This window comes from Podarcis gaigeae (genome assembly GCF_964106915.1).
Source record: "Podarcis gaigeae genome assembly, chromosome: 2".
Taxonomy (NCBI): domain Eukaryota; kingdom Metazoa; phylum Chordata; class Lepidosauria; order Squamata; family Lacertidae; genus Podarcis; species Podarcis gaigeae.
Window position 1 is genome coordinate 38,141,175 of NC_139679.1, and position 60,948 is coordinate 38,202,122.

The 60,948-nt window shown below is 42.3% G+C and overlaps 1 protein-coding gene and 1 long non-coding RNA gene across 2 annotated transcripts; one reads left to right on the plus strand and one right to left on the minus strand.

The window, feature by feature from the left end:
• Window positions 1–21,519: 21,519 nt before the first annotated feature.
• Window positions 21,520–56,218, plus strand: SEC14L1 (SEC14 like lipid binding 1). The gene is made up of 17 exons (XM_083725828.1): window positions 21,520–21,748; window positions 25,178–25,268; window positions 37,284–37,433; window positions 37,520–37,651; window positions 39,133–39,261; window positions 40,077–40,308; window positions 40,778–40,887; window positions 43,790–43,979; window positions 45,050–45,138; window positions 46,394–46,464; window positions 47,241–47,412; window positions 47,903–48,037; window positions 49,426–49,560; window positions 51,112–51,363; window positions 52,291–52,469; window positions 53,832–53,933; window positions 55,698–56,218. Exons 2-17 carry the CDS (start codon window positions 25,206–25,208, stop codon window positions 55,711–55,713), a joined length of 2,157 nt encoding a protein of 718 aa, XP_083581954.1. The 5' UTR covers window positions 21,520–21,748; window positions 25,178–25,205; the 3' UTR covers window positions 55,714–56,218.
• On the minus strand, window positions 46,153–53,943 carry LOC310838509. The gene is made up of 3 exons (XR_014560999.1): window positions 53,809–53,943; window positions 49,316–49,482; window positions 46,153–46,457 (listed from the first exon to the last, which is right to left on the minus strand). It is a non-coding gene; the product is annotated as an uncharacterized lncRNA (long non-coding RNA).
• Window positions 56,219–60,948: the final 4,730 nt, after the last annotated feature.

Genomic DNA, 60,948 nt, shown 5'->3' on the forward strand with positions numbered 1-60,948 from the left:
CTCTTGCTTTGAAGCCTAGCAGGAACTCCGACAGACTTGTTGTAGGAGGCACAGCAAGCCTGAAGGTGTTGGCAGTGGCCTTTTAAGCAGATCACCAGGACATGCTGTGCAAAACAACTTCTTTTGACTATAGGGCCAAGATATATTTGAAACACTGGTAAAGAGGATCAGTTCAAGTTGGCACTGTTTATACCTATGACTCGGAGAGACGTCAGCACAAGTATAGGAGCAGGAAGAAGAACGCCTACATTAAGACAGTATTAAGTGATGATATTAATGCATGTATTTAATCTGATTTTCCTCCTTAAAGTCTCTTCAGCTGTAAGGGCATTCCTGTGACTTGTCTATGCACACCTTGTCTGAAGCAATGTTGAGATCTGGGGGGGGGGGGGGAATCTTACCACCATTATATTTTATTTTCTAAACATCCTAACGGAGCATAGCATGATAACTCATGGGAATATGGGTGAAAAAGAAGTTAGGTTTTGGTTAAGTGAGAAAGAGAGCTGAAGCCATCATTTTTTGTGTTCGTAGGAAGTTGCTTGCATAGGAGAAGCCAGCAAGATTTATAAAAGCAGAACAAAACCCAACCATGCTAATAGAACTTCAGTTTTGTTGGCAATATGTCTCAACCCTGAGCATGCATCTTAAGGTCAGAAATTGTGCTGATGACCACATGAGAGAGATGTGTTCAGTCAAGTTCTGCTGATGCTTTTAGCAAGTTTGCAGATAAAAGTACATGGTTGTGGACATGCTGAAGGAGCTATTATTTCTCATTTTATACAAGGGCTTAAACAAGGTTCGGTTCAGGAAACCGTATCCTAGATCTAGGAAATTCTACTAAGTATCCTCTCCCTTGTTCAGAAGTCCTTGAGAAATCTTAGCTGGTAATGGTATCTCCTTAACACAATGGCCAACCTTCCTTCTTCCGCCTCCCAGATTCCTCATGGGAATGGACTGGCAGCAAACAATGTGAACCCTTCTAGGGTGAGACTTGTTATTGGTGAGTAAAGACGTCTTTACTCACCACCTTCAAAAAAATAAAGTGATGTTAGAAATCACTAGGCACCAAAGCAAAATAATGTGTATTTTTGGTACTTCTGCTTCCTGTTTTAAGGCAGAGGTTTGTCTATGAAGGATGGAGACATGAGAGTTCTCAGCAGTTTCAAATATAAGCTTTGGGCTTCACTTTGAAGCCTTTGTTTGTTCATGGCCCACTAGCCATATATTGCAAACATCTTTGCAATAAGTATGCAATAATAAGTATGTAGAGTTCTGCTCTAGCTGTGTAAAACATAATTTGTGCATCATACCTAGAAGCCCCCATATTTGCAGTGAAAATGTTCAGCCTGTTGAAAAGGAAGACGAAACCAAGTTTACAAATATCTTCAAAACCTAGCAAGAACAAGCTTTTTAATGCTGGCTTAAATGGGTTTTATGCATGAGCAGTGCAAACAGTTTAATGGATTTGTTCAAGCTTGGAATATATAACCTACTGAGCTCTGAACAGCAGATACATTTCAAAAAGATACACTTAAAACGAGAATTTGGCTGAAGGGGTGCTTTATAAAATGCCCCTGTAATGCAACTAAGTGATTTACTTTAAAAACTAGACCCCCTGAGCTCAGTCCTGCAAATATGTGTATAGCAACACAGTTCTAGATTAAGTGAACACACTAAACAACGTCATCTTTGTCCTGATGAGTTGCAGCCAAAGTTGGTCAGGGCTTGATAACAATGAGGGTGGAGTAGGAATGTTTTTTGAGAAGGAAACTGAAAGAGAAGGTGGTGTAATTCCTTTGCGCTGTTCTCTTCCTTCAAGCAAAAGCCTTTTCAGTGGAATTAGATTTCAGAAAGGGAAATTGTTGCATGTAATTAGGAAACCTTTAAAAAGTTTCTTTACTTCATGGTTCACAATGCTAACTATATTGATTCTTATCTCTGGTAGGGGAGAAGTGTGGCCTAGCCAGAAACCAGTAGAGCAGGATTGGCCTACATAGATTTTAATCAGTTTTATTGATGCTGAAGATGGATGCAAGCTTTTATTGTCAAGAGTTGCTAAAAAATCAGCAAATGTCTTTGACTGGCAGACACCATAAATATTGGCTTGGAGTTCAGTTCTGTTGGTCTGTTGCCTCTGTAATGCTGGTAATAGTAGTTTTGGCTTTTATAAGATTGTCATAATGAAAAATAATGAGACATTTATTGAGTTTAGTATGCTTAGGCTTGTGGCTGCACTTGATCTTGGCAGGATTGTTGAGGGTTTGGAGAAGAGGAGACTAGCTGTGAGACAGAAGTTCTTTGCAAAGCGGAGACCTTATTTACATCTCTTTTAAAGCTGCATATGTGCTTTCCTGAGTGCAGCCTTTATTTGCAGCAGAATCCTATACAGGCTGCTCAGAAGTAAGTCCCACTGAGTTCATTGTGGCTTACTCCTATGTAAGTGGGTGTGGAATTGCAGCTTTAGTGTAATGTTAGGCTGACATGCAGAGAACCACATTGCTAGTTACCTGAAGATTACAGTTGGCTGTTAAAATGAGAAAAGTGACTTCTCAAATTACAAATATTGTGTGTAGTTTTGTTTTTAAGACTATTAAGCATGCTAAGTTTTATGCACGTATGGCTCCAGGCACAGCAAAGTAAAATGGAAGCAGTATAGAAATCAGACAACTTTTTAAAAGCCTTGTCTCTAGAATTTAGCCTTGGAATCCTGTGACTTGAAGAATTAGAGTGTGTTTGGATTTTGTATCTGTTACACTCCTCCTTATTCTTATTTCAGGGCATTCTTCCTATTTGACTTATTTAAATGGCAGATTTAAAGCATTATTTTACAGTAAGTGATTACATAAAAAGAACTCTTAAGAAAGCTTAAGTAAAATGCAGGAGTTTCTGTTCCTCTATTAACAGCCAAAGAAATTGTGGGGAACTTAACTCTGTTTTTGTACTATACTCCTATGAATTAAGGGAGAGGCTGGTTATTGCATTGTGGATTGGGTTTTAGTGGCTTGTAGCCTTTTTGCCGATGTCTGTCCCTCTGGAAAGTATTTGCTGAAAAGTATGGTTGGGGGTTAGCATCAACCTGTCTTGTAAATGCCATGTTGTGTCAGCAGGAGAAAATATCTGGCGTCTCTATTGGCTAATGGTAAGCGAGTCCTTAAGCTTTCTTAATTAAGCTAAACAGCTGGAATTGGGAAGGGCTCCTGTTACATAATCTCTCCATATATTGTAATGGTCATTCTGGCATAAACTGCTGGGAGTGGGTGTTACTCGCCTGAGCTAATCACATTTTTTTTCCTGTTGATAAAACAAATGTTGGGTGTGTTGAACACATTTGCGCCAAGGATCCTGTTCCTTAGGGCCATGCACAAACTTTGTTTTGAGGTCTTAAGTGAGCCATGTCTGCCTGCATTAACTTCTAATCCAGCCAGGAAGTAGGAATTCTTATAACTTAAAAGGTGGTTCACATTTGAAGTTGGGAGTATAACTGGAGCAGCTATATGGCTTCTGCCTAACCAAAGACTACGTGGACGTGGGGAAGAACCTTATTAGCCTTGCCTAAGTGATTCCTGTGTGCACATCTAACTGAGTAGTGAGGAGAAGCAGCAGTTGCCATACAAAGGAACGGTGGCTCCCAGAACACTGCAAGAAAGGATCTTTGGTCGGAAAAAGGCCGGTCCCATTATCCCAGACTATTGGTCATGCTAGCAGGAGCTGATAGGAGCTTCCATCCAACAGTGTCTAGAGGGCACCTTTTTAGCTGCAGTTGACCTACTTACAGTGTTCTCACTAGGTTTTTGTAGCTGTGCTATGTTAGTAAGCCAAGTGGTGACTGCTGAGTAAGAGAAGGGAAATTAGGGTCTTTTCACTCATTCGGAGAAGGGGAAACAAGACAATGGACTTTATATTTATTTTGACACCCCCCCCCCCCCCGGTCTGCCTTTCCAGGGCAGAAAAGCCTTCTCAAGGTGGTTTGCGGAAATAGGACAAAACAACTTTTAAATGTGTGGTTTTAAAAACTAAAATGGCAGCATGAAATGTTTCAAAGCCAAACCAGCCAACCACAAGAAAGAAAGATGAAATACAGTGGTACCTCGGGTTACATACGCTTCAGGTTACAGACTCTGCTAACTCAGAAATAGTACCTCGGGTTAAGAACTTTGCTTCAGGATGAGAACAGAAATCGTGCTCCGGCGATGCAGCGGCAGCAGGAGGCCCCATTAGCTAAAGTGGTGCTTCAGGTTAAGAACAGTTTCAGGTTAAGAACGGACCTCTGGAACGAATTAAGTACATAACCAGAGGTACCAGTGTAGTATCAGCAGCAGCTGAAAAATCCAAGCTGATGTCAATTCATTAAAAGCACATTGGAAGGTCCTGGTTTAAAATGGCTAAATAGGCGGAAAAAACAGATGCCCTGTGTGAGTGAGTTCAACAACAGGGCCACCACTGAACCAGCCTTGCAATCTGATTGACCTTATCAATGGATCTGTGAGCAGGGCCCCGGTAGCTGCTCTTGGGACCCAGCCAGGCTCATCTGAGTACATGCAGTGTCAAAGGATGGTTGTTGATCTGCTTTAAGAAAAGCAAGCTGTCTTTGTTGTGTAAGATTTTGTTCCAATGCAACAGACTGCCGGGGGGGCACATCTGACAATACCTGTTATTTAACTGTTTTTATGACCTCTTGCTGTAAAGTTAAATAGCAGCTTTAAGCAAAGAATGCATCCCTTATATAGCCTCTAGCTGAAAACGTCTGGGCTCAGTTCATGTGAACAGGTAATTTCAATGCTCAACCTTCTTGTTTTTTAAAAGTAGATTGACTGCATCACTCTGCCAAAATGTGTTGGAAAAGGAAAGGGTGAGGTGAGCTAAAGGTTATATGTGGCTTGGAGAGCTGTAACTTTCCTTTTTGATGGAACAACAATGCTTAAAGGTCAGCCATTTTGCTTTACAAGTGTAAGAGAAACCTGACTGTTGGGCTCCTTTTACTTTAGCCTTCTTTCTCTCTGAAAATGGCTAGTTTGTCATACGTAGACATTACTACCAAGAACACTAAGAGGGCTCAGTTTCTCATCTAGCCTTCCCCAAACTGCTATCCTTCAGATGTTGCTAGACTACAACTCCCATCATTGCCGACCATTGGCCATGCGGGCTCAGACTGATGGGAGCTGGAGACCAACAACATCAGGATGGTGCCATGTTGAAAAAGATTAGTTCACTTGATTCATTCTGCACCTCTAGTGCTCAACCTTGTAATTCATAAGACCAATCTGGTCTGTGACAATGTTGCGGAAAATGTCTCTCCGAGCCCCATCTCCTTCTTTGGTCTGGTAAGGATGTGAGGCGAAGCAGGGGAATGCAATATGTGCAGGTGATAATGTCATCTACCTATGCAGAGGTATTAATCTGAATAGGGACACAGTGGTATTCATAGGAAAATCTGGGCTTCTATTGCAGCCACAACATAGCAGCAGCCTGTTTCTTCTGCTTCCCTGCCCCAAACATGTGCATCAATGGGTAGGGAGCCTTTTTCGGACATCAAGGTCACCTTTTAGAGAACCTCAGGTCATTGACATGGGGAGCAACAGGTTACACAGTACAACAATCTTCCCTGTTATCTCGTAGGTGTTCTATAGCAGGTTACATTCCATCTGTGGAAAAGCCAAAGGTTTCTATTTGCAGGTGCAAATCCCCATTTCTCCAGACATGCAGGAGGCATTATCACCCTTCAGTGACACACTCCAGGCTGCCACAAAACAGGGTTGGCAAGGTCAAAGCCTAGGGAGAGTCTCAAGGGCCGGACAGAAGCCTAGAGGGACACATTTGGTTCCCAGGACTGAGTGAACCCCCAATGTACAATGCTCATGCTCTTTTGCACATAGGTTTTTGTGTGGATGAAGGGTAGGGGTGGGCTTACAAACAACTTAAAATTTCCATTGTCCGTGTAGTACAGAATTATTCCCATATAGTGGCTGAGCCTGAGTAACTTGACAAACCTGTAATCCATTGAACCAAGTCCACTGTTTACGTGTCCATACTGCAGGTTGGTTTGGGCACTACAACAGTCCTGTGTTTACATTTGGAATGGAAGCTGGTTTGCAGGAAAAGCATCAAATGAGTTTCAAGAAATTACAGGATAGACTCTGGCAAACATGATGTGCACTCAGCATCAAACACCAGTAGCATGGTAATGTGTAGGTACAAGAAATAGTGTGTTAAATTGTTTTTCTGTAATTTTATTATTGTGAGTCCCCCTAAGCTCACTGTGGGGAGGAAATTTGAAATGATCATTTAGCATATATTCTGGAAAGCTAGGTGGAAGGCGTTTGGACACTTCATAAGGTATTGTTAACAATTTTTGCATGATAGTCCCAGGTTTTCATCTATGCTTGGATACAATTTGATGCGGTTTTGAAACTAGATGGTGGGCTCAAGCTTTCAAAACAGCACTGATTTTAACCACTGATTTCAAAAGTGTACTGATTTTTCATTGTTTGTTTGCTTCTTAGAATTCCTGAGGTGTGAGGCTGCTGGCAATAAACAAAATAACAAGGGAGCATGCCCCACCAAGCAAAATTTTGAGATAAAAACAATTACATAGGATAGACAACAGGAAACTTAAAAGGCTAACAAATTTATTTTTGCATAAGCTTCTGTGAGCTACATACTGTGTGTGTTCTCTCAGCTGCATTCTGTATTCAGAAAGCAGAGCTTTTAGAAATGCTCCAAAACAGACGCTGTAGACCAGCACAAATTGGCTATGTAAAGTAACTACTAAATCGTGACTACAACCTGTGTTTTATTTTATTTTCCTTTCTCTTGGTAAAATTATTATTATAAATTGCAAAACAGCTGTCAAAACTTGAGACCACCATATGAAATTAATACATATAAATGTTACTTTAAAAAAACCCCACACCTTTTAAAACCTCTTGTAAAAACAGCCAGGAATCATAGTGTATACATTATACACAGACAATCCAATATCTTCCTTATTAAACAAGAGGAATCTCTTGTACAAAGGTTCATTCTTTACCGGATGAAATTCTGTGGAAACTGTGTGCAAACAATTCTGTGGAGCATGTGATGTGACTTCTGATTAGACTGTTTCTGGCGTTACTAATGTAGTTTGGAGAACTGGGCACAGCTTCACTGTGGTAGTTACTGCCACCATAATATTTACCCAAAGTGCTGTGGATACATATATCTTGATTGTCTCCTTTTTTCCCCATCTCAGCCAATCAGTGGTGCTCAGTAAACTTGCCACCCCCTTTAAGAGTAAACAGCCCCACTCTTAGTGATGTCTTTAAAAATAATAATAATACAGCTCTGAACAGTGTTGATACATTGCTAAGGCAAAGCACATTTGTTCAAGTTTCCAGTGTAAAGGTGGCTTGTTGTTTTTCCTGAATGGGTAAGAGTGTTTTTTAATGGTCACTTACTCTACATGGGCCTCTAGAGGAATGATCTTATCTGCTTGGAGTAATGCCATGTGTCGACTGAACGTCAAAGAGGAAATGTCCATTCTGTTTGAGGAACACACTAATTATTTTCCGTTTTTAAAAGCACAACAACAACCTCTCGTTAGCGGTTCCTGCTTCTACTTGCACTTTGGTTCTAGCATTTTGGGCTGTAACCATGCTTACCTGAAATAAGTTAACTTAAAATTAAGTAGACCAAACAAACATATCTAGGACTGGGTTATAAGAGCCATTGCACTTCAGTAACCATGTTGGAATGTAGTGTGAGGGCAGAGCTGAAATTTGGTTTAATGCATCTCTCTTTCCTAAGCCCTTATCTCATCTCACAACATGGAATGGGGATGGGAAGCCACAGGCCTGGGGGCCAAATGTGACCTCCAGTCCTCTCAGTGCGGCCCTCAGGACTTTCCCCACATGACACTTTCCCTCACTTTGCACTGTTGTGGAATCACTTGGAGATGATTGTATTTCAGCTGTATATTAACATGGTTGGCAGAAATAAATCTGTTGCCATGCCTGAATTTTACAGCTCACCCTGCCCGTCACTAGCATACAGCCACTAAGAGGTTGCCCCCGGCTAGAAAAAGTTGTCCATCCCTAAAGTGTGCAGTCTGGCACATAAGGGCTGCGCTTAACCCTTCCCCCCTCATGTTGTTTCAGCTGAAAATTCTCCTCTTGCTCCCAGTTCTGTTACCTGATCACGATAAAGCGTGCCTTTTCCTTTTGAGTCCCAATCCATGTAGCCACCCAGAGGAAGAGCACAAGGGGAGCAAAGGCTGATGCTGCTGTCACAGTTCACTTGTTTAGCAGGGGCGACCTAAACCACTGAGTGACATTCTGCACCAGCCTGAAAACTCCTCTCTTCCTCCAGCATGTATGAAGAAGCCTGCTGGGTCAGGGCAGTAGCCCATTTAGTCCAGCATCCATTTCTCACAACTGGATGCCCATGGGAAACCCTCAAGAGAGCACAAGAGCTCTTGTGAGTCCCAGTCACTGTTATTCAGAGGCCTACTGCCTCCAGCATTGAAGGAGCAACACGGCCAGGAGCAACTGGTAGCCTTTGATAGCCTTATCCTCCAGGAATTTGCCAAAAACTCTTTTTAAAGCCATCCAGGTTGGTGGCCATCACTACAACTTGTGGAAATGAATCCCACAGTTTTAAGTGTGTGCTGTGCTCAGAAGTACTTTCCCCCACCCTGAACCTTCCAGCATTCAGCTTCACTGAACGTCCATGTGTTCTAGTGCTGCTGTATCCACGTTCTCCACACCATGCCTACTTTTATTTACCTCTATTTATACACCTTCCAAATCATTCCCTAGTGAGCAACAACAGCAAAACACCAAAAAACAAAAACAGAAACCCAACAACCCTGCAGCTTGCAGTCGGGGAAACTGCAGGAACACTTAAGAATTTCCTCTGAGATCAATTCTTGGTCCTTTTCCACTTGGTAAACACACAAGGCTTTTAATTCCAGGGTTTGCTGACTGTTTTGGATTTAGTGGTCCCCCAGGAGACTTCTCATCCATAAACCATCTTGTAGTTAATTGCCTGACGTCAGGTGCTTCAGTGCACTCTATGTTTAGCAGGAGCAGCGGTTTGTCCTTTCTACAAACTGCCAAGAAGGTCAGCATATTGTTTTGGGAATGTTCAGGAATGATCCCAAGTCTCACAGTCAGGTACGCTTTATAGATATTAAGAGAGAGAGAATTTTTCTTGAGTGCAGGAGCATCATGGCACTTAGGTTCCCATATAGTTATCGTCAGGGCTTTTGTTTGTTTTTAGCAGGAACTCAGTTCCAGCACCACTCAAGTGGTGCCATTACTGTTATAACAGAACAATAGAGGCGTTCATGGTGAGGGCACCTCTTTTTCTAGAAAAATAGCACTGGTTATCATCTAGGTTACTTGTGCAAACTCGCATAGGAGGGAGCTAAAAAAAAAAGGTAAAGGTAAAGGACTCCTGACGGTTAAGTCCAGCTGCAGATGACTCTGGGGTTGTACCGCTCATCTCGCTTTACAGGCCAAGGGAGCCGCAGACAGTTTTTCTAAAGTGTTGGTGGATTTTCATGGGGACTTTATTTCCTAAAAATTGCAAACTGATCTGGAAATGTGAAGAACTGGATTTAAGAGTGGAAAAACAATAAATGGGGTGGGGCGAGAAACCCTCAAATTTGCTCATCCCTCCTGCAGCTCAGTGGTGGTATGGCATCTGCTCTGCATGCAGAAGGTCCCAGGTTCATTCCCATCTCCACTAGGACTGACAATGCCTGAAACCCTGGTCATTGTAAACCAGGGGTGGGAAACCTTCTTCAGCTTGAAGACCACATTGCCGTGTAGACAACCTTCTGGGGATGCATGCCATGCACCTCTAAATATAGGCAAGCAATGGGCACTATCATACTTCAGTGGCATCTTCCAGCCAAGCAGAAGCAGTTAAAGGAAGGCATAGCACTACTAGGTGGTCAGCAATATTGCATGGGGAGGAGAAAGATAGGATTTCTGCCCCAGGACTTGAAGTTCTGCGTCCCTGTCATAGACCATACTATTTAGGTGGACTGATAGCGTGACTTAGTAAGGCAGCTTTCTGCTCTCCTGATGTTCCAAACTGCAGTGGTAACAATGCACCAATCACCTTAACACTGAAGAATATGTCTAAACATGCAATCTTGCCTTCCTCTGTTCTTTAAAAACAGAGCAATGCTCTGTTTTGTATGTGCTCAAATAAATTAGCCCATTGTGATGCATGGGATAGAGTCCCACCCTGGCTCCAGGCTCCTGCAAGTAGTGTGTGAAGCACAAAAACAGCACAAACAAAAGTCTTAAGTCAAGAAGTGATAAAGGAAAAACTTCGCCTCTCCTTACCCTGGAAATAGATCAGCTGGTCTAAATACATCTTTAGCATGTTAATATAGTTCCTCCATGAAGTTTCTGATCATGGATGTAGCCAAGGGGGGGGGGGGAGGACAGCTGCCCCCCTAAATCAATAAAAATCAATAAAAGTTCTTAACTGACTGAGGTTCTGCCCCTCTTAATATAAAGCCTTAACATAAATCCTGGCTCTGCCCCTGTTTCTGATCTGTTGTGGGTACCACAGCCTTGCCTAAGAAATATGGAAACTACTTCTATTGCTTTTATTATTTTACTCTTAATGTTGTAAACTCATCTGAATAACTTGGCAAAGCAGTAGAGCAACTTTGTTTAAAACAGACAACACAAGAAGTGGTGGTGGAATCCTTTGTATATGACATCTCTCGTTTACTGTCACAGCCTGGTTGACATAACAAGGTACTATGATGAAAAACCAGGAATTCTTTTTTGTATCCCAACATTAGAAAACATAGAACCATAGAATTGTAGACGAAAGGGGAAACGCTAGTCCTGGAAATATTTGAATGAGCGCACTGTTTTTAAAAAAATGTTTTTGTTTTATCAGTGACATAATTGGACGGCCATTTCTTAAATATTTAAAGAGCTGCTGGGAATAAACTGAACACAGCTGTGCAGTGACCTAAATTCCACTTGCTGTAGATTTCGTTAGAAAGTGGATTTGTTTGCTTGCCAAAAATCTGACCAAGGCCATTTGCTGCTTCAAAGAGTGCCGGTGTCAGCAGAATTTAAAAAGTGTGAAGTTAGCAAAGCTTCTTCCAGCGTCATTCCTCTCCTCCTCCCTGCACCCCAATGCATTTTGTAAAATGAGCAAATGTTGCTAACCAATTCAAAATAAAGACTAAATGCAGAAGCACCATACAGGCACCTTACCCTGAGTACTGTACATGGGGGTGAAGCTGCTTTGCTTCGTATAATAAGCACTGGCCCTAGTCATTGCCATCTATGGCAAACACTATCCACTTCTTACTCAGCTAGGCTCTGCAATAGGAACATGTGGCATAACTGGAATGTACCCCTGGAGATAAAACAGCAACAGGCGAGACCTGATTCAAGGGCACTGGCTACTTCCCAATAATTCCTAACATTTCCTTTTGCCTTCTGATTGTCGGAGTCGTCCTCATACACAGTTTCTCAACTACAAGATTTAACACAGAGAATCAATGCACTGCATTGAACCCTTGAACCTGGTGACATTGAATAGTGATGTGTAAAATTGTTTATACCTCTTCAAGATTTATCTGAGACTGCATATATATGTATATTCTTTAAGCTCGCATTATTCTGAGTTCTAGTACATGTTGCATTGAGATATTTAGTGTACAATGTTCTCTTATTTTGTATTCAGGGTTGTGCTTGATGAGGTTCTACTCTCTGTATCCTTCGTTGTTTGATATTGCTCTCCAGTTGCAGCATCCTGAGTTAATATTTGTGCTAAGATCACCTTCAGTGATTCTAGGATCTCTTTATGAATTGTTGTTGTTGTTGTTTAGTCGTTTAGTCGTGTCCGACTCTTTGGACCAGAGCACGCCAAGCACTCCTGTCCTCTACTGCCTCCCACAGTTTGGTCAAACTCATGCTGGTAGCTTCGAGAACACTATCCAACCATCTCATCCTCTGTCGTCCCCTTCTCCTTGTGCCATCCATCTTTCCCAACATCAGGGTCTTTTCCAGGGAGTCTTCTCTTCTCATGAGGTGGCCAGAGTATTGGAGCCTCAGCTTCACGATCTGTCCTTCCAGTGAGTACTCAGGGCTGATTTCCTTAAGACTGGATAGGTTTGATCTTCTCCATGGGACTCTCAAGAGTCTCCTCCAGCACCATAATTCAAAAGCATCAATTGTTCGGCGATCAGCCTTCTTTATGGTCCAGCTCTCACTTCCATACATCACTACTGGGAAAACCATAGCTTTTACTATATGGACCTCATCTTCCAGTGTCATAACTTTTATATGCCTGTTGTCTTTGTCCATGGAGTTTTCTTGGCAGGGATACTGGAGTGGCTTGCCGGTTCCTGCTCCAGGTGGATCACGTTTGGTCAAAACTCTCCACTATGACCTGTCCATCTTGGGTGGCTCTGCATGGCATAGCTCATAGCTTCTCTGAGTTATTCAAGCCCCTTCGCCACGGCAAGGCAGTGATCCATGAAGGGGCTTTCATGAATTGGAAATTCAGGCTTGTAGGTGCAATTATCTACCATATTTCTCCAGCATACATCCTTTCCAGGAAACAATCATTCTTAATTTTCTTTTTTCTTACCAAGCATCTCTGAACTTCCAACAACTGCACTTTTGACACCAGTGATGTTTTTGCATCTATGGCTGCATCCACATTGCCTTCTCGCCACTTGTGTTTGAAGCTGAGTATACATGACATTAGCCGCAATCCATTTGTAGCCTATAGTTTCTTGAGAATTACCCATTTGATGCGTTTCCTCTTAAAGCAGTCTCCATCTGATTTGAAAAAGTCAGCTGCAGTTGAGCTGAGGTGTGTACATTTCACATATCCTTTGCTGTGTGCGCAGATGATAGCTTTGTTGGAGTTTGGGTGTCTGAGTGTGCAGAGAAACAAATTAGGTAACGTGCATCGGGTAAAGACATCCCCACCCCCTCTCCGGCCTGGACAGCAAGGTAAAAATATCCCTTGAAATGCAACAGAGGGGAAATTACCTCATGGTGCTTTAAGCCACTAATGTGTATGTTGCTTTCAGCTGGTAACTTTCCATCTGGGCTTGTAAACCAGAGAAATTTTCAGGACTGAGGTAAGGAGCAAAATATACAGCAGCCACCTTTCCATTAACTGCCTGCCAATTGTTGGCTTCTTTTTTTGAGCAGTTTCTGAAAGGGAATGTGATTATTTTGCTCCCTGGCACAAAAGAAGTCTCAGGAGCAGCAAATTATAATGGTGAACATGCTTCTTGTAAGCCACCTTGAATTTGCCTGCCCTCGGAAAGCGGGATACAAAGATAATGAACATATTGGAAGGCAAAGATTTAGTTTAAAAAGAAACATAAAAACTTTTAATATCCTTCCGCCCACCCGGATGGCTGCTTTTGTTTTGAGCCTGCTAGAAATGTACAGTAATAGATATGTATTCCACAGAAGCACAGACAACCTATAGATTGTGGTATTGGATGGGATATCATTAGTTTCTTGACCATCTCAGCTGTCTTTTTCTCAGTCATCACAGTCTGAGAAGTGTGAGGCATTCCTGAGGAGCCCTTAAAAGTCAATATGTGGTCTGTGGTGCTTGGGGAAGTATGCTTTCCAGCGCTCAGGTGAAGTGCCTTTGTTCTCCCCACAATTAAAAGACGCAAACTAAACAATGCAAAAATGAGCATAACATGCACATTTGTTTCATGTACATAATTTATAAATGTTATATCCTTCAGCTTTTCTCTGTGTGACTCTTTCCTCTTTTTATGGCTGAGCTGCTAATGGTTTATTAGAAGGAGTTGGGCAGGAAGGTTTTAAGTGGAAATTTTACGGCTCCCCCCGGATTTAGTTCAGGTGGTTCTTTCTCTCTTTTGGTCACACATGAGGTAGAGGGGCTTCCCACCCCCGACTTCCTCTCCCAGTTTCTGAGAAGCCTGAGGCTAGGAAAACCTTGCGTGAGTTGCTCACAAGATCAGATTTGTATTCCACTGGAACAACCACAAAAGGTGACTCACAAAAAAGTCAGGTATTTTCCTACAGCCTCTGATGATTTACTTTAAGCTAAGTGATGTTGATGTACCTTCTGGGGGCAACACACACTACTGGGCCTCATCCACAGTTGCAAGCATTCAGTCAAACTTTTGTTAGGGCGTGGCACAGGGTCTCACATCCTTCCGATAATTCACTCAGCCTCTGTCTCTTCTCAGAAGGCCCCTCCAATTGCAGTTTGCAGAACACATTTTTTAATATCCCATAAGTTTTCATTATCAACTAGTAAAAGGTGTGTGTGTGTGAGAGAGAGCGCTCTATTGTGCATTTCATAGAAAATTACTGAACCCAGACCACTGAACTGAGTAAAGAAACGTGGAATGTTTGTATTGTTAATCCCTGAAAGAATTCAAGACAGGAAAGTATTTCCCCCCTCCTGTATATAACTTCAGAGAAATCTTGAAATCTTGATCTTATTCTGTGTCCCCCACCTTTGTTCTCCTAGCTCTTGTCATCTGCCAACATATGACAATTAGAGAGATGTTTGCTGTTGGTGATGAAAGAACCAAATGGTGGATGCTTCCATGCAAGCTGTTTTGTCTGGAGCTGTCATTCTAAATTCATTCATTTTTATGCAGCAATGTTACTTCAAACCGTTCATTCTGCTATGCACCACAGTCCTCCCATTCCACCCAGGTGATTTTTTGGGGGTGGGGTGGTAAAGCTTCTGCAGCTTGAGATATAACACTTAAAATTAGTAATACTTAATATCTCTCAAACTTTGATTCCAAAAGTTCTATTGTAAAAAAACAACAACACTGAATGTAACATTGAGGGGTGTGTTTTTTATAGTTTTGATTTTTTAATAATATTTTTGTTAGTTTTCAATTACAGTCCAATAATAGCCTCATTATAACAATACCAATTTATAATACAGTTATTAATGCCAATTGTTCAAATACCGAATTATATAATTTAGATAAAGTGGGCCCCTGTGTGCTAGATTTGATGATTTTCTTTATTTCTATGTTGCAAAAACTTACTAAATTCAATTACATTCTGGTCATAATAATAATCACTTATACAACAACTGCAATATTAATAACTTCTATTCGTGTTGACACATTAAATGATTTATAAAATTACAAGTGAGGAAATCAGACTATATCCTTGTTCTTCTTGGGTGTGGCAATTATTCTGTCTGTGGTGTTTATTCCTGGCCTTGTAAGATGTTATGTCTTTCTTTCCCCTGGTTGTTGCTGTTATTCATCATGTATAGTTGTTATTCTGACCAAATTTCAAATTTGGGCAAAATTCCAATTTGGCTTACATTTATAGAACTGACATTTCATTTAAATTATATCCAAACTTCCTCCATTTGTGCTGATGTGCCATTTCCTTTGATGTCAGCAAGATGCTTTGCGGCTTCATTAATCCTGGTGAATGATGGCACTTAATTCTGTATCTGTTTGGAAACCGTGGCATGAATTGCTTGTTAGCTTTGCAGGATGGAAATAGGGGTTTGGCTTGCCAAGGTTGTTGTGGCCACATGCTCACCCTGTTTCATAATCTCCATGAGTCAGGCTTAGGGCTTAGATGCATGCCACTTCTGGTTTTGCATAAACTTTGGGCAATAGTACACTGACTTTGGAAGATGGGAAGGCAGAATGCTGGCACTTGAAATTATTTGATCTGTCCATGATAATTTTAATGGGAACAGATGAATGAAGACCAGGCAGAAATAGTACAAGAAGCTGAGGGAAAAGAAAAAGCAAATTTAGTGTTATAAACAGACTGAAAATATAAACGGGGGATATCGTAGCGCCATTTTATCCATAGCATAACCACATATGGAATCCTGTGCACAGTTCTGGTTGCCACATGTAAAAGAAAGAAAGATATAACAGCATTGAATGAATAGAAAAAGAGAATTTCAAAGATTAGAGCACCTTTCCTACTGAAACGTCTAAAGAGGATGTAAGGGGAGGGAGACAATGTTTGGTCAAACTCATGCTGGTAGTTTCAAAAACACTGTCCAACCATCTCGTCCTCTGGCATCCCCTTCTCCTTGTACCCTCAATCTTTCCCAACATCAGGGTCTTTTCCAGGGAGTCTTCTCTTCTTGTGAGGTGGCCAAAGTATTGGAGCCTCAGCTTCATGATCTGTCCTTCCAGTGAGCACTCAGGGCTGATTTCCTTAAGAATGGATAGGTTTGATCTTCTTGCAGTCCATGGGACTCTCAAGAGTCTCCTCCAGCACCATACTTCAAAAGCATAAATTCTTCAGCGATCAGCCTTATAGTCCAGCTCTCACTTCCATACATCACTACTGGGAAAACCATAGCTTTAACTATACGGACCTTTGTTGGCAGAGGGAGACAATAAGTGAATCAAATCTGGCACAGATTAAGCCCCTACCTGCCCCAGAACTGTTTTTAGCCTGAGAAGTCCATATTGCTTTCTGGGCCACCATCTGAGGGTGATATGTCAGTGGACTTTTTCCCAAGAGACAAGTGTGAGGAGCAACAAATTTCATTTTTACTTTTGAGCAGTAGGCTAGCTTCTAAACACACACACACACATACTTCCATCTGTGCAGGAAATAATCTTTATCAGAGTACAGGGACATATCTAGCCAAGCAAAAACACATGAGGATTTGAGCAGTGGCAGTGGGGTAACTGGTGAAAGTTCCAACCAAAACTTGACCAGCCTAAAGGGATGCATTTGGCCCCTCAGACTGACATTTCCCATCCCTACCCTAAGGCAAACTGTTTCTCCTCTAACTTCCAGGTATTTGCAGCAAAGAGGAAGCTAAAGCCAGTTTTTAACTGGAAGGAGGGAGGGAGGGAATCTGTCCAAGCAACCATCCAATGAGAAGCCACAGGTACCTTATGTTGGCCGGATAGGTTTATACGCAACAGCAAGATGATGTAATGTGCTGAGGTTATCTGATGCCAATCCAGAAATTGCTGATTTGGAAAAGTGCCCATTTTCAGAAGCTTGTGTCCTACTTTCAGGAAATGACTACATAATGAGAATCTGTGTTGCTAATTCTGTGTTGCAAGCAAAGAAGAGTTGCTTAATATGGGTTTATTTTCACAAAACGCTCTGCACTCTTGAGGGAGCCGGGAAAGGTTTTATTGCAACATATTAAATTTAAATCAAAATGTTTTTCTTTAGAATCAGGGGAGGGATATTTACGATAGTGATGAATGGTAAACTACTTTCCGTATACTTCACACACACACAAATGTTAACGCTTTGTTAAAATGCTATCTATAGAGCTGTCTTTTAAAATCTCTCTCTCCATTCACAAGCTGATCTTTTAAATCTGCCACATATGACCCAGGAATAATTTAATCAGGGCAGACAAAGAACTATAAACCCCTGACCTGAATAAAGAAAACCCAAATGCCATGTATTTTTATGCCAAAAAAATCATTTTTGTATCATCCTTCATATAGAAATTAGTTCATTTCATTACAACATCTTAGATAAGGGAAGATAAAGTAATTTGAGAAACTAGTTAAAGGATACAATCAGTAGGGGAGTTTGGGACTGCATATATATACTGTGGCTTATTAAACATCAGTTCTAGATTAAAGTATTTATTGAACAATGAGAGACAGAGTAACTCACTCTTGGAAAATTTCCACCATTCCACATTGCTCTCTGATAATGTTGCCAACAGGCCCCTGCTCATTTGCCTTCAACAGCTTAATCTGCAGATGTTAGCAGATGATGATTCTTATGCCAGTATCATAGAATCATAGAGTTGGAAGAGACCACAAGGGCCATCGTGTCCAACCCCCTGCCAAGCAGGAAGGTTTCACCTGCTGATTTTTGCAGGTGACCTGGCTGGCTTTAAAAGGAGCTCGGATAAATTCAGAGGGCAAGGCCACTGTTGCACGCCACCCCAGTCTCCGAGCGGTGCGAGGTTCCAGGTGGTCACCCAGGCTATTTCCTTTTGGAATGAGGCACAGCAGAGACTGTGCTGTCTTTATGATATATGGTTTATTTACACATATATATAGCCTGAACCTACAATGGAGGGGTTCACAGCATTTACACCCCAAAATGGGATTGTTTTCCCACAGGAAGCCTTGGATTCAAACAGAAATAAAACATTACTCTCACAGCTTCTGGTTTGCATCACACACTTTCTACTTTGGTCTTTTGTATTTCACATCATGCGCTGGGGGAAGGGGCCCCATCCATTTGCCATCTCTCACAGAGCCCCTTTCCTTTGTTTCCCTTAATGGCCAATCTCCTAGGCTGTCTCTTCAACACAAGAAGGTAGCCTGGCTTCTAATCCAGGGGTTAGAAGGATCTTGCCTATAGCCTGCTCTTCCACCCCAAACTCATAACAGCCACTATGAAGAATGTACCTTACCTCCAATAGCAGTGGCTGTGTGCTGGGGAGCACAAGTAGACTGTTGTGCTCATGCCCTCCTTGTGGGCATCCCATAGGCTGGCCACTGTGGGAAGAGACTGCTGGACTGGTCTGATCCAGCTGGGTGGTTCTTATGGTTTTAAGATGCTATTAAAGGCACATGAATTGGGTTTTTGTTTTTGTTTTGCTTTTTGGTAAATTAAGAGACTTGTTGTTGTTGTTTAGTCGTTTAGTCGTGTCCGACTCTTTGTGACCCCATGGACCAGAGCACGCCAGGCACTCCTGTCTTCCACTGCCTCCCGCAGTTTGGTCAGACTCATGTTTGTAGCTTCGAAGACACTATCCAACCATCTCATCCTCTGTCGTCCCCTTCTCCTTGTGCCCTCCATCTTTCCCAACATCAGGGTCTTTTCCAGGGAGTCTTCTCTTCTCATGAGGTGGCCAAAGTATTGGAGCCTCAGCTTCACGATCTGTCCTTCCAGTGAGCACTCAGGGCTGATTTCCTTCAGAATGGATAGGTTTGATCTTCTTGCAGTCCATGGGACTCTCAAGAGTCTCCTCCAGCACCATAATTCAAAAGCATCAATTCTTTGGCGATCAGCCTTCTTTATGGTCCAGCTCTCACTTCCATACATCACTAAATTAAGAGACTACAATATAGTAAATCACTTTTCTTAAGAGTAATCCTGGAGCATACACACACACACACACACGTCAAATATTCATTACTCTGGAGGAAGAATTTGTTAACAGTAGCTTGAGAACCTCTGATGGGGAAAAGGAAAAATAAATAAGGAAATTCCTGCACAGAACAACAAACCAAATCCCCAATTCTGGCAGTGTGAGAAGGAACCATGTGAGAGTCACAACCTAAATAACTCATGCCAGATTCTGTCTCAACGGCCATTAATAAACAGTAAAAGTTTGTGTCTGGAAAAAATATTATTATGGCTTGATTTCAAAGTCTGCACTGTTTACACTCACCCTTTTCTGGTTACAGACAAACACATTGGCTAATATTTAATTAAAACAAAACTCACTTCTTCTTTGAGGCTAACAAAAAATGACCCAACAATAATATAAATACTGATTTCCCCTCTCCACCCATAAAAGCATGAGAACTGTTTACAGTTGTTTTCTTGAGTAACCGCACAGAGGCCGATTCTTAAAATACGGCATTGGGCTTTCAAGCTGCATTCCTAGGAACTCTGGACTTGAGCAGAAGCTTAACAGAAGTTGCTTAATTAGAAGCTCAGTAGCACGGTGGGCAACTTGAAAGAGAGCTTGGTCACCAGGTTCAAGCTTCTCTTCCAAAACGCAGAACCAGTTGGTGCATTGGGAGTGTTCTAGGGTTCACTCTCATGAGTTGACAGCTAAGTTCACCAGGCTTAGACTGCAAACACCAGAACATGTCCCAGAATCCCCAGTCAAGTGCACAGAAGTAAAATATCCAAATATAAGAACGCTTCCTGCAGAACGTGCCTCTGAAACATTCCTTCCCACGTATCTGACCCAGTGAATAGTTGGGTAGCATTACATTGACATGCCTATGCAAATTGGCTTGCTATAGTGTGTTAAGACAAGCAAAACTCTTCCTGCCCTGTGACACTAGAAAGAAACCAGCCTCCTGAAGAGCTGTGTTTTGGGCATGATTAACTCCCACAAGTCTTTCTCAAAACAGCAGACTCTCGTCTGTTTCAAGGATGATGCAATGAGATTCTGAAACTTGCAGTTTTATAAGACTAGTGTTTGCTTGCACTAGACTGGCAGGCTCAGATGTTTTGGCTTTGGGATGAAGAGCACTAGACTGGAGCAGACTGAAGCAAAAACACTGCAGGTACAGTTGCTGAAGTTTACATGGAAGTCCACTTCCACCAGCTCAGATTTTCAATGGTGAGGCAAAGATGATCTGTTCTCAGAGGCACTTTTAATTTTTTTAAAAAACTGACGTGCTCTAGGGCTGAATCCTGGCATTAAAAACAAACAAAATCCAGCTTGTGCTAATTTATTATGGAATTATAATATTGTTTACCACAATTCCTCAAGTGGCGAGGAGTTTCATGGGTGTAGCGCCTACCTAGATTTTATTTCCTTTGGAATAAGGTCAAAGGAGGCTTACTGGTCTTTTGTCATATTGGTGTTTATTTGAAAATATGCAGGTCGAGCGTAGGCACCCAAAATTCACTGCAGCCACTCAGTTTTCCAGGTCTATTACTTACACACACATGTGCGGCAGGGGTGAGGCAGATCATTGAAATCTTTGCTGGGCATTGATACGGAGAGTAAGAGCAACCCGTCTTCAGTTTCTGTAATAAATAACACCTGCCAAGAGAAACTTGTCCAACCCGTTTAATGCTAACAGAACCCCCAAACTGAAAGGGACCCAAAGAGATCATCCAGCTCAGTCCCCCACCCATAACACTATGCACGGCATATTATTGTACAGTACTGTGTGTCACATTAAAATGAATTAAAAGTAACACATTGGTATGTTGTATATGCAGTACAAATGAACACAAGAGTTTTTTTGTGTGTGATGTTGTGGCACATACAATTACGATGTTTTATGTTCTTTATGTGTTGCCCCTTGCCCCCACCAGTTGGCGGCAGCTACTTCAGCCTGCCTTATGAGTGAGCCAGCTCCAGAAAGTGTAGTGGCGTTCTCTCTGGACCTAATGGTCAGGGGTACCTTTACCTGTACCTATGCTTTGAGTTTTACTGATTTTCAGTTATGAAAGAATCGTATATACAGAAGGAGCGGAGAAAAAAATAACAATACCAACAGATCGGAGTACAGAGACAGCACAAAAAGGGGGGGGGGGATATTATAACCGAAACAATCCCAGTTGTGGTTCGGAGGATGCACGGTATTCAGATAAAAGTGCGATTTTTGCACCATGTTCCGTGTGTTCTGCTGGTGGACGAAAGCCATGCTCGATCGACTGCGCCCATTCAGCGGCGTTCTCTATAGCAATCAGCTGCCACAGCAACACGGTAGAAACGACCCCACTTGCTGCGAAAAACAGCTGCGCGCCTTCGCTCTGAGCGTTCCACACACCCTGCGCGAGCCTCTTGGGAGCATGCGCAGACGGAGGTGCAGGGGCGGGGTGGAGCGTCCCCTCGTCTCCTCACAGTGCGCAGGCGCACGGGTTGGAAGGCAGCCGGGCCCCTCCTCTGCTCCGTCACTGGCTAACAACGAGCCGGGCCGTCTCCGCTCTCTGTTCCCCCCTCCCTCCTCCTCCTCTTCCCCCTCCGGAACCGGCGGGGGCAGCAACACCCGAAGGAGGGAGCCGAGCAGGGAGCCGACATGAGACAAGAGACCAGCCGGCCTTGGCGATAGAAGAAGAAGAAGGTGGGTCCCTGGCCGCTCGGCTTCTCCCTCCCTCCGGTCCCCTTCATCCGCTCGGCTGCTACCCTCGCCGCTGCCGCACACAGCGGCGCCTTCCTCGGGCTGCTCCCCCCACGCCGCCCCCTCCCTGAGGAGGCCACCTTCACCCCCACTAGCCGACCCCGGTTCCCGTTTTAAGCACCTTCTCTCCCCCCCCGCCAGTTCCCTTTGACTCCCACCCTCAGTGCTCCTCTCCCCCGCCTGCCCCCCCCCGTCCACGAATATGCTCTCTCCCCCTGCGCCTCCTTTTCTCTCTTCTTCACCTCTGGCCATGTCCCATCCTCTCTCCCCCCCCCCCCCCCGACTTCCCTCTCTTCCTCTGGTTTATGCCTCTTTTGAGGATTATCTCACCCCCCCCATCTCTCTGCCCCAAAGTGGCTGGTGCAACCCAGCCAGATGGGCGGGATATTATTATTATTATTATTATTATTATTATTATTATTATTATTATTTTTATTTATTTATTTATTTATTTATTTATTTATTTATTTCCCTCCCTGTTCCTGGCTTCCCACTTCTACCTGACTTTCAGCATTCTCAGTGCATCATACCTCTTACCTCCGCAATCCTTTCCTCTATTTGCCTGCCTCTTCCTTTCCACCCACCACTTTCTGGTACCCAGATTCTACCTCTTCCCCGTATTCTCATTCACATTCTCTCCTCCAGCTTTCCCGCATATGCCATTGCTGTCTTTCTCTGGCTTCTTTCCCATTGATCTCTCCCCATGCTTGTCCTTAAAAGCCTTGGCTCTCCCCTTTGTCCCTTGGCAGCTCTCAGCTGTTCCCTCCTCTCTTTTAATTTTCTTCTCAGTTTATTAACCCCAGACTCAGGCTTTGTTTACTTGAGTGCCCTTTGCTTTGCCCCAGAATACTTCTTTCTTTCTCTTCCAGCCTCCACCATACTCCCCCACTGTGGCTTTCTGTTCCCTATGCTATTCTTCTACTTGCCTATTCTGAAGTTAGGCAGTTGTTCCCTAGCTGGCTCCTAAAATTCCCTACCTCCAAATAGTTCAGATGGATAGTGGCCAAATGTTTGGAAAGTTTCCTCCCTCCTCACCGATTCTCTTCTGTGGTTCTTAAGCCCTTTCCCCTCTTTTTTAAGTTTAGGGAAAGTTGTTTGTCTCATTAAAACTTGCCTTTTCAACTTCAGTTCTGGAAAGGGGCTACAGTGCACAGGAGATTATTAAATTTACTAAAGTCACTTAATTCTATGAGTCTGTGGTAGATGAATTGAGAATAAATAGATCCTAAACTTAGTCACACTTGGTGACTTTTTCTGTTTCTGCTTTCGACTGCTTTGCAGACTGCAAGTGTGGTGAGAAAGAGGAAAGAAAACTGTTTCAAGCCTGTACTTCATCATTATTTGGATTGGGTTTTTCTGCTTAGATGTGTCAAAATTCCTGTGACCAAACTTTTCTTTTCATGTAGTTCTTGTCTTTCTAGCTTCCTAAGAATAATGGTTTGGTGGCTTGCTGACAAGCCGATCACTGTGTTGCAGAAAGTTGATCTTCCTCCAACATTCTTCCCTTTAGCTGCTTACAGAATTATTGTTGGAATCTTGGAAGAGACTATTAACTTCCATTGGCATTCTGAAGCTAATTTGGAGAAGCAGCCATTTGTAGACTTTTTTCTGTAGCTGTAGAAACTGGTCCTAGCCACCCAGACTGGCTGGAACAACCCAGTCAGATGGGTGCAGGACAAATAATAAATGATAAATAGAATGGCCTCCTAACACCCATTTATGTTGGCTGTGTACACAATATTTGTGTACATTCTTGTGTGTGTGTGCATAAGAAGTCTTGATTGTTAAGCAATACACACCAGCCTGTAGTATTCAGTCCCATTAATTCCTTAAGGGTGTTCCTACTAAGTGCCCTAGTGGCAATTAATTATAGTATCTGTAGAGCATTGCATTTTTCATCAGCTTCTGTGTGCTTGTGCAGAAGTAAATTAACTAAAGATATACAAAATGTATGCTTGGAAGGTATTTATTTTACTACTTACAATCTTTATTGTGTTTATAAGAATGAAATATTCATTATTTGTTCTTTTTGTTACTTTAAAATATTTCCTGTGTATTAAAATGATTGGGACCAGCCCTGAGTCTTGGGGAAAGACTGAGCTAAATTTTAATAATTAGCCCATGTTGCATTCAGATTTCAAAATAGTCAGTTTTTTATTTACAGTTTGGCAACGTGTCACTCTTAGATATTAATTCAAAAATCTTATTCTAGGTATACTGAATAATTTCCATACTTTCTATGATCTCTTTTTGCTAAAAACAGATGTTGTTCAGAGCCACTTTAATGGGAAAAATCAATAGAGAAAGTAAGGATAAAATCTTATACCTAGTTTTTCCCATTATATTCAATGTACCTTGTCCCATTTTTAAAAAGAAGTTGCCTGCTACATTTTCCAGTTAAAGTAGTTGAGTCTGAGGATATATTGTTCACATTATAGAGATCTGCTAGTTTTAGTATGAGAACATACTGGATTTTTGGAAGGTACCCCCCCCCCCCAATTTCCTTTTCAGAGAAACTTACTTGAATATATGCTTAAGTAGCACATAGCATAGAAACTTGTTATAAGGTTTTATTTGCCACTTGTCAAGTAACATAACCTACACCATTGAGATGAGATGAACAAATCCTTTTCTGACTTTCAGCTTCTTGGAGTTAAGATACATAATTGGTACCTCCCAAGGTCCAGGTGCCATTATGTGAAGGAACTGGCACGTGCAAGTATAATACAGGGAGTCTTGCAGACGTGACTGGAAATATGTGGGTGTAGGATTGCATTCCTAGTTGCCTTTTGGCTACTGATTATTTCAAATGCATTTATTAGTGTATTCAAGCTTATGTAAAACCGTGAGGACCACAACCTTGAAATGCCATGGCTGAAGTGAAAACACATATGTAGTACAAATATTGCTTTGTACTTCCTGTGGTTGCTGATGTAATGCCTTTTCCTGGTCTGTATCAGTAACTGTGCAGGGTGTTCTGCTGATGTTCTGCCATCCTCTGAATGTGAAATTATTAATTGAGCCTGAAATGTGTTTCTTAAAATAGTAGATTAAGCACCCCAAAAACACATATTTTAGCCCATGTAAATGATACTGATTTATGACTTAGTATAGTTATTCAGATTCCATGATGGTAATGACCTTGGCTATTGCCTTTTTAAACACGTGGTCAACTGTGAACGTATTCTGATAGTAGCACCACCAGTAGAAATTATTGACCTTGAGTCCTCAGTCCTCAAAATCTTCTTGCATATGTCATCAGGATGTGGAATTTTGGTGATGAAAAGGAACATGCAAAAAGTCTCCATGGTTACTGTTTAAATTAGTGTCAATAAATGCATTTATTTCCTACTATTTTTGTTCTCTTCCCAGATCTGTATAGTACTAACTCTGTGCAACCATGGTGCAGAAATACCAATCTCCCGTGAGGGTGTATAAGAAGCCATTTGAGTTAATTATGGCTGTAAGTATCAGTTTATAATATGTTAATAAATTACTTAACTGCTTGGGTGGGTAACATTGGTTAATAAAAACTGAGTGCCATGGGGTATCTTTGCTCTGAAGTGGGTGCTATGTAAGGCAATTTCCAGTTACAAATAATTTATGCAGGCCTTTCACATTTGCTCCAGGATATGATGGTTGAAAAGTTTCAGCGGGTGATCTGGAACAAATACCTGAGGGAAATTAGAACAGTATGTTCTGTGTTTCTTGCTGTCTGTTCATCTAGATTAGGCAGTTCATGGGATTATTTCCATCACCACACCAAACCATGATTAATGAAACTTAGCTATAGTTTTAGCATGATATGTGAGTTGATAAACAACAGTTATGGTTGTTGCTCTGTCTCCAGAGCCTGTTGCATCTAGAGATTAGATTAGATGAAAAACAAAAGCAGTCAGGCAGCTCTAAAGCCATGGTATTTTAAATATATATCAGACTATGGTTTGCTCTCAGACTTTGCTTAGGTATACAATGGTTTGATGTGATGTCTGAATTGAAGCCACTGAAGCATATGGTTTAGGGATTGCAATGTTGCACATATCTTTTCTTAGTGTAGTCTTGAGATAAGCAATGTCTTTAGGGAGGAGTGAAATACGTATTTGTAACTTTTAAAAAACCTCTTGCTTTGAAGCCTAGCAGGAACTCCGACAGACTTGTTGTAGGAGGCACAGCAAGCCTGAAGGTGTTGGCAGTGGCCTTTTAAGCAGATCACCAGGACATGCTGTGCAAAACAACTTCTTTTGACTATAGGGCCAAGATATATTTGAAACACTGGTAAAGAGGATCAGTTCAAGTTGGCACTGTTTATACCTATGACTCGGAGAGACGTCAGCACAAGTATAGGAGCAGGAAGAAGAACGCCTACATTAAGACAGTATTAAGTGATGATATTAATGCATGTATTTAATCTGATTTTCCTCCTTAAAGTCTCTTCAGCTGTAAGGGCATTCCTGTGACTTGTCTATGCACACCTTGTCTGAAGCAATGTTGAGATCTGGGGGGGGGGGGGGAATCTTACCACCATTATATTTTATTTTCTAAACATCCTAACGGAGCATAGCATGATAACTCATGGGAATATGGGTGAAAAAGAAGTTAGGTTTTGGTTAAGTGAGAAAGAGAGCTGAAGCCATCATTTTTTGTGTTCGTAGGAAGTTGCTTGCATAGGAGAAGCCAGCAAGATTTATAAAAGCAGAACAAAACCCAACCATGCTAATAGAACTTCAGTTTTGTTGGCAATATGTCTCAACCCTGAGCATGCATCTTAAGGTCAGAAATTGTGCTGATGACCACATGAGAGAGATGTGTTCAGTCAAGTTCTGCTGATGCTTTTAGCAAGTTTGCAGATAAAAGTACATGGTTGTGGACATGCTGAAGGAGCTATTATTTCTCATTTTATACAAGGGCTTAAACAAGGTTCGGTTCAGGAAACCGTATCCTAGATCTAGGAAATTCTACTAAGTATCCTCTCCCTTGTTCAGAAGTCCTTGAGAAATCTTAGCTGGTAATGGTATCTCCTTAACACAATGGCCAACCTTCCTTCTTCCGCCTCCCAGATTCCTCATGGGAATGGACTGGCAGCAAACAATGTGAACCCTTCTAGGGTGAGACTTGTTATTGGTGAGTAAAGACGTCTTTACTCACCACCTTCAAAAAAATAAAGTGATGTTAGAAATCACTAGGCACCAAAGCAAAATAATGTGTATTTTTGGTACTTCTGCTTCCTGTTTTAAGGCAGAGGTTTGTCTATGAAGGATGGAGACATGAGAGTTCTCAGCAGTTTCAAATATAAGCTTTGGGCTTCACTTTGAAGCCTTTGTTTGTTCATGGCCCACTAGCCATATATTGCAAACATCTTTGCAATAAGTATGCAATAATAAGTATGTAGAGTTCTGCTCTAGCTGTGTAAAACATAATTTGTGCATCATACCTAGAAGCCCCCATATTTGCAGTGAAAATGTTCAGCCTGTTGAAAAGGAAGACGAAACCAAGTTTACAAATATCTTCAAAACCTAGCAAGAACAAGCTTTTTAATGCTGGCTTAAATGGGTTTTATGCATGAGCAGTGCAAACAGTTTAATGGATTTGTTCAAGCTTGGAATATATAACCTACTGAGCTCTGAACAGCAGATACATTTCAAAAAGATACACTTAAAACGAGAATTTGGCTGAAGGGGTGCTTTATAAAATGCCCCTGTAATGCAACTAAGTGATTTACTTTAAAAACTAGACCCCCTGAGCTCAGTCCTGCAAATATGTGTATAGCAACACAGTTCTAGATTAAGTGAACACACTAAACAACGTCATCTTTGTCCTGATGAGTTGCAGCCAAAGTTGGTCAGGGCTTGATAACAATGAGGGTGGAGTAGGAATGTTTTTTGAGAAGGAAACTGAAAGAGAAGGTGGTGTAATTCCTTTGCGCTGTTCTCTTCCTTCAAGCAAAAGCCTTTTCAGTGGAATTAGATTTCAGAAAGGGAAATTGTTGCATGTAATTAGGAAACCTTTAAAAAGTTTCTTTACTTCATGGTTCACAATGCTAACTATATTGATTCTTATCTCTGGTAGGGGAGAAGTGTGGCCTAGCCAGAAACCAGTAGAGCAGGATTGGCCTACATAGATTTTAATCAGTTTTATTGATGCTGAAGATGGATGCAAGCTTTTATTGTCAAGAGTTGCTAAAAAATCAGCAAATGTCTTTGACTGGCAGACACCATAAATATTGGCTTGGAGTTCAGTTCTGTTGGTCTGTTGCCTCTGTAATGCTGGTAATAGTAGTTTTGGCTTTTATAAGATTGTCATAATGAAAAATAATGAGACATTTATTGAGTTTAGTATGCTTAGGCTTGTGGCTGCACTTGATCTTGGCAGGATTGTTGAGGGTTTGGAGAAGAGGAGACTAGCTGTGAGACAGAAGTTCTTTGCAAAGCGGAGACCTTATTTACATCTCTTTTAAAGCTGCATATGTGCTTTCCTGAGTGCAGCCTTTATTTGCAGCAGAATCCTATACAGGCTGCTCAGAAGTAAGTCCCACTGAGTTCATTGTGGCTTACTCCTATGTAAGTGGGTGTGGAATTGCAGCTTTAGTGTAATGTTAGGCTGACATGCAGAGAACCACATTGCTAGTTACCTGAAGATTACAGTTGGCTGTTAAAATGAGAAAAGTGACTTCTCAAATTACAAATATTGTGTGTAGTTTTGTTTTTAAGACTATTAAGCATGCTAAGTTTTATGCACGTATGGCTCCAGGCACAGCAAAGTAAAATGGAAGCAGTATAGAAATCAGACAACTTTTTAAAAGCCTTGTCTCTAGAATTTAGCCTTGGAATCCTGTGACTTGAAGAATTAGAGTGTGTTTGGATTTTGTATCTGTTACACTCCTCCTTATTCTTATTTCAGGGCATTCTTCCTATTTGACTTATTTAAATGGCAGATTTAAAGCATTATTTTACAGTAAGTGATTACATAAAAAGAACTCTTAAGAAAGCTTAAGTAAAATGCAGGAGTTTCTGTTCCTCTATTAACAGCCAAAGAAATTGTGGGGAACTTAACTCTGTTTTTGTACTATACTCCTATGAATTAAGGGAGAGGCTGGTTATTGCATTGTGGATTGGGTTTTAGTGGCTTGTAGCCTTTTTGCCGATGTCTGTCCCTCTGGAAAGTATTTGCTGAAAAGTATGGTTGGGGGTTAGCATCAACCTGTCTTGATGCTTAGGTTTTGAAGATTCACTACCCCTATTTCAGTCTATATAAAAAAATAACCAAGAAATGTAGCACAAAATGAAACTGTGGCTGTTTCTGGCACCTGAATAGGAAATCAGGGGTTTCAAAAGCACAGATGGATTCCTGAGAATCTGCGGGCCAGTGGAGACTGTTCCATTAGGGTGAATGGGGCACTGCCCCACCAATCACATTCCGCCCCCAGTCATCCCTCCTGCCTGCCATCTAACTTACAATCAGCTCAAGAGGTGGCCGTGGCTGTCAGCTTCCTCCTCAGTCTCAATTTTGACCTTCTGGAAAGTAGCAGAAGGATGTGAGACAGAACTCGAATTACAGTGGTACCTCGGGTTGAGAACTTAATTTGTTCTGGAGGTACGTTCTTAACCTGAAACTGTTCTTAACCTGAGGTACCACTTTAGCTAATGGGGCCTCCTGCTGCTGCCACGCCTCTGCTGCACGATTTCTGTTCTTATCCTGAAGCAAAGGTACTATTTCTGGGTTAGTGGAGTCTGTAACCTGAAGCGCCTGTAACCTGAAGTGTCTGTAACTCGAGGTACCACTGTACTTGTCCCACCTATCATTGCTCTCAAGGTACCCAAACGTAGTGGCTTTTCTGAACATGTGTTGTGGTTTAATACAGCAGCAGGCATTGATGTTATGCTTTTGCTTCGATAATACTGTGATACATAACCCTGTGTGATCAAAAAGGGCACATTTATTGTATTTGTAGCCTCTTGTCTCCCACAACACTGTGGGAACAAATGTCATGGAATTTAGATATGCTCGGGCCACAATAGGAGAGCAAGCAGTGAGTTTCCTGACAGAATTGCTTACTTTTCCAAAACTTATTGTGTTTCTCCACTTGCTGGAAAATGTGAGTGACATCAGCCTTGGGTTTAGTTCCAAGAACCTAAGTTCTGCCAGTAGGTCTTCCTCCCTCTTGAGGGTGTTTTCTAAATATGTGTACTGAAAAATACCCTTTGTTTTTGTGTATACACTTTCTGTTCTGCAACTTGTCAGAATTTAGTTGTCAACTTCGCAGTTCTTCCTGTGTGCTTTGTGGTGGTAGTTCATGGTCTGTAAACTGCAGGTGCTGCTGTTGTCACAATTTGACTTTAATATGAGTGGCTGATTGTAAACTTGTTTGTCAGTACTTCCTGGGGTGGTTTGGTTGGACTCCCAAAGCTGGGGAAGGAGGAAGAGGCAATGTCAAAGGAGGGTTTATAAAGGATGTTGGGGCATAGCAGGAAAGCATTTTCCAAAAGAGACTCTCCACTGTTCTTCTTTGATGTTGAGACTTTGAGAGTGGAATTAAATGTAGTGCAATGCTCAGCAGATCTCTGTATCAGCACAAGCATTTCTGCTTGTCTGATGGAGCAATCAGTCCTCTCATTCCCCCTGCACACTGTTCCAGGGATTCTTCCACCCGCCATGTGGAGAGAAGCCTTGTTGCACTAGTGGAAGTCCTTATGCAAGTTTGGCTGGCAGGGCTTGTTAGTTGAATCTAAACCATAATTTACATTTTTGTAAGGAGACTGACTCCTAGCACTGCATTTTTGCATTTACTTGTGAGTTTAGGTAGCCTACCCCTACAAAGCCTAGTGTTCACAACTGTTTTCCAATGATAGTTGGAGTGTATATATCACATTTTGACTCCTGTACTGCCTTGGCTACTGCTGTGGTTAATGGTATGACTTCTGTACTGAATCACAAATTATGGGCGATATTCTGCTAAGCTTTACTCTGAGCAAATCCATTGAAATCAGTGACTATGACTAAGTAAGGCCCATTAATTTCATTAGGTCTACTCTGAGTAAAATTTAGCTGACTACCACCCTACATAAGGCAAAAACACCATCGAAATTAGCCAGGCACATTTTGCACCAGGCTTTCAACCAGTTTCGATCAAGTGAAGATGCTTGGGTGCCAGGATGGCACTTGACATCTCCACCATCTGGGGATCATTGGATCTGGACTGTTTTCACACACTAATTCCCCACACTGTAGAATTCTACCAGTTATATTTTTTTTCTGCACAGTCAGAATGAATTTTGGGAACCAAATTGCTTTTTTTGTGCAGCCTGAGGAAGAGCAGTCACCATTAAGAAAAAGTGGACTATCCCTGGATCAAGTGACTTTTCTTGTTTAAATTCTCAAAGCTCTTAACCTAGCTCAAGGTTGTCATCTGAACTAGCCAGATGTTTATCTGATTATCAATCACAGTAAGTTCCTCATTTGAAAAATATGACCATCAGGCCCAAAAATGGCAACTAGGCATTCTGTTTTGGCGACTGTAACCTCGGTTTAAGGAGTGATTTGGCGCCTAGCATACATATCTGAGTTTCTAACACTGATCCATATGTCCACCTGTATTCCAGTGTTTATATTCTGCTGTTAGTACCTCTGGAGGAAGTCTTCATTATTTGATTATCACTGGTGGTGGTTTTATGTGTATGCTGCCAAGCAAGTGAATGCAGCTGGTGTTATATCCTTATATGTGGGTTTTGGCTATATGGAGCCCCGTTGCCTTGTGACTTCCTTGCAGACATCTGTTTGCCTTATAGGGGAAATGCCTGACTTTCCTGTCTTGTAGCATTTGTGAAAGGCATAGCATCAGCATAAGGGAACCTGTTAACATAGCACGCCACCCCTCCATTCCCCTTATAAGCCTGCCTAATGTGCCATCATTTTCAGTAAGAGGACACTGCAAACTCCCCTGCCATTTGCACTTTATCACAGTCTTTGCTATTGACAGACAATTCAGGGTTTTGTTGCTGAGTGAAGGAGAAGCTTGCTATTCCAGTTTTGTGAGTAGCCTGTAGCAGTGGAAGAAATAAACATAATTGCAGAACAATTGCATAACTGGAGAACAAAAGATCACAGCTGCCATGCCGGTGGTCTGTACCTTGTTGCGCAGGATTCTCCTGAAATTCCATTACTGCAGTGAGCTAATCGAGATTTAACTGGTGTAGACCACACTGTAGCAGCTGTGTCTGGAATCGTGGCAGTATTCTCTGAGTTAGGTCCTGCTAATTGAACCTGGGAGACCAGAAGACGTTTTTGGTCTTAAATATTTATTTGGGGAATGGACATGGTGTGTAGAATGAGGTGGTGGTATCCGTATGCATAGATCTATGCCCTTGGAACAAATTCAGGTTCATTGTGAGTGCAGTTTCTTCAAACTGCCATTTCATTGAACTCCAGGTTGGCTGCCAAAGTCAGCTCTGCTGTGTGACCTACTCAGCATGTGGAAAATTGTATCTAAGGGATGGGGGTGGTTTGCACAAAATTGCAAAGCTTCAGTATCTGAGACCCTTAACCAATGTTCCAGCCACTGAGCCATGCATTCTGAGTTAGAAAATTTTGCTCACCCCACAAAAGCTCAGGCTTCAATGATTACTTGACGTCTTAAGAACAAGGAAACGAGTTAATTAAAACATTCCAGCCGCTTAGAATTTTGTGATGGATTTAGCATAGCCCAGTAAGGCGACAGGCAACCTTTTAATGCTGGGCTTCACTGATACATTGTTACTAGAAAGCCTTCTAAAATTCACCCAAATGAGACCTGAAGCTGTGCAAGTTCAGATCAGCATATAAATAGCTAAGCTACCCTTTCAACCAAAATTTATTTCAAATCTTATAGTTGCTAAGCAACCCTCTGCATTGTCATGGGTTGAGCTGAGATTTTGAGCTAGGGGAGGGTGGTGTCGGAAGCTCTTCTCCACTGTCTCAGCTGGTGACGGGCTCTGTCATTTCCCAGCATACCAATCGCTCTGGGAAAATGAAATGGTGCAGCCGTTGACTGTGCACAGATCATATGAGGGAAGTCTAGCTGCTGAATGTCTTGAAAGAAATAGAGAATGTCTGTTGTAATCAGATTTTCACTGAAGAGTTCTAAGCATGGCTGTGTTTAGAACACCACCATCAACCAAAATCATGCACTTAAAATTTTATAGCCATAGAGCAAAGTAGAAACTAGTAATACTGATTAGGCCAATATTTCCAGATCTAGATGTCGTCCTTGGTGTTGAACAAAATGTCTACTAACATGGAGCAATTACAGGCTAATAAAATATTAATAGTTACCAGAAACTACGAAGTTTGTGTTGAGGCATCAGCTTGTTGCAAGACAGCTACAATGCACACCACCTATTTCAATATATATTTTTGAATTGTGAAAGCTAAAAATATGTTACCATTTTCATATCCAAGCTTAGGCTCACTTTCTCCAGTCGTCTGAACTAGAATGAATTCTTTGCACAATTATAATTACAGTCATTCGTACACATCGTGCTTACTCTTCATGCACAATTCTTTTAAGCTGAGAGTAAGAGAAAGCATTTGGTCTCCTAAGTTCCTCATGCTCTACAATGTATTTAGTTTACCTGCCCAGTCTTGTTGTAGTGATCTAGTTTTGTTCTTTTCATAATCCATCTGCTTCCTTTTGAGTCACATAATAAGTATGATGGGGTATTCATGTGCTTTGCACCTTCAGAGGTTCAAAGCCAGCTTTGAAAAAAGATGCCATTTCCTCTTTAAATACAAACTATAATAGCCTTTGATTCTGCTTTTCAGCTACATTTGGGGCACTGAACAAAATGTGATCAGCACTATAATCCTAGAACCTAGGGTTTTAAGAGTGAATGGTAAGGGCACAGAAAAAGCAACATTTAAATGAATTTAATAAGCTTCCTTCAGATACTGATTCACAGGAATGTTGAGTGCAAGCAAGAGCAGCAGTTAGGCTCTATGTGGAAATAATGCAAAATACATTATGTAAGTAGATTCTGCTGCGGAGCTTATTTCTCTTGTAATCCTGTTCAGAAGCAGAATTTGTTTTCAAATCATGGTGCTTGATTGTCTGAGCTTACCTATTTTGGGTGATATTTGGAAACTCATTGCTCCTGCCAAAATTAAGGTGACTTAAATGGGTGCACAAACAACCTCCTTGGTGTCTTGAATGCAAGAAAAATACTGTTAAAATGCTATTTTTTATGGTATGTGTAGCGGGGCCAGCATGACATGTGAATGCAGGATTTTGTTAAGGCATTGGGGTGGATTCATCAAGCATTTGGAGAGTGTTATATAAGTTGAGACAGTTACAGTGGTACCTCGGGTTACATACACTTCAGGTTACATACACTTCAGGTTACAGACTCTGCTAACCCAGAAATATTACCTCGGGTTAAGAACTTTGCTTCAGGGTGAGAACAGAAATTGTGTAGCGGTGGCGCAGCGGCAGCAGGAGGCCCGATTAGCTAAAGTGGTGCTTCAGGTTAAGAACAGTTTCAGGTTAAGTACGGACCTCCGGAACGAATTAAGTACTTAACCCGAGGTACCACTGTATATAGATGGCTGAAGACAACATAGTCATACTGCAGAATCTTGAGACAGATCATTGCCGTGGAAGTGGATTTGATATGGAAGCAGCATTAGACTTTCAACAACTCATGTGTATTTTGGGAAACAGTGATTTGTCAAAAGCCTCCTGAGTGAATTTATGACAGACTAAGGATTTGAACTCAAATCTCATAGTCAGACTCACAATATCCATTGAACCAGATGACTCCGTATGTTGGCAGTCTTGATGAACTGCCAGATTAAATCAGTTCAGACCAAGTTCACACCTCCAGTTTTGCATTATTTTGCCATGGAACATGCAGATAGAAATAGAGGCTATCCAGTTAGCAGAATGCTTTTTGTGGACTGCATTGCGTCAAGGCTGCAAGTTTATGAAGGCTTTGGGTGTACTTCATATTTGAATGTTCTCCACCAAATGAACTTTCTGCACATGCTATTTTTCTATGGCATGTGCTTCACTCCCTCCCTCCCCCAGCATGTGTGTTTGTGTGTGTGATGTGTGCACTGCAGAGCATTCCAACATTCAGCTGCCCTCCTTCACTGGTACAGCTCAAGGAAAGCATTCCCACCTGTTTCTGCTGACTATATAAGTTGGCCCAGAGTTATGCTTGGTCTTGGAATACCATTATTCTCTCTCCCCGCCCCGCCCCCATTCCTCTGTTAAATTTGGGAGTAGAAAAGCTGAGCATTTTCGGTAACTGACACCTTGGACTGAGTTAGCAGGGGGTTTTTAAATAATAAGTAACTTCATAGAGTTATTTAATTCTACGAAGTTATTTAATTCCATTAAGCTACATAACTTGGGCAAGTTAAAGAAAATAACCGTTTCTCAGTCCTAGTGGGCAGGGTGTTGATTTTATGCTCATGGCTAATATCAGGTGAAAACGAAATTCCTGTGTTCAGTAGATAAGAGTGTAAATATTGATATTTGATGATCAGACTGTTTCCTCATTTGCACGGAAAAACTTTCCTGAATGCTGAGTGCTTTGTGGTGACATTGAATTAGTTTAGGCCAGCTTTCACCAACTTGGTGTCCTCCAGGTGTTTTGGACTACAATTTCCATCAGCACCAGCCAGCACTTGCACTATAGCTGTATAGCACAGCCTAGCATGAAGAAGCAACTGCACAGGTTCCAGGAGAGAAGATGGCAACCACTTTGCTGCTGCTCTAAATCTTGGTTTGGTTTAACATTTTGTCTAAGCCCAAGACAAACCACAAGCTATTGACCATAGTTGATTGTTGTGTCTTCAAAAGCCCCCTTCAAAGTGTTATTTCACACAGCACTTTGAAAAGCACTTCATAGGCCCCTTTGAGCCAAGTCAGGTTTTTACCTGCTCTGTTTTTGACATCATACAACCTGAAGTATAGAGCAGCTGGGTGTGTCCTGTCAGAAATGGCCTCTTGGGCCAAAAGGGGAGGCCTGGTGGGCCTAATAAGGCTCGCAGGCTGGAGGTTTCCCACCCCTGTAAATAAACCCACCCAGTTTTGACGAAAAATGAAGAAATTGGCATGTGTTTGAGAGAGATCAAGAGACTGATGTGGTTCAGTGCAGCAGAGATTCTTTACTTGCAGAAGTGGACAAGAGCTAGGATTTCACTTCTGCATTTAAGAATTCATTTGAGTGTGACCTTCAGTTTGTTGCTGTTGTGGTAAACCTGTGTCTGGGCTGTGCCACTTCAGATGGCTGGTAGGCTTCTCACGATTGAATACTCCCCCCAGCTGAATACTAGTATCTTAGCGGGCTCTGTGTGCTAGGCTTTCAACCTTTCTCATGGACTTATAGCTTTGCATATGAAGAGAGAGGTGCAGGAGTTGTGTGTGTGTTTGTACAGAGGAGCATCCACTTGCAGTCTGAAGCAGTACAAACTGGACACTGTTTAACCAACTAAGTCAGAACTAGGCCTAAATCAATCTGTGCCCTGGACATCATGCCTGCATGCCGCTGCTGTCGCAGCTGGGTCCCTAGTCTGGCCATTCTAGCTAGTCTGCCATTTTAAGACTCTACGTCCCTTATAGGCAATGGTAGTAATGCTTCTACTTTCTTATTCCTCTCAGATCTATTCCTTTAGGGTGAATGCATGTTTCTCTTGAGTAAATTTGTTGCCATGAGAGATGGAAAGGGTATCAGTTTAACAATTCAGCCACCTTCCCTGTTGTTTTCAGCTGCATGTTTGTTCTTCCAGCCCATAGAATCCCCATCTCTTCTCATGACATCTCCATGAAACAGTCCACTGTGAAATAAAGTAAAATGGAACTGACAAAAAGCCCTGATTCTGTAATTGGGCATTATGGGAGAATAATATTGGATACATGTACACAACACAACTGTTCTCTCTGCTTCAAGTGAGGCCCTGAGAATAGGGAATGCAAAACAGTTTGTCAGTCTGTGTTCAGGGATTCGAAGGGATTCCAACCCGTAGAGTTTGTCTTTTGGAGTTTTCTGGGTTTTTCTTGAAATGCAGTACCATTTTGGGGGCGTTTCAAAGGTTTATGGATGCTGTGACCATGTTATTTATTTAGCTGAACTGAGGACATTGCTGTGTGAGTAACTTAATAAAAAGCATTAAGTTCTTAGGCACAAGTATAGTCTGGTAATGGCACATTGCAGTCATTACATGAATGTAGCTATTGTGCTTGGGGAGAGCTATTATTGCAAGGAACAGACCTTGAAAGTCTTTACTAGCCTCTGGGGAAGTACTTTCGAGAGTCGCCTGGAGAGCTTTCACAAGGAGTGAAAATTAGACTCCGAGCCTGCTAGTGCCACATACTGTTGTTGGTAGATACTTGAAATGCACAAATCATCATCCTTTAATTATTTTAACAACTTGAAGAAAATGCAACGGGTCGTGATCAGCCTTGTAACGGAGCTTTGACATTTGATCTTCCTTTCTTTCACAGGCTTACGAAAAAAGGTTTCCTACTTGCCCCCTCATTCCCATGTTTGTAGGCAGTGATACTGTGAACGAATTCAAGAGCGAGGACAAGGCCATCCACATAATTGAAAGGCGCTGTAAACTGGACGTAGATGCACCACGGCTCCTGAAAAAGGTAACTGAATAACAATGGTTGGCCTGAATAGCTGTCTACAAGGCTGCTGCTACTCCAGTTTAACTTTGCCTCTTCCCTTCTCTCAGATTGCAGGGGTTGATTATGTTTACTTCATCCAGAAGAACTCACTGAACAGAAGAGACCGCACTTTGCACATAGAGGCCCACAATGAGACTTTCTCAAATAGGGTCGTCATTAATGAACACTGCTGTTACACGGTGAGTCAAGGCAGGTTGGTGTGGTTTAAGCCTTCAGTGGAGGTTTGCACTTTGGCTTTTCCTTCAATAAGAAAGTTTAATGCTGCACATATTTAGCTGGCATGTTTGAGCTGGGTAACTTGGACAGAATCCCACAACACTGAAATATCAGATCTAGTCATATTTAACATTCTGTGCTCAGGCAGCACAAACATATTGAATATGTTAGGACTGGCATGTGTTCAGAACACTTCATTTTCATTCTGATTTAAGTCTGCACGGGTGCTAGCAGGTGTTCAGACTCCTACTTGATAGTATGTCAGTGCCAGGGCATAGGATATGATGCAGGTGAGCTGACAAGTTCTTGTCCCAGTGTCTTTTAATCTTGCAGACAGCCATGATTTATTTTTTTAGGAAAAGCAGACAATCAAAGCAAGGTAAAGAACTCTGTTGCATGCATAAGTTTCCACATTCTTGCCAACAGGAAAATCTAAATACCAGGGGAAATAGGCATATAAATCAAGCCTATGTTCACTGTCTGCTTTTTTTCCTTCTTTTAAAGAGCTGAAAAATCTAGAGCTAGCAATTTAATTTCTTCAATGATAAGGGGGTTTTAGGCTGCTGCTTCTCTTCAGAGAGGTGACAACATCGCAGCAGCCATAAAAACTCTTAGCTGCTAAGAAGAAATAGGAGTAGTGTGTGGCAGTTTGAATACTAAAACTCAATTTTAATTCTGGCTGCTAATTCCAAACATTTAATATTCCTCTAGAATTACTTTGAAGGCATCCACCATAATTAGTCATAATTTTCCAAGTAGAATTAATTTAGCAAAGTACAGGAGTTGCCTGCCCAAGTTAAATGTGCCAGATCTCTGCTTTCAGCCTTGCCATATGCAGAGTTATATTAACCTAATTAATAAACTCCAGTGAATGTAGGAATGCCTACCTCTGCACAGGAACAGGCTGTTAAATTCCTTATGCCTTGAGTTAGACAATACACAGCAATTCCTTTCTCTGTGGCAGTTTTCAGGATGACTTGTGTGATTTGTGACAGGAATTGAGAAAAGTTGACTTCTGTGATGGTGGAAGCCACGTTGAGAAACTAGCAAAGAGTTGCACCAATAACTTGAATGTGAATACTTGGAATAGTTCTGCTGAAATGCAGGGATTACACATGTGTCTTACCTTTTTGGATCTTGAAATGGGACTAAAAACCAAGAGAACTGAAAACTCATAAACATGAGCTTTACAGAGCCCACTTAGGTCGATTACTATTTTAAAACCTAAGTCCTTGACCAAAGTACATTTGCAGTCTTAAGCCACTGTGGTTTACATTGCATAGTGGTGCAGCTTTAAACTAAAGCTTAGTTGTGTTGTGCATTGGTGAGCATGCCAGTTGGTTGCACTAAAAAAGAACATTGTATGCTGTACTTCAGAATTTCTTGTGATACTTGATCAGATTTCTCACACTATGTGCCAACCTTTTGTTTCTCAACACCCCAGGTGCATCCAGACAATGAAGACTGGACATGTTTTGAGCAGTCTGCAAGCCTTGATATTAAATCTTTCTTTGGATTTGAAAGCACAGTAGAAAAGATTGCCATGAAACAATACACCAGCAATATTAAAAAGGTGAGCTTTCAAGTTTGCAACTCCTTGGCCTGCTGGCTCTCGATATTGCAGCTGGAGTGATTTTGAGCCCATTTGGGATTTGTCCGGCCAGGTTCGGCTTTATTGGTGGCTGCTCTTGTCCTCTATGAATGGCGCATTCTTATTTAGACAATATTGATTAATCTGCTCATGTTGCAAATAGAGGAGCCTGCGTGTGCACTGACTTTGTGATTTGACAATTGATTATGCGGTTCCTGGAATGCGTCATAGGTGCTTAAACTCTTTGTTATAACAAAGTAAATAAAGATGCTGCTTTTTAAAAAATCTCCCTAGAGGCAGTTGCCCAACTGCAAGCATGGCTTGGATAGGCAGTACTTTAAATCATACTGTGCCAAACACCATGCGACTTTAGAAGTTTCCCTACAAGAATAAAACAACTTGTCAAAAATAGGAGGTTGCCTAGCTTATTGTGCCCTGTCTGTAGAGGAGGTGCTCAATTGCCTTTGTCAAAAGTGGGAGCTCCATGCTTCCCAGACCAACCGTATCCATGCTTGGCTGAAAAGCAGTCGGTGGGCAAATGCATTGCCCTAGGTCTCCTTGTGACTTTGAGTTGGTGTATCTTTTGAGAACCATGGAAATAGGTTCATTCTTTTCTAAACTAGTTCATGCTCTGGGGTGTGTGTGTGTGGTGCTGAAATGTACAAGCATGTAGTGGGGCTCTCACTTTCTTAGAGTACATCTTGTTTTACATAAGGAAGAACTAATAGTGCAATTTCCTCTGAAAACGTATGCCCAAAGAGAAGTGCATTGACTAAAGAATTGCCTTGCTTTCAAAGGGCAAAGAAATAATCGAGTACTACTTGAATCAGCTAGAAGAGGAGGGAATTAATTATATTCCTCGTTGGAGTCCCCCGGCTAAATTTACGTTTGAACGTGGTGCATCTCATGTAAGGCGGCCACTGTCCCCTCCAATCAACATACCTGAAACTGCCACCAAGGAGGGACTCAGCTCTAAGGAAATCAACAATTGCAACAATGCATCAGAGCCCACAGCTGGAACACCCGATGGTGCGTTATTTGCTTCCCCTGTCTGCCTTTTGGGGTTATTTTGTGCCTCTCCATTAATATAACAGCTATAGTTTAAGCAAGGAGTTGGTGAATCTCTATTTCTATGCTGAACTTCTTCAATTTCTGTAGCCAAACTTCATGATTTTAGCCGCACAGCATAAATAGCACAAACAACTACACTGATATGTTTTCAGATAAAAAATCTGTAGGTTGCATTTTATTAACAGAAACTTTGAGTGGGGGAAAGGCACCCAGTATTGACTAGGGTGATGCCTAGCTGGAGCTGGTGGAAGAAAAACAGCTCAGCTAGTAGCATTTCATTCTTTTCAAACTATGTATTAAAAATGGCAGCTTGCTCTGCAAAGGGGCAAGCCAGAGCTTCAACTTGAAGAATGTATAGTGAAAGCCATTTGTTAATTGATCCAGCAATCATTGATTTTAATAGCATTTGTGTAAATAATGGTTTCAGACAAGCTGGATGCAGACTACATCAAGAGGTATTTGGGAGATTTGACACCACTTCAGGAAAGCTGCCTCATCAGGCTTCGGCAGTGGCTCCAGGAAACGCACAAAGGCAAAGTAAGTATCTGTCTGCCTGCTTGACTTCCCGTTCATCGGAAAAGTGCACAGCATGCAAGATGGTCTGGCAGCATGTCAATAATCCATCCAAGGGAATGGACATTTTTACATAAGATGGCCTTGAACTAGTTTGAACCTGATACCTTTTAGTTTTTCTGTGTGCTGTAAAGTCTAATCTTTAAATCTACTTCCCAGAGTGCAGAGACCAGATGCTTTTATACTTAAAGAAGAAAAAGCTTTGGCTTGGTAGCCTAGATATCCTTTCATATATGCTAAAGGTTATGTATTGTAGAAGCATAAAATTGAAATGTCAACAAATAAACCAGTTTTACTGTGTCCTGCTTGGAGATTGATTTAGTTCCTTGCAAGGAGGCTCCTGTTAACGACATTCCTCCGTTAACCACTGCCATGCCTTTCTCACAGCATAGATAGTTTGAAAGCATGCAAGACTGCACACTTGGGCAGGTGGTCCGTAATTCATGGAATGTTGCACTGAGATTATATGACTAGCATAAAAGCTAAAGGCCAGTTGGACATGCAAATACATCTTTCCTGCAATACTGCAACAGCCAAATTCCAAATTCCTGTTTTGTTCTCCCCGCCTTCCACAGCAAGTACTTCAAGAGTGAGCTATTTAAAATAAAAGTTAGCTTCAGTTCTAAGTCTGAAGTTTAGGGAGAAAACTTCGCATAAGAAAGAGATGGGCACAACATGATCCAGCGAATTGTGAATAGCTGTGACTGCTCAAGGAATGTACCCCACTAGTGGTAAATACGTATTTGTTGCTGTATAGCACACAAAGCTACCCTATGTTTGAAGGGAGCTTCTCACATAGTAAGTACCTAGCTAAACTCAACTTGAATCCAAAGCTTCCAGCTTCACATTAGAAGCCACATTGTGCCATGATCTCTTGGTGTGGATGTGCTACTTAAAATGGATTGTGGTTCATTCTAACTTTCCATCATTTGTTTTCAAAATCAAAGTAGCATCCCCCACCCCCCGCCTCACCAGCTTGCAAAGTTTCTGTGCCCCTCTGCTCCCCAATGTGGTGGTTTATTCACACCGGCCTGTGCTTTTTGCGTTTCCTTAAGTTTCTTCCTTGCACTTTCCTTCTATCGTAAGTCAGCTTGTTCACTTCTACAGCTTCCAGTTTCCATCCAAGTTTTAGACATGGTCATTTTCTCTAGCCTAATACTATCTTCGGAGCTATAGGGCAGAAGCTCAGTTTAAATCACTTTTTCATCATGATTATGTCATGTTAGCATCTAGAATGTCTGATTTAATTTGGCTCCATTAGCAGTAAAATAAAAGGATGCTTCAAGCATTACCTCTCACCACTCTTAAGTAATTTTTTGATGTAGAGGCCAAAAGTTGATTATATTTTTCAAAATCTGGGCTGTATTTTGTTCCGGATTTGTAAGTAGTAGTGCTCTTTCTTTCAAACCTGCTTATTTTTATGCTATCTGCCATATAAGCAAAATCTCCTTAATTACTTTCCCAATATTTACATAGTTGCTTGATCTTCAATGCAGATGTATCCCGGCTTAACTCTGTTATCCAGTTCACTGCAAAACCCTTGAGTCTTTGCCATTTCCCTTCTCGTCTCTTAAATGTCTTGCCTGATTGTACCCATTTTTCTGTGGATTAAACTAAAGAATTGATGACATTTCCATCTGATTTTTTTGAACAAAAATCTCCTCACAGCTTTGATTTGCTATTTTCTCACGCCTCGCTCTAGCTGTTCATCTCTTTAACACAGGTTTTAACTCTGGTCTGCTTGGAGGTGGCATAAAGTAATGTTTTTCAGGATGGCATTGTAAGTCAGTTATAGTTTAACATAGCTAGAGCAAAGGAATAACAAACAGTTTTCTTACAAAGCGTTCAAAAACTTCCCAGCTTGCTTTTTTCCCCTCTTGGGGCACATGAACAGCAATGCTGTGAATGGCAAAGTGTGCTGTGCTGTGGTCATTGTCCACAAAAGGGGGTAAACTGACAAGTGCTATTGGGAATCTCATTCAGATTTTTAATCCTATTTTTGTGTTTGTATGCGTGTGTGTGTGTGTGTATACAAGCCTCTTTCTTTTACTGATTGCCTCCTGTTAATTGCTAAAAGTCTAACAGCTATACTATAGCAGAAAACATACAACCACCCCGTTTTACTATTTCCTGCTTTCTCCATCTTTTCTCATCCAAATTTCATGGAATTTGTAGAGAGGGCTTCAGTAGTTTTCTTTGCTGTTCTCTTGATGCTTGTATCCCTGCAACCATGATGTAAAGACCTAAGTGGAGATGCTGTAATCCAAACTGTGTGTCGGCTGCAGTGTGTAGGTGTGTCGCATGAACACTCCTCATGTTCCTCCCAGGGAAAGGGATTACTTTAACCTCTGGTTTGCTATTAAAACTAAATTGCTGTGTCACGAAATGATGCATGTCTAAAAAGTGTGTTACCAACATGAAAAGTTTGGAAAGCTCTGCTATAACCTGTATTCGTGGGCAATAGCTATTTTTCTTCTTTAGTTCTCTACTGCTGGTGTCTTCCTGGTTCTCCGTGAGTGAAAGGGATGGGGACGGCCTCATCTAAGAGAAACTTCCTTTGACTCATGTGAACCTTCTAAAGAGCATGCAATACCTAACACTATTGTTTTATCAAAGATGCCATAAGCCACCTTGGGTTGGCAATTTGCCTCGAAAGCTGGGTGTAAACAGTAATGTAAATACTAGAACAAGTTATTTATGCAGAGTAGATTTAAATCTAAGCAATTAAGGCAGCTGCCCCAGTTTTCTGCTCCGAGGGTGTAAAATGGATATTGCTCTGTAGCAAATGAAATTCACCTCCACCGTTTAGATAACTTTGGAATCAGCTGGTTTGTAACTTTCAGCCCCCTTTCACTGATGTTTGCAGATCCCAAAAGATGAGCATATCTTACGATTCCTGCGTGCGAGAGATTTCAACATTGACAAAGCCAGAGAGATTATGTGCCAGTCCCTAACGTGGCGCAAGCAGCACCAGGTGGACTACATTCTGGAGACTTGGAACCCTCCTCAAGTACTTCAGGATTACTATGCTGGAGGCTGGCACCACCATGACAAAGGTAGAGTAGCCCTGCTGCCCTATGTAAGCATAGGTTGTTAGCCCATTATTCACTTTGGCTGGTATGTGTAGCAAAAGGGGCCATAGGAAAGGTTCTCTGTAGATTTTTAAAATGTCCCTTGAACATTCCTGCAGAGGTAGGAACAAAATGCTTTTGAATCACTACGCTGTTTTTCAAGCATCATTCGGGCAGGATTGAAGACATGAAAGCATAGTTTTCAGAAACGTCGTCCAAAAGACATACACAGTGTGCATTTGTTGGAACAAGCGAGGACATGTGTCTGTTATCTCTGCTGCTAAAGATAGTGTTTTAAACAAAATATTGCCACTGTTAAAATTACTCAGCCCCTGAAAGCTGTGCTTCAAAGAATAAAAGCTGGCAATAATGTATATTGGAATTCTGAGAAATTCAACTTGATTTTTTAAAATAAAAAAACTAGCCTTCATGGTGGGGGAAAAATAATAATGCTTTACTGCATCAAGTTGTGCTTTAAGTGAAATACCTAAATTTTTAAAGGGGCTTACAGCAACTTCTGTCTTTTTTGTGTGTATGCCAAGTATTCTGCTTTCAAGTACTAAAGCTCCTACAGTTTTCTCACAAACTTATAAAAGATTTTATTCAATCCTCAAAGCCACACACTTTGGGTTAAAGAATAGTTTTAGGCTTTCATCTAGCTGCATTCCATTAATAGCTCAGACTGTAGGAATGTTAAGCTTTCCTAAGGCAGTTCTGCCTGAAACTGCAATCATTCAGATAATATTGACCAATACATTAAATTGGTCCTGCAGCCTAATTTTTTTATAGCTTTGTGCCAAGTTGCCAGCATCATCCTGTTTCCTACAACGTTAATGAGAACATACAAAGTGTATTTCTCCCTCTCCTTCACCCCAGGATTCTTGCTAATACAAGTTCCTAATGAGGTGGTGGAGTTAAGCTGTGCCAAAGGTCAGATTTCCTTTGCAGCCAGGGAGCGACAGTTGCTTTCATAGAAACCAAAGTTGCCAAGCAAACACTGATCATTCTAGTTGCCCTTGCAAAACCACAGTTGCCGCTGTTCTTTTTTTGTTCAGATGGGCGTCCACTGTATGTGCTGAGACTTGGCCAGATGGACACCAAAGGCTTGGTGCGAGCTCTCGGGGAAGAAGCCTTGCTTCGCTATGTAAGTGCCTTTGATGCCATGTGTTTTGGTAGTGAACACAATGTTCCTGTTTTATAGCTCTGCTTCGCATTAGAAAGATGAGCACACTGTGGCTGTCTTTGTCAATCTGTGTTCATTTTTCACACTGTTCTGCCAGAATATGAGAAGTTTTGTTTTGTTCTTTGTGGGTTGGATGGAGTTGTCTTACTTTGTGGTTTACATATGCAGGAAGGTGAGGTGTTGGAATCCTGAGGTCATAGAGTGGTTTGCATTACCTCTGGTTGTAGGTGGTGGGTTGTTTTTTTTTAATGTTCCCATTTTAAAAATAAAAATGTCAGCATGCAAAGGGGGGAAAGCAGCACATTAGGGGGGAGTTTCTAAGCCAGCTTGTTTCCCATTGGCCAGGTTTCTAGTGTGTGCATGGGGATTTGCAAAAAGGCGATTTCCCCACTGTGTAGTAGAACAGTCCTCTATATTACCTCATCCCATAACATTCTGTGGTATAGCCAGACAAAAAGGTTATGGAGTTTGGTCTGTAGTTTTTCCCTGGGCCAGCTCTTGCAACTTTTTATCATGCAGCAGTTTTAGCTTGTCTGATTAAAAGAGGAGGGGAGAACTACGTATGTCACTTTGAGCTCCTTGGAGAAAATGTGGAATATTAATGCAATCAATCCAGCTTGCCATAATATTAAATACCTGTTCGTTGTCAATGACGTAATCTATTCAAGAATGGACTAATGAAGTGGGCAGGGGGGGTTACATTATTAGCAAACTAGCACATTTTGTTAGATTGAAAATAACAAAGAACTCCAGTTTCCCTGCATATAGAATTCTGGCTGCTCCCACCTAGCCCAGTCTTTCCATTATCCAGAGGAATTTCATATTCTAAAGTGTTTCTTAATGGTATTCTTACTCCAGTCTCTCTCTCTCTCTCTCTCTCTCTCTCTCTCTCTCTCTCCCCCCCCCCCCCCCACATTCCTACCATATTGGGGGTGGGGGGACTCAGTTCAGTTTCTGAGACTTCCAAACATGAGGATGGGTAGCTTTTTCTATTATTGCTGACAAACATAAAGCAGAAACATAATGCAGAAATTAAGTTAGGGGAACATCAGAAAAGTCTGTAGAATCAGTGAATTGGGAAAGCAGGAACGGGATGATTATCTCCTTTCAAAGGTAAAATAGAGGCAGTTCTCTTTGTCCTGATTTTTGCCATGGCTATTCTGCTACCGCATCTCTGCAGTATCCTTGTTTCTCATTTGTGTGTGTGTGTGTTTAGGTTCTCTCTATTAACGAAGAAGGACTGAGGAGGTGTGAAGAAAATACAAAAGTGTTTGGAAGACCTATAAGGTAAAAGAGAATAGCTGTTAAATGAAATATAATGAGTAGTGGAATGTGAAGTGTTGAGAGACTCCATGTTAATCACTCTAATATTGATTCATATGTTAGCTAAGGGGATATACTTGTGAAATTCCTGTGTATGAGGGCTCCAACCTGTCCCCGTGCCCACAGATGCAATGGCACGCCGTGTTTAGCCACTGCAGTGCATCATGCCCAAAGCCATGATTTCAAAGTGAGGTGCATGGCCCACATATGAATTAGGAGGACACATCTCACATGAGTTTCAGCCAAGTGTTTAGGAAAACATGGAAACCGGCTTTCCAGGCCTTATGTGGCACTTGGAAGTAAATTTTCACCTGCTCCTCATTCAGGGTGAAGACAGGTTGTCATCCCTCACACTCAAGAGTATAGATGAAAGGGAGTTTTATGACATTGGGGACTCCCTTGAACAGGCATGGTCAAACTTGGCCCTCCAGCTGTTTGGGGACCACAACTCCCATCATCCCTAGCTAACAGGACCAGTGGTCAGTGATGATGGGAACTGTAGTCCCAAAAACAGCTGGAGGGCCAAGTTTGACCATGCCTGCCCTAGAAGCCTTGAATGTCGTCAGTGCAGTGATGCACCCAACAACTAAGGCAAGGGGAGGCTAGAGTAAAGTAGCTTTCTAGTGGTTGATACAAACCTCTTCAGCAAATCTGATTTTGGGGGAGCTGTGGGGAGGTTTTTGTTTTGTTTTAAAAAGACACATTTAGTAAGTTCATTGTCTTTGCTTTGGGGCAAACAGTTGTTGGACCTGTTTGGTGGATCTGGAGGGCCTGAACATGCGTCACTTATGGAGGCCTGGCGTCAAGGCTTTGCTAAGGATCATCGAGGTAGTCGAAGCCAATTATCCGGAAACCTTGGGGCGCCTCCTCATTCTGCGAGCTCCCAGGGTGTTTCCAGTCCTCTGGACACTGGTACGTTCATCTGCTTTTGTCTCCCTTGGGACCTGTGCTTTGGAAAATGGGACCCAGCCCTGTACTATAAAATAGCCATGGTCAACACTTGCAACATTTTTTTTTATAGGGAGCATCATTTCTGGAACCAAAAACAATCCAGTTACATACAGTAGTAATGTGGCCTGGTGGAATAGTTCACCTCTTGAGCATGCCATTTTTATGAGTATCACCAATAGTAAAAGTATCCTCTGGAAGCCATTTGAGGATCCGGGGATTTGACTCACTTGGTGTCAACAGCCCTCTTGGCAAGTGAGCCAGCTCACAAAGTTGCAGACAGGCAGAGCCACAGGGAGAAGCAACTGGAGGCTGTAATCTACCCCCTCTAGAAAGAGGGGTAGCTGCACCCTGCTCATTTAGGTACCCCAGAACTTCCCACTGTGTCTCTGAAGCTGCCTCTTTCACCTCAAAGCCAATGAGCTACCTTTTTAACTTAGTATTTTACTTGCAGGTCAGTCCATTCATTGATGACAACACAAGAAAGAAATTCCTGATCTATGCTGGCAATGACTATCAAGGACCCGGTGGGCTGTTGGATTATATTGACAAAGAAATCATTCCAGATTTTCTTGGTGGAGAATGCATGGTAAGTAAACAGTTGTTGTAGCAGAACTGCATTCAGTGATTATTTTCTTTATTCCATAAAATTTCTACACTGCTTGATTGTAAAAATCACCACCACCCAGAAGTGGTGCACAGCAGATAAAAAGAAAAAAATGTACAACCCTATGTTAAAACATGCAAACGTTTAAATACTAATACAGATTAAAATTACTTTAGCTTTCTAAACATCTGGGTAAAGGTAAAGGGACCCCTGACCGCTAGGTCCAGTTGTGGACTACTCTAGAGGCTGCAGCGCTCATCTCACTTTACTGGCCGAGGGAGCCGGCGTACAGCTTCCGGGTCATGTGGCCAGTATGACTAAGAGCAGCGCACGGGAACGCCATTTACCTTCCAGCCAGAGCTTGCACTTGACGTGCTTTCGAACTGCTAGGTTGGCAGGAGCAGGGACTGAGCAATGGGAGCTCACCCCGTCGCGGGGATTCGAACCACCAACCTTCTGATCGGCAAGCCCTAGGCTCTGTGGTTTAGACCACAGCGCCACTCACATCTGGGTAGGCTTGTCTAAACAGGAATGTTTTTAGCAGGTGCCGAAAATAGTACAGTGGAAGGCACCTGCTTAATCTCAATAAGCAGGGAGTTCCAAGTGGAATTGAGTTCTTACAAATGCAGAACGGATATTATGTGGCAACCTGTAAGTAGTGGCAGTTACACTGATCCAAGCGGTCGAGTGGCCATGTTGTGGGTTAGGCGATCTTGTAGGCAAACTGGTCCCAGGTTGTTACGGGCTTTATATACGAATAGGAACATCTTGAACTTGGCCCGGTTGCAAATGGGCAACCAGTGCAGATCTCTGAGCAGAGCTGTGTTATATGCTGACATCGGGCCTCGCATTTGGCAGCACTCTTGCTGTGGCATTCTGCACTAACTGCACCTTCTGGATCAAGCATGAGGGAAGCCCCACTGTCAAGTGTGTAATTCCCCCTTCCCATTCCCTACATTCAGATAACTCAATCAGTGAAGCACACTGCAATTCTAATTAACAAATGCATCTAGAATCACTGGTTCCCTGAAAGGTTGTTTATACACCTGCAGTTCTCAGGGTTACCCAACTTTGCTAATGACCACTTTGTGTGGCTGTTGCCCTTTTGGCTGTAAAAACAACAGCACCAGGAGAATCGAATAAGAATATGGGGTGGAGGGTCTAACCCACTAAATAAATTTTCCAGACACACACACACACACAGTTTATACAAACCAATTCACATGTGTTCTTTGGTGGCTTTGTTCAATGATAACTCACATCCTTTAAGAGCTTTACTTCTGAGCAGATTCTTTTTGAGGTGTGATCTGTTTGAGTAGAGATCTAATTCTGATTTTTCTCTCCCCTCCACCTTAATTAAATCTCTGAAGTGTGAAGTTCCAGAAGGTGGGCTGGTTCCCAAATCTCTATACCGTACAGCAGAAGAACTGGAAAATGAAGATATAAAGTTGTGGACAGAAACAATTTATCAGTCTGCAAGCGTCTTCAAAGGAGCTCCCCATGAGGTGAGTTTCCTTGTTTTCTTTCTTGCATCCAATTGTCTATCCATGAAAGATAAGCTCAGGTCTTCATTGGTTTGACATGGGCTTCATGCCAACTTCATGCAATTAGAGGTGCTTCAGATGATATTTCAACTAGTCCACTCTCAAAATAATTGTTCAGCTGAGTAGAGGAATCTTCTTCTCTTCCACAGTTAGAAAAATGCTACCTTAAGCATTTTCTATTCGCAACAGAGGAGCTCAGATCTTATTCAGCTTTGTTCAGCTGTTTTGTTAGTAATGCAAGCCGGCCTCACATGGACAGTTATTGGTAAGAGTGGACTTTCTGAAACATCTTCTTAGTTCCTTCTAAGTCCTTTCTTATGAGCTTGTGTTGGTGAACAATGCTGAAATAAGGGGAAAACGTAGAGAGGCACACAACTCCATCCCCCATTTTTAGTCTAACATTGCTTTCCTGAAGTCTGCTAAAAGTAGTAGCAAGGGGGCTACCTCAAAAGATAAGGGGATCAAGCCCTTCTGGCCCACCTGTAATTTGAGCACAGCTCAAATTACTGTTACTAGTCCTGCTGTGAAGGCAACCCTTGACTTTCCCCCCTTACTAAACTTTTTTTTTTAAGAAAACAAGATGTGGTGCACTTTGAATACTCTCAGTTGGTGCCTGTAGCATACTTTTAATCTACCTTTTTATTATGTAGTAATTGGGAAAATATTGATGCAGTTGAGCCACCAATTTTTCCCCCAGCAGCATTTATTGAAGGGCCAGTCTTCTAATCTGCATTTCCTTAAAGTAGCAGGACAGAGATATGCTAGATGTAGAAACTCTCCTTTTCGATCACTGGAAGGCCTATATTATTATCTTCACCTTAAGGTCCCAGGGCAGGTTACTACAATGGAAAACACATCATCATTAAGAAACCTTAACATTGCGAAAAAACCACAATCACAAAAATTAGCATCTAATAAGAATATCTAATGAAAAGTAACAAAAGTTCAGACAATTGCCTATATTATATTTAGACTTCCAACTATTCTGCATTAGTAGTATTCAAGGCTGTTTTTTAAAAAGAGATGACTTTTCCCATGCCATCGGATGCATCCAGTTAGATGCTCTCTCATGCTGCTTTGACGTCCAACTATTGACAAACAGCGAGCTTTCAAAATGGCAGAAAGGGCTGCCACATCTCCTTGCTGTCATAAAGCCAAGGGTGAATTTGTTCTTCCCCAACCCCCTTTTCTATGGCTTCTGAAATAACATGTTTTTTTATTTATTTAATTGTAGGGCCTAAATGAAAATTGACTGTGTAATTTGACTTTGTACTGCTTTTTAAAATGTTTGTTTGTAAATGTTACGCAGTTGGATGCAGAAGCAATTAAACTCTTGCATCTGGTTACAGAATCCCTCATAGAAGGTTTTGTAGCAAATATAAACACAGTGGGTTTCTACGCCAGAGCATTCAAAGTGTGTGGAATTTGACAGCAGAGCCAAATTGGCTCTTCTCATTGAAAGGCTTTTTGCTTTGACCGAGCTTTTAATATAATTATCCTCCAACTCTCTAGATCTTCATTCAGATTGTGGAAGCTTCGTCTGTGATCACCTGGGATTTTGATGTTTGCAAAGGTGACATTGTATTTAACATCTATCACTCCAAGAGAGCACCACAGCCTCCGAAAAAGGACTCCCTGGGGGCCCACAGCATTACTTCTCCCGGGGGCAATAATGTGCAACTGATAGACAAAGCCTGGCAGCTGGGGCGGGACTACAGCATGGTGGAGTCTCCTCTTAGCTGTAAAGAAGGGGAGAGCGTGCAGGTGAGAACCAGCCTTTAGGCAAAATCCATGTTGTTAGGCTACTTTCAACTGGTTTCTACCCCAAACAGAAGTCACTTGAATTGGTAACAAGAGACTGCAGCAGGGGTTATGAAACTCATGATATCAGAGTCGTGGGTTTGAGCCTCACATTAGGCAATGCAGGAGGTTGGACTAGATGTCCCTCTTGAGCCCTTCCAATTCTATGCCCCTGCAGATGTTTTGACTCCCAATGCAACATCAACCCCAGCTAGCGCAACTAAGTGATGATGGGAGCTATAGTCCATAATGCCTCAAGGGCTACGGGGTTTCCATCGCTGGACTACAGCACTCTTGGGGTGGGCTATCTGATCACAACCAACAGTAATTGGCGATGAATAAGTTGCCTTGTGTCATGAGTGGCCCTCCTGAATGTATGTAGCCTTACTGTTTGCTGTGGAATGGTAAGGGATTGTAGGATGGTGCTGGTCAGTTTTTAAAAGGAAAGCCCTGGGATTGCCAACCACTTCCTATCCCCAGCTATATCAATCAAGTATTTGAGAAAAAGATCCAGCCAATGGGGGTTGGGGGAGCTGAGTATCACCACAACTGTAAGGCTGAAACACTTTGCAGCCCATCAGTTTCCCACAACACTAAAATGGCCACATACAACATTCTGAGGTGATTATCTAGCTGTGAGTCCTGGAAGACCTGGTTCCTACGGCCCATCTGGGGAAGGTGGGGCCTTGACTGACTCCAGCTATAAAGGCTAAACCTTCTGTTCAAGTTGCCTACAGACTACCTGCGTGGGGTTTGTTTCAGGATTGTTGTTGGAGTAAACAGTTATAGAGAAGATTTATACTGTTGCTTCTTCACTATGAGTCGCAAACCAGAGTTGTGAACAAAGCTCATTGGGATTCCCTCCCCCCCCCCCCCCCGCTTTGCTTTCAGGGGTCCCATGTGACAAGGTGGCCTGGTTTCTACATTCTCCAGTGGAAGTTTCACAGTATGCCTGCTTGTGCTACAACCAGCCTGCCTCGTGTGGACGATGTCTTGGCATCTCTACAGGTCTCATCTCATAAGTGCAAAGTGATGTACTACACAGAAGTAATTGGGTCAGAAGATTTCAGGTATGCTTAGCTGTGCCTTTGCAAGCACCATGCCAGGGAAATCCCAATGGAAAGACCCCTGAAAGGAAAATCAAAAACAGTTCTTATGATTTGCTTGGTTGAAAGGCAATACTGTGAAGGCCTTTTAAACATGGAAGAAGGGTCCTTGCAGTTCTGCCACTTTGCCAGAATTGCTTAGAACAGCAATGTTGTGAAAGTACTTACTGCACATCAAATATGAGTATTAAGTAAAGTTGGCAGGAACCAGAGAAAAGAAAGAGGGAGGGAGGGAGGCGAAGCTATTGTGAATGGAGTTACCTGACCACCAAGATCAGAGATGCAGCAGTAAAACTGCTAGCATGTTTGTAAAGCTAAGCAAGGTCCAGTATGGTTTCAAATTGGATGGAGGACCATGTGCATTTCAAAGGGTTGGACTAGATGACTGTTGGGGTCCATTTTAGCTCTACAATTCTATGACAAGAGATTGTAATCACAGGGAACTATTCAGGGATAGATAAAGCTGAAAGGATCCAAAAACTGCAAGTATATTTTGTGATGGAACAGATTCTCATGAAGCCAAACTCGTATGTGAAATGCCTACTTGAATACCCCTAACAGTGGTTGTGTGCAGAATGTGTCTAGAGTAGACAACCTGAAAAGTTGGTTGCCCCTAGTTTCAGATGCAGTTGGGCCCAAGGAACACAAAGCTGCCTCACTGGCTGTATAGTATTGTGCAAATCCATTGGCATATTTAAAACCTCTTGGTTTGGATACAACCTGCATTTAAGGAGAGCTTTTAAACAAAATACCTGGTTCTCATTCAAGAAGGTCAGAAGTGAAAGAAGTCTCTTTCCCTATATCTGAACATTATCTTGAATTGAAATTCTTCCAAGGGCATTAATGACTGAGAATTCTTAAAATAGTTTCCTACTGAATCAAGGGTTAAATTGGAATTTAGATTGAAGAAAAGAACTCCCATTCACTCTGGTTTCATCTTACCATGTAAATCAGAGATGAGCAACTTTTTAATTATTATCATTTCTGTTGAGGACAACATTCCTTTTGTGGGAGCTCATATGCTGCTGGTGAGCAGAGAGTATATGGAGGTTTTTAATATTAAAAAAATAGTGCAACAAACCAATACAGCTACTGTTGGAAAGCACAGGACAATGCCAAGGTTGCAGGTTTGATCCCTGTATGGGACAGCTGGAGACTGCATTGCAGGGGGATGGACTAGATGATCCGCAGGGTCGCTTCCAACTTCTGTGATTTTATGTATGAGAGAGGGAACTTCCACCCAACCAGGATAATTAACAAAAGCAAAAAGCAAAACTAAAAAACACACAAGTTTGTATAATACCTTACTATCTGTCTCTTTTGCAGAGGGTCCATGAGCAGCCTTGAATCAAGTCACAGCGGATTTTCTCAGCTCAGTGCTGCTACAACCTCTTCCGGCCAGTCTCACTCCAGCTCCATGATTTCCAGGTAGTGCCACTGCCAGCCAAAAGCCAGTTGATGAGATGGCCGGACCCTCGTCTATAGCAGCCAACTGCAATACAGCTTAATCATCGGTGACAATTGCAAAAACAAAAAACATGTGGAAGGCCTTTTTATAGATAGTAAAGTAGCTGTGTGTGCATTTAAATATACTGGTTTTGTTTTGAATTAGAGCTGAAAGCGTATCCAGTCTTAATGCGGTAACCATAATATTTCCCCCCTTCCCCAATCATAAACATGCTTGCACAAATCCTAACCTGGACATGCAAGGGCTGTTTTGCAATGAAAGGCGTAATCAGTGTGGTTGAGAATTTATTTTTTAAAATACCATCCTTTCAAGACATTCTATAGTGCATTAGAAATCTAACCTAAAGCTCCTGCCAGTGAGGTTCTCACAAAGCGCAAAAACACTTCCTCCTTTCGTGCTGCTATGAGAGTCTTCCTCTGCTTCTGCCCAGCATTTAGGTCTAGAGGAAGGCAGTAGCTAGAATACTTGACATTTCATGAAGTGCCAGCTGGTGCCTGTCTGAACTGCTTACCTTTTTCTCTAGCTCTGTCATAGGTGAGTGCTGCCTTCGGGGGAGGAAGCAGGATTTCTGGTCTTTTCAGGCAGCCCTTTTGACATTCATACATTTCACTTTATCTCACTGCTAAGGGCTTAATAATTCCAGCTTTGGGCATTGAAAGGTTTTTCAGGTCTATAAGGTTACACCTCTTAGCACTGAAGAGGACAGAGCAGACTTGTTTCAACATCCTAAACTTCCAGAGCCCAACTTGCATCTTTTCACCCTGAACCCACTGAATGCTGGCATCTCTTCTGCCAAGAGCTGATGAGTGGGAGGGGGCGGCTGCTCTTTTCTCAGATTCTTATCTGTCCTACAACTGCAATGAAAATCTCACATGTCACTAAGATGCCACCGCATCCTGTCCAGAACACAAGTGTAGTCTGCTGTGGCTACAATTATTGCAGCTTCAATTTTCCTATAACCAGGGCTTTAATTACTATGCTAAGTGCTCTTTTAATCACCCTTTCCCTGCTACTTCCTTCATATTTGAGAGACTTCAGCTTGAAACCTTGCATGTATTTTTTGGAAAGCTCAAAACATTCAGCCAGTCTTAAGTTTGCTGTGTTGCATCAGACCTTCGTAGCCAGCTAGTTAAAACATTTCAGAGGCTGCAAATTACTTGGAAAAGCGGGTAACGGCTGAAGTTGTATCCTCTTCAACCCACCCCAGATCTGAAATATATTTAAAATAAAAGCCCCTTGTTTATAAATAGAACTAGGCCAGAGAAGGAGCTTGTAGAATATGATGGTGCTGTGCTCTGTGGAAATTGGTTTAGGATCAGGGTGCCAAATGCCTATGTTCGTTTAAAGGCTGTAAAACGCTGACTAAAACAGTTTTCCGAAGAATTAAACAACTAACACTTGTGGTGTTTGAAGTATTAGGTCAAGGTGACCCTTCAAGTATTGGTCAAATTGTAGGAAGGGTGGCAGAATATACATTAGATCACAAACTCACACATGCTCTCTTGCTCTCTGTGATAGCTGATTAACTAATAAGACCCCCCCCCCCCCATGATTTCAGAAGTGGTTTTAATGCTTGATATGCAGTCATGAACATAGCTCCTGCCTCAAAGCAGCATAGTGCCATGTGCAGCCAGTTAGTGTTCCTGGTGCAAAAGGGCATGTCCTCTTTTTTCCCCACTTGTAAGGGATGGTCCCCTCTTTCTCTCTCTCTCTTTTTCTCTCAGATGGCGATTTTGCTGACAGCTGTAAAGAAACCACTTCACTCAACAGTCCACATCAGCTCAGAGATGTCTGGCTTTGTAGTTACAGCCACTTCTCCTGTCTGAAGATCTATTAAGTTTGCTCAGAAGTGTCCCATATGGGGATACTTCTTTTTCCTAGAAGTCAAATGCATCTTTCAGAGCTCAAAGCACAAACACTTGAGGGGGTCCATACATCACAAAAAGCAGCATTTTTAAAAAAATGGAGTGCCATGGCAACTATCACCTACCCAACTTATCCTCTTCTCCATAGTGTGTGGTCCTACCTACGCGATCCTTCCTTCCTGTCAGAACTGATAATTCTGCTGGTCCTACCTTTACTGAACTTAACAACTTTTCCCCTCTCTCATCTGTATTCATGAACTTCATATCAATTTCTGTAAATGTTTTGTAAACATATTACCTCAATCTTGGTAATAAGATAACGGTCTTTAAAAGATTTTTTTTTATTTGTATCAATAATAAATGTGAACTGTTTGGGAAAACAAGTCTGAATTATTTATTCCCAGCTGAAGAAGAGGTGGTATAACAGGGCTGAGCTGAGGAAAGTCAAACTACTGAATTCTCAGTGCCACATATGACTGCCTCCTTTTTTCTTTTACCTCTCTGGGGCTTAAGGCAGGCAGTACTTCCAGACCTCAAAGGGCTCTTCTCTAAGGCCGCATTCAAATGGAGGATTTCGGAGGATTCCGCTGCACTGATCCAATGCATTCTTCATGACTTTGGGCCAATATCAATCTCTGATGGGTGTGTGTTTGTGTATACACGCACACGCAAACACAAATCAATATTTTTTAAAAACACCTCACTATGGAAATACAGCTGGCAGGTCTACTACTGTATTCCATACTCAAGCTCTCTTTATTCATGTATTACAAGCCCACCCCCATGGCAATTCTCTTTGGTTGGGAGGTGCCATACACCCAGTCCTGCAGCCCTTGAACTAGCTTGCTTTCCTCAGGTGCACTGAAGGAGATTCCCCTGCCAGCCTACTTGGCTACTACATATGGAATGTCCATAGGAATTGCCACCATGCCAAATTATTTTGGGGTGGTTGTGTGTGTGTGTGTGTGTGTGTGTGTGTGTGTTGGGAGCAGGGGTGGGGAACTTAGCAATCCTCTACATATTATTGGGCTGTTAGACAACTAACACCATTGCTAGCCATGCCGGCTGGGGCTGATGGGAGTTGTAGTTCTGCCGCCTTGCTGTAGAGCAGGCATGTCCAACTCACAAGAGACTGCGATCTGCTCCCATTATAATTTTTTTTTTTTTAAGAGGGGGAGAAATCGCTAACCTAAAAGAACGACACAGCGGTAACCGCTACTTTCATTTCCTAACTCGTCGGCTGATTGCAATTAAAGAACACCCATCAAGACATCAAGAGGGGTCCCACGATCAATGCAGGTGACAGAATGGACATCACTGCTGTAGAAAGTGCAGTTTAATCTGCCACGGGATAGATTCAAAAATTGAGAGGGTTCAAGAGTGCAGCAGCTATGAGTTGCATTCAATTCATGGCTATGCCTTTCCATTTGCACTTTCTAGGTTTTGTCTGAAGACGGAAGCTACGTAAAAGTAGCAGACCTTGGATAGGTGTAGCTGCTTAACGTGGGTAGCCTGGTTACAGGGAAGAATGTGGCCCAGAACCAAACTTTCTGTGTATTATGCTGTATCTGTCAACCTATGTTAAGGACAAGGGTCACCTAGGCACCCTTGGGCGATTGCAAAGGGTCTCTAAGTATCTTGACAAAATTCTACAATGCACAAGAGGCCGTTTCCTGTTCCTGGTTTGCACTGGCTCAGCCCCTCCTAAACTGAACATGCCCTCCTTAGGCACACCCACTTTTTCATTTTTTGGAATACTGCATGTCTTTTGCTCTCATGAAACTTGCACACTTGTACCGCTGAATATATTCAATTCTACGTGAGGGTGATCAGCTGGTGCAATGAGGATGTCAGGCTGGGGAAAAGATTTCTTGAGTATTCATGGGAGCAAATTCCCAGGAGATCCATAGCTTCTGTACAAATATGCTTGGTATATTCTGCTGAAACAGCAACACTTGGTGCCTTGTCCTCTCTTTGTTTACACCTCTGTCAAATTACCAATACATACTTGTATTGCAGGCGCTAATGATAATACCCCATCAGTTCACCTCTACTGCCACCTGCTGGTACCTTAAAGGTAACGGTAAAGGGACCCCTAACCATTAGGTCCAGTCGTGGCCGACTCCGGGGATTGCGGCGCTCATCTCGCTTTAGTGGCCGAGGGAGCCAGCATAGAGATTCTGGGTCATGTGGCCAGCATGACTAAGTCGTTTCTGGCAAAACCAGAGCAGCACACGGAAACGCTGTTTACCTTCCCGCCGTAGCGGTACCTATTTATCTACTTGCACTAAGTGCTTTTGAACTGCTAGGTTGGCAGGAGGAGGGACTGAGCAATGGGAGCTCATCCCGTCACAGGGATTTGAACCGCCGACCTTCTAATCAGCAAGCCCTAGGCTCTGTGGTTTAACCCACAGCGCCACCTGCATCCCTGGTACCTTAGCTTCCCACAAATGCTGTATAAGTTTTGTTTAATTTTTTCTTACCTTCCTTCCCAGTTCTGAGATCAACATACATTCCTTTCCTCTCTTTCTCAGCAGGCTGTGGGAGAGTGAGTGGTCCGAGGTCACCCAGTTAGCTTTGCGGATAAGTGAGCATTTGACTCCAGCTCTCCTCTAGTCTGTAAAAGATCATGTAGACTGATGTTACTTCCAGATATTTATTACATGTGCTACCTTTCCCCCCAAGCTGCTCAAGGTAGTGCATATGGATCTCACTCATCCCATTTTATCCTCATGACAACAACCTTGTGAGGTAGGTTAGGCTGAGAGATGGTGACTGGTCCAAGGTCACCCAGTGAGTTTCCCGGATAAATGGGGAACTGAATTCTGGCCTTCCAGGTTCTTAGTCTGGCACTTTTAACCATTACTGGCCAAACTGTCTTTTCTGTAGGAAAATTGGCTAAAGAGACAAGCGCCTTGTGAGGTTATGGATTCCCAATGAATCTGCATTGGGTAGAAGAGGTATTTTCTGCATCTGTCGTCTGATGCAAACAAGAAAGGCATATTCCTGTAGGAAATTCTCTTAATGACTGTATCAACAACAAACAGGTTTCACAAACCGTGGCCTCAGCCTTTTCCAGAAGCAATGCAAAACACAATAGGCCTCAGATTAAGTTTTTAACGCTGGCATTGAGAAAGCAGAAGAGAAACTGAGATTAGAGAAGCTAACAGGTTTTAAACGCCATCTAATGCAAGTCTCAAATATAGAGCTCAGCATCATTTCAAATTATCACTGGTTTTAAAAACAAAAAACCTCACTGTTCTTATTTCATTGTCCCTAGGAAATTGCATCCAATCCTACTTGCCAATGTTGTGTGCTGGTTCACTTTGTGGATTGCCATGGATAGCTCATTTCCAGTCCTACCCAACAGACACCATCTCACAACAATAAATATAATAAATAATACAAAATAGGTAAACATTTGCTTGCTTTGCATAATTTGTATAGCATGCTGAATTTTGAAATGTTCCTGGTGTATACACAGCCCTACCTATGCTCTTCCCAGTCTGAAGGGTATAAACATCCTTCTCCCCAGACAGGCACATTGTCAACACTCTTGAAGCAACACGAGGTTATGAAACAAACCTATATCCAAACAACTCAAGGAAGCATTGTCATAAAAGTGTCTCACTAAATGTAAAGGAACTGTGATAAACACTCTCTGAATTTAAAGTGGAGATTATTGTAAAAAGAGAAAGCATTGTCATTCATTGCATGTCAAGTTCGAGCATGCAATGTTGCTCCCATGTCCTTAATTTAAAACATCTTGATCCAGTCAGGAAGCAATATTGAGTACCATTACATGTGTGAGCATTGGACTTGTGTGTGTCGCCACATGAAGAGGTTGGGAGCTTTTACTTCCGTTTTTAATCAGTTATGTCCAAGCATGGAGCTGTGGTTGATCTGAATTGTGGTGTAGGGAAATGAGCCAATATAATAAATTGTGGTTTAAAGTTAGCTTATGCTCCTAAATCATGGACTGGCCACACTTTGTCCAGGTTCTGACCAAACCAGTAACTGCGGTTAGTTGAAAGCAGAGCGAAAGCTTCTAATTCTTTCCTTGTGTTGGTGCTAAAGGAAGAAAAGGGAGTGTAGCTCATGAGCCCAAGGCTCAGTCACAAAATGCTTACGTAAGAAGTAGAGAGTATCCCCAAGACTTTCAAAATGGAAATTCACTTCCAAAGAAGTGAATGAGCCTACCCCATTTAGGGCAGTGTTTCCCAACCGGTGTTCCGCGGCACACTAGTGTGCCGCGAGACGTTGCCTCGTGTGCCGCTTGGGAAACACTGCTCTAAGCGAGAGGGGACTCTGCTCAGGCTGCATCCGCCGTGCGCGAGGGAGGCGCTTCCTCTCGTGAGGGAGGCGAGAAGAAGGGAGGCGGGGCCGAGCAGGCGGATTGGCCCGGCGGCGGCCGTGACGTCACCCTGCGCGCGGCGGCAGATTCGAAACTCCTCAGGCGCAGGCGCGGCTGGAGCAGGAAGGCCGCTCTGCTTGAGAGGAAAGAGAGGGAGCCGCCGCCGGCGGGATGAAGAACACCGTTCCGCGGAGCACCGTGAAGAAGCTGCTGAGCAAGCACAAGCCGCACTTGCCTCAGGGTCTTACTGCCCACCCGCCTCTGTTTCCTTGCTGTGCTTGCTCAAACGGAACAAAGAGCAGGGAAAGCCCCTCCCCTCCAGGCAAGCAGGCAGGAGGGGGAGAGAGAGAGAGAGCGTGCGAGCTGGCTGGCTTGGGTGAGTAGGTGAGGGAAAACTTTTGCCTTCCTTTCCTCCCTCCCCGTTATACCCCTCTCCTGCATTCTTAGCCAGCTGCTTCTCTGCACACCCCTCTCGTGCTCCTTGTCCGTTCTGTGTTTTTCCTTCCCTCCCCACTTAAAATGTGGTTTAAAAGCATGGATCCACATGGATCCTCAGGATCTTTGCATTGGGTCACCCCAAATTCACCAACAGATCACATAGCATGTCCATGGCTACAGCCTGCCCTCCAAAAATCACGCACCCACTGTTGCCTGGGGCTGCAGTGGTGCAAAAATGTGGTTACAAAACATGGATCCACATGGATCCTCAGGATCTTTGCATTGGGTCACCCCAAATTCACCATCAGATCACATAGC

Excerpts from the sequence above, each read along its gene's own strand:
- SEC14L1 (XM_083725828.1), top strand. The coding sequence starts at position 25,206 with ATGGTGCAGAAATACCAATCTCCCGTGAGGGTGTATAAGAAGCCATTT. Across the intron at positions 37,652-39,132 it reads ATGAACACTGCTGTTACACG|GTGCATCCAGACAATGAAGA; the intron begins GTGAGTCAAGGC and ends TCAACACCCCAG. Across the intron at positions 52,470-53,831 it reads ATTGGGTCAGAAGATTTCAG|AGGGTCCATGAGCAGCCTTG; the intron begins GTATGCTTAGCT and ends TCTCTTTTGCAG.